A 72089-nucleotide genomic window follows, 5' to 3' on the forward strand; every position below is an offset into this window, starting at 1 on the left:
TGAGCAGTTCTTGTCCAGACTGGAGATGAAAAGGGGCACTTCCAAAACAGATGTTCAGAGGTTTCCAAGTTTATGAAGCAAAACTGACAAAAATATTCATTTGGCCATACTCTTCTCTGTAGCCGATCGTTACACCAGAGCATGTTCTTTAACAGCAGCCAAACCATAAACTTTAGCCGAGCCGGTGCCCACGCATGCCATGGCATCTTTCTGAAGTTTGTCTTGATAATCCCTTGAAACTGGCAGTTGTATGCCGAGCTGGTGGAGAAGGATTCCAAGGCCTCGTGCTTCCACTGAATTGTGTCTTGGAGCTGGTCGTTGAGGTTTATGTTCTTCGAGATGAACCATCTGTTCACGCGGATCACCTCGGGCCAGAGATGTTGCGTGTTCCCATGCGCAAGATCCGCAATCCAAGTGTCATTCAGAAGTGCTGCTTGGACTATCATGTTCTTTCTTCTTGTGTGCTTGTGGAGCTCCGGAAACTCCATTTTCAGCATTCCTGCACCAGTCTAGGAGCAGTCCCAGAAGTTGGCTGTTTTCCCATCACCGAGGGTTACAGTTGTTGAGGCGTTGAAAATATCTCTGTCTCCTTGGTCGCATGTGTAAGGGCATATTTATCCCTAAGGTGTTTTGGTGATTGATGACAATGTTTTTGCGGACTAATCGTGTGCCTTGAGTATTTCGGACATTTCATCATTAGGCACAAGACGGTTTGGTGCCCCTCGATGACTATTGAAGACGGTGTTTTTCTATGTTTCTTTTCGGTGGATTTGATTCGTAGGAAAGCCGTAATATTAAGAGGGGGTCTGCTTTGGAATGGTTTGGGTGGAATCATCACGTACAGGTTTACTAATTTTGCACCGCCTTTCCCTTAGCACTATGGAGCATCCTCCGTTTATTCATGTATATGCAAAAAGAAGGACTCCTAGTGTTGTTGTTCTAGGGCATGCAGTAGTACTGCTCTTCGGAGCGGTAGTACTAAAGGCCCATGCGGTAGTACTGCAGGCCCCTGCGGTAGTACCGCTCCTTGGGAGCCGTAGTACCGTGAGTCCTGGCATGGCACAACAACATGAGCGGAGGTAGGGGCGGATGTAATTTTTTACATCCGCTCCCTGCGCGGTAGTACCGCGTGCCAAGTGCGATAGTACCGTGTCGGATTTTTGCACTGTTTGAAACTCAGCGGAAGTTGCCACTGATGTATTTTTATTTGTCCGCGCCCTTCCCAGGCTAGTACAATCCTGCCTTGTGGTAGTACCGCAAGGGGGAGCGATAGTACCGCGCCAGCGGCAGTACTGCACCCAGCTTCTATGCTACAGGCCTGGGCTAGCTCCTGCCGTGGAAGCGGTAGTACCGCGATTCGCTGCGATAGTACCGCTAGTTTGGTGCGGTAGTACCACGGATCGCGGGCTGGTTAAGTGGATAACGGTTGGATTTGTCTCTCCACTGTATAAGGGGTGTCTTCTTCTTCGAGTTGACCACCTCTTCCAACCCTAAGCTCCATTGTTGCTCCAAGCTCCATTTTCGCCCGATCTCTCTCCCTAGCCAATCAAACTTGTTGATTTTCTAGGGATTGGTTGAGAAAGCCCCGATCTACACTTCCACCAAGGGAAATTTGATTCCCCCCACTAATCCCTTGCGGATCTTGTTACTCTTGGGTGTTTGAGCACCCTAGACAGCCGAGGTCACCGCGGAGCCATATTCCATTGTGGTGAAGCTTCGTGGTGTTGTTGGGAGCCTCCAATTTAGTTGTGGAGATTGCCCCAACCTTGTTTGTAAAGGTCCGGTCGCTGCCTCCAAGGGTACCAATAGTGGAATCACGGCATCTCGCATTGTGTGAGGGCGTGAGGAGAATACGGTGGCCCTAGTGGCTTCTTGGGGAGCATTGTGCCTCCACACCGCTCCAACGGAGACTTACTTCCCCTCAAAAGGAAGGAACTTCGGTAACACATCCTCGTCTTCACCGGCTCCACTCTTGGTTATCTCGTGCCTTTACTTGTGCAAGCTTATTTGTGTTATATCCCTTGCTTGCTTGTGTGCTTGTTGTTGTTGCATCATATAGGTTGCTCACATAGTTGCATATTGATACGTCTCCGTCGTATCTACTTTTCCAAACTCTTTTGCCCTTGTTTTGGACTCTAACTTGTGTGATTTGAATGCAACTAACCCGGACTGACGCTGTTTTCAGCAGAATTACCATGGTGTTGTTTCATGTGCAGAAAACAAATATTCTCGGAATGACCTAAAACTCCACGGAACATCTTAGAAAAAACAATAAAAAATCCTCACCAAAGATGAAGATCAGGGGGCCCACACCCTTCTCACGAGGGTGGGGGTGCACTCCCCACCCTAGGGCACGCCCCTACCTCGTGGGCCCCCTGGTGCGTCTCCGACTCCAACTCCACCTCCATATATTGAGTTTCGATGAGAAAAAAATCATAGAGAAGAAATCATCGCATTTTACGATACGGAGCCGCCGCCAAGCCCTAAAACCTCTCGGGAGGGCTGATCTGGAGTCCGTTCTGTGCTCCGGAGAGGGGGATTCGTCGATGTTGTCATCATCAACCATCCTCCATCACCAATTTCATGATGCTCATCGCCGTGCGTGAGTAATTCCATCGTAGGCTTGCTGGACGGTGATGGGTTGGATGAGATTTATCATGTAATCGAGTTAGTTTTGTTAGGGTTTGATCCCTAGTATCCATTATGTTCTGAGATTGATGTTGCTATGACTTTGCTATGCTTAATGCTTGTCACTAGGGCCCGAGTGCCATGATTTCAGATCTGAACCTATTATGTTTTCATGAATATATGTGAGTTCTTGATCCTATCTTGCAAGTCTATAGTTACCTACTATGTGCTATGATCCGGCAACCCCGAAGTGACAATAATCGGGACCACTCCCGGTGATGACCCTAGTTTGAGGAGTTCATGTATTCACTAGGTGCTAATGCTTTGTTCCGGTTCTCTATTAAAAGGAGGCCTTAATATCCCTTAGTTTCCAATAGGACCCCGCTGCCACGGGAGGGTAGGACAAAAGATGTCATGCAAGTTCTTTTCCATAAGCATGTATGACTATTTACGGAATACATGCCTACATTACATTGATGAATTGGAGCTAGTTCTGTGTCACCCTATGTTATGACTGTTACATGATGAACCGCATCCGGCATAATTATCCATCACTGATCCGGTGCCTACGAGTTTTCCATATACTGGTTTACGCTTATTTACTTTCCCGCTGCTACTGTTACAATCACTACAAAAATACCAAAAACATTACTTTTGCTGTCTTTACTTTTGTTGCCGCTACCACCACTATCATATTACTTTGCTACTAAACACTTTGTTGCAGATACTAAGTTTCCAGGTGTGGTTGAATTGACAACTCATCTGCTAATACTTGAGAATATTCTTTGGCTCCCCTTGTGTCGAATCAATAAATTTGGGTTGAATACTCTACCCTCAAAAGTTGTTGCGATCCCCTATACTTGTGGGTTATCAATACTAATTTCTGGCGTCGTTGCCGGGGAGCATAGCTCTATTCTTTGAGTCACTTGGGATTTATATCTACTGGACACTATGAAGAACTTGAGAGATCCAAAAACCAAGATCTATCCCTCAACTATGAGGGGAGGTAAGGAACTGCCATCTAGCTCTGCACTTGATTCACATTCTGTTATGAGTAAGTTTGCGACACCTACATCTGCTTCTGCTATTTGTTCTGATATGTCGCATGTTATTGATGATGCCACTTCTGCTATGCATGATACTTATGATGAAACTGCTTCTATGACTGATACTACTGTGCCCCTTAGTGAATTTCTTGATGAACAAATTGCTAGGGCTAGAGAAAAATAAATTATTGAATCTGAATACGATGATGATAGTGATGATGAAAATATGCCTGTTATTCCTGAGGGCTATCTTTTTGATACGGAATCTTCTGCCGCTATTTTTGCTTGTAAAGATAGATATGAGCTTAAGAGGTTATTAATTAAATGGAACAAAGAATCACTTAGAGATAAAATAAGACCTGATCCTGCTTTTGCTACTTCACCTATATGTGTTCCTGATAAGGATTATGAATTCTCTGTTGATCCTGATATAATTACTTTACTTGAATCTGATCCGTTTTATGGCCATGAATCTGAAACAGTTGTGGCACATCTTACTAAGTTAAATGATATAGATGCCCTGTTCACTAATGATGAGAGACCGCGTTAGTTTTATATACTCAAAACATTTCTGTTCTCATTAAAGGGTGATGCTAAGATATGGTTTAATTCTCTTGATCCTGGTTGTGTGCGTAGTCCCCAGGATATGATTTATTACTTCTCTGCTAAATATTTCCCTGCTCATAAGAAACAAGCTGCTTTGAGGGAAATATACAACTTTGTGCAAATTAAAGAAGAGAGTCTCCCACAAGCTTGGGGGAGGCTTCTCAAGTTACTTAATGCTTTGCCTGATCATCCTCTTAAGAAACCTGAAATACTTGATATCTTTTATAATGGACTAACCGATGCTTCCAGAGATTACCTGGATAGTTGTGCTGGTTCTCTTTTCAGGGAAAGAACACCGGATGAAGCTGAAATTCTATTGAATAATATGTTGACAAATGAAAATAATTGGGCACCTCCTGAGCCAGCTCCTGAGCCATCTCCTGCTCCAATTACTGAGCCTATTCCTAAACCAACTCCGAAGAAGAGAGGTGTTCTATTTCTCAGTCCCGAAGATATGCAAGAGGCAAAGAAATCTATGAAAGAAAAAGGTATTAAAGCTGAAGACGTTAAGAATTTACCTCCTATTGAAGAAATACATGGTCTTAATATACTGCCTGTTGAAGAAACATATGATCTTAATTATTTATTTACTGAAGAACCTCCTGATCCCGATATCCCGACACAGGTAGTAAAGGTAAATTCTCTCTATAGATATGATAAAGCTGAAGTCCCTCCTACTAAAATTGCTAGTCAATGCTTGGATGAGTTTGATAACTTTATGTATAAGCAAGATGACTTCAATGCTTATTTTGGTAGACAATTAAAAGAAAATGCTTATATGATTAGACGCTTGGGTGATTATATGGCTAATATTAAAGGTGAACTTAAACTTGTTAGCAAACATGCTTCTATGGTTACCACTCAAGTAGAACAAGTACTTAAGGCTCAAAAAGAAGTGCTTAATGAAATGAATAGAAAGAAAAATGATTATGCTGTTAGAGTGGCTACTAGAACTGGTAGAATGACTCAGGAACCTTTGTATCCTGAAGGCCACCCTAAGAGAATCGAGCAAGATTCTCAAAGAAATAATATTGATGTTCCTAGTTCTTCTAAAAAGAAGAAAAGAAAAATGATAGAACTGTGCAAACTTCTAGTGAACCTATTGCTGAACCACCTGATAATCCAAATGATATTTCTATGTCTGATGCTGAAACACAATCTGGTAATGAACATGAACCTAGTAAAAATATTAATGATGATGTTCATGATGATGCTCAACCTAGTAATGATAATGATGTAGAAATTGAACCTGCTGTTGATCTTGATAACCCACAATCAAAGAATCAACGTTATGATAAAAGAGACTTTGTTGCTAGGAAACATGGTAAAGAAAGGGAACCTTGGGTTCAGAAACCCATGCCTTTTCCTCCGAAACCATCCAAGAAAAAGGATGATGAGGATTTTGAGCGCTTTGCTGAAATGATTAGGCCTATCTTTTTGCGTATGAGATTAACTGATGTGCTCAAAACAAATCCTTATGCTAAATATATGAAGGATATCATTACTAATAAAAGAAAGATACCGGAAGCTGAAATTTCCACCATGCTTGCTAATTATACTTTTAAGGGTGGAATACCAAAGAAACTTGGAGACCCCGGAGTACCTACTATACCTTGCTCCATTAAAAGAAATTATATTAAAACTGCTTTATGTGATCTTGGAGCCGGTGTTAGTGTTATGCCTCTCTCTTTATATCGTAGACTTGACTTGAATAAGCTGACACCTACTGAAATATCTTTGCAAATGGCTGATAAATCAACTGCTATACCTGTCGGTATTTGTGAGGATGTGCCTGTTGTGGTTGCAAACGTTACTATTTTAACGGACTTTGTTATTCTTGATATTCCCGAGGATGATAGTATGTCTATTATTCTTGGAAGACCTTTTCTTAATACTGCAGGGGCTGTTATTGATTGCAACAAAGGCAATGTCACTTTTCATGTTAATGGTAATGAGCATACGGTACACTTTCCGAGGAAACAACCTCAAGTTCATAGTATCAACTCTATTGGAAAAATTCCATCGATTATATTTGGAGGTTTTGAATTTCCTCTTCCTACTGTCAAGAAGAAATATGATATTCTTATTATTGGGGATGTGCATATCCCCGTTGAGGTAACTTAGTGTTATTCGAAATTTCTCCGGTTTCATGATTATCGGAATGAGTTTGTTAACAAGACTTGATCAACCTTGTTAGTGGATTCTTTTTGATGAGCATGAGATGGATGAAACTAGAAGCACAACCTTCTGTACCCTCTCTATATTTTCTGTTATTTAGATTAAATAAAGTAAAAATAGTATTTTCTGTCTGTTTCCTGACTTATCTGTGCAATATAAAAATATCCCGAAAATAAAAGTCCTCAGAATGCCATGCCAATTTAATATGATTTTTTCGGGAATATTTGAGGATTTACTGTGCAAAAATTACCGCGGGAGGAGCTGCCACCTGGCCACGAGGGTGGTGGGCGCCCCTCCCTATAGGGTGCGCCCCCTGCCTCGTGGGCCCACGGTGGCCCTCCTCCACTTATCCCAGCACCCATCTTCTTCCTCTATCTCACACAAACCCGAAAAACCAACTCAAGCACGAGTTCCAGCCACTTTTGCTGCGATTTTCGATCTCCTTGCTCAAAGCACCTCTCGCAAAACTGCTTGGGGAGATTGTTCCTTGGTATGTGACTCCTCCATTGGTCCAATTAGTTTTTGTTCTAGTGCTTTATTCTTTGCAAATTTGTGCTGCATAGGTGACCATGTTCTTGAGCTTGCATGTCAAATTTATATGGTTCCAAGTAGTTCTAATGCTTGATATAGGCTCTAGGCACTTGTAGGAGTAGTTGCTATCAGTTTTATTGAGTTTGGTTCACTTTTTGTTTGAAGTTACTAAAAATTTCAGAATTTTTCAGAGAAAAGCAATATGTTTAGGAAGATGTTCCAAGGTGGTTCCTCTAAGAAGCAAGGACCTAGGATTGCTATGCGCGATGCTGACGAGGATCCACCAAGAGACGCTCCAGTACGGCCTTGCGAATGGCCGTCGGAAAATTTTATGGACCGTGCGGGAATTAAAGAAGAATTCAAAGCATATTTGCGCAATGCCGGTCTTGAGGATTTTGAGGCTAACAAATGCCCCCAGTATCATGATCTCACAAGTTCATTTGTGAGGAGGTTTGAGTATTCATCTTCGCGTAATTCTCCTTCAGTCATGTTTGATCTTTATGACAAGTCTTATACCATGGACCTAGAGGATTTCACTTCTGCTTGCGAACTTCCATCATGGGGCAGTATTAGGGATCCCCCTAAATCTGAATTTAGAAACTTTCTTGCTAGTATAACTGTGGGGGAATCCAGAGACATAACGCAGGCTACCATAGGGAGCATTCACTTTTCTGCTATACATTATTTTGCTCTCTTCATCGGTAGATGCATAACTGCTAAGGATGAAGCATGTCACATGTGTGTCCCTGATCTTAGCATTCTTAGGAGTGCTGTGTTAGGAGACCAATCTTATCATATGGGAGCCATTGTAGCTCGTAGGTTGCATCATAATAGACATAATGGAGATTTCTTTGGAGGAATTTATGCAACCCGCTTAGCTCATTTTCTTGAAATAGACATTTGTGAGGGTGATATGGAGTTGCCTCCTGCATATTTAGATTATAACTCTATGGCTTCGCACCAGTTTGTCGAGAGGCCTGAATCACCTCTCTTATATCGCTTAATTTTTGATAAACGACGTGTTTTCCATATTACTCTCCCTGCTCCTGCCTTCTTTGATTCACAGACAAAAGGAAGATATGTTATTACCAGAGAGGAGGCACAAGAGTATGAGAGGAGAGCGGAGGCATCCCGACTCCATGCTGCAACTTAGCAGGCGATAACCGCTGCACATCAGTATGATCCCAACTATCCTTCCTCATCACAGTACGACCCCAACAACTATTATTATGGATATCCGCCAGGCCAGTCGTGGCCATAGACCAACTTAGGCCAAAAGCCTAAGCTTGGGGGAGTACGTATTTCTCACCGACATTACATTTATGTTCACACACACTCATTGCTAGATGTCGGTGCTCATACTTTTTCACTGTAATATCCATGCTAGTTTATTTTCTTTTTCCTGCTTTCTTCTTGTGTGTTTGTTAAACCTTAAGAAAAACCAAAAAAAATTAGTAGTAGTTTATTTTTCTGCTAGTAGTAATAACTAAAAAGAAAACCCAAGAATATTTCCCGTTCTTCTTTTGCTTGTTGGGAGCATTCCCGTGTAAATAGTTTTATTTCTTTTCTTTTCTTTGGTGGTTCAGTAGGAGAAGACCATAATTAAATTGTTGAAGTGGCTCTTATATGCATTATTGTTGATTTAACCCAGAGCCCATATTTCCTTGTCTTCTCCTGTTTATTGAATGCTCGCAGATTCCAGCTTAGTCCAATGCACGTGCACTATTATTATTATTCACACTGTTCGGTCATGCAAGTGAAAGGCAATTATGATGATATATGATGGACTGACTGAGATGAGAAAAGCTGGTATGAACTCGACCTCTTTTGTTTTTGTAAATATGATGAGCCCGTCGTTCTTGATTCAGCTTATTATGAATAAACATGTTTGCAATAACAATTAGAGATTAGAGTTGCTTGTGCCATGCTTGATTAGCTATGAGTTATAATGATTTACCTTGTATGCCGACATGCTATCGAGATGATTATGATGTGGTATGATGGGGTGGTATCCTCTTTTGAATGATTTAAGTGACTTGACTTGGCACATATTCACGCATGTAGTTGAAACAGAATCAACATAGCCTTCACGATATTTATGTTCACGGTGGATTATATCCTACTCATGCTTGCATCAAATGTTTATTAATTTTAATGCATGTACATGGCTGATATCGCTCTCTAGTTGGTCGCTTCCCAGTCTTTTGCTAGCCTTCACTTGTATTAAGCGGGAATACTGCTTGTGCATCCAATCCCTTAAACCCCAAAGTTATTCCAGATGAGTCCACCATACCTTCCTATATGCGATATCTACCTGCCGTTCCAAGTAAATTTGTATGTGCCAAACTCTAAACATTCAAATAAACATTCTGTTTTGTATGCTCGAATAGCTCATGTATCAACAAAGGCTGTCCTTATCTTCCGTGTTAGGCGGGTTATTCTCAAGAAGAGTGGACTCCGCTCCTCACTCATGAGAAAATGGCTGGTCACCGGGATGCCCAGTCCCATGCTTTATGCAAACTAAATCAAAATTAATTGCAAACAAAACTCCCCCTGGGACCTGATGTATGTTGGAGGCACTTGTTGTTTCGAGCAAGCCATGGATTGATGCTTGTTGGTAGAGGGGGAGTATAAACTTTACCATTCTGTTTGGGAACCGCCTATAATGTGTTTAGCATGGAAGATATCGCCATCTCTTAGTTGTTATGTTGACAATGAAAGTATACCGCTCAAAATACAATTTATCTCTATTTGAAAACCGAGCTCTAGCACCTCTACAAATCCATGCTTCCCTCTACGAAGGGCCTATCCATTTACTTTTATGTCGAGTCATCACCCTCTTATTAAAAATCACTAGCTGGAGAGCACGGCCGTCATTTGCATTCATCACTGTTAATTTATATTGGGTATGACTATGATTGGATCTCTTTTACCATGAATTACAATGTCTAGTGAGTCCTTGATCTTTAAAGGTGCTCTGCATTTATGTTTTGCGGTCTCAGAAAGGGCTAGCGAGATACCATCTTATTATATCATATTATGATTGTTTTGAGAAAGTGCTGTCATCCGAGATTTATTATTATGACTTGCTAGTTGATTATGCTATTGATATGAGTAATGATGAGACCTGAGAATTACTGCAAGTGTGGTTAGTTATGATCTATGCTGAAAACTTGAATGCTGGCTTGACATAGTTACAACAACAAGAGCAAACAGAGTTTGTAAAAGTTTTTCTTTCTTTCTTTCAGTTTGTCAACTGAATTGGTTGAGGACAAGCAAGGGTTTAAGCTTGGGGGAGTTGATACGTCTCCGTCGTATCTACTTTTCCAAACTCTTTTGCCCTTGTTTTGGACTCTAACTTGTATGATTTGAATGGAACTAACCCGGACTGACACTGTTTTCAGCAGAATTACCATGGTGTTGTTTTATGTGCAGAAAACAAATATTCTCAGAATGACCTGAAACTCCACGGAACATCTTAGAAAAAACAATAAAAAATCCTTGCCAAAGATGAAGACCAGGGGGCCCACACCCTTCTCACGAGGGTGGGGGTGCACCCCTCCCCTAGGGCGCGCCCCCTGCCTCGTAGGCCCATGTTGCGTCTCCGACTCCAACTCCACCTCCATAGATTGAGTTCCGATGAGAAAAAAAACAGAGAGAAGAAATCATTGCGTTTTACGATATGGAGCCGCCGCCAAGCCCTAAAACCTCTCGGGAGGGTTGATCTGGAGTCCGTTCTGGGCTCCGGAGAGGGGGATTCGTCGCCGTCGTCATCATCAACCATCCTCCATCACCAATTTCATGATGCTCACCGCCGTGCGTGAGTAATTCCATCGTAGTCTTGCTGGACGGTGATGGGTTGGATGAGATTTATCATGTAATCGAGTTAGTTTTGTTAGGGTTTGATCCCTAGTATCCATTATGTTCTGAGATTGATGTTGCCATGACTTTGCTATGCTTAATGCTTGTCACTAGGGCCCGAGTGCCATGATTTCAGATCTGAACCTATTATGTTTTCATGAATATATGCGAGTTCTTGATCCTATCTTGCAAGTCTATAGTCAGCTACTATGTGCTATGATCCGGCAACCCTGAAGTGACAATAATCGGAATAGTTTCCAACCTTGACCCTGATGACCCTAGTTTGAGGAGTTCATGTATTCACTATGTGCTAATGCTTTGTTCCGGTTCTCTATTAAAAGGAGGCCTTAATATCCCTTAGTTTCCAATAGGACCCCACTGTCACGGGAGGGTAGGAGAAAAGATGTCATGCAAGTTCTTTTCCATAAGCACGTATGACTATTTACGGAATACATGCCTCGTCTCTTTATTAAGGACTTTGCCGTCTGAAGAGTATGGTTGACACCGTAGACGGTGTGGAGGAGCACTCCGGTGTGAATCCGATCTCGTCTACGGCCGATGGGGGAACCGCGGTCTCTCGTGAGGAATTCAATGTGGCTTTGGACACATTGAAAACCTCCATGACGACCGAGGTTGAAAGCATGTTTAATAAGTTCCTAGAAGGGCTTAAACTATCCACCGCACTATTGAAAGTGGGTGATCTCACTAACAAGGTGACAGATGCTAACTGCGACAAGGGGGAAGCGCAAGCATTCAATGCTGCAACTATGAAGTGGTGCAAGATGAAGCCGATGAGTTTGCAATGAAAGAAGATGAAGAACCTCGTGAGCTTTATCGGAGAGTAACCAAAATCGTGGTCTCACTCTAAGATCATGGGAGCAAGGACACGGATGACAATTGGATCAAGTGCAAATTCCTCAAGGCAATGATGCCTTACCACAAGGCCATGTGCTCCGTCATTCGTCAAAGGCCGGACTTCCACACCTTGTCCTCAAGTGAAGTGTTGGATGAGTTTGTGGCTATGAGAATCTTCGACAAGACCGTCGACAATGCGGTGCTACGTTCTCAAACAGCAAAGAAGCCCAACCTTGCATTAAAGGCCAAGGTTAGTGTGGAAGAAGAGGACAAAGAGGAAGAAGAGGAGAGCAACCCCGAAGATACAAAGTATGCCTATCATGAACACATGGCTCTTGCTTCAAGGCAATTTTGGAGCAAGAAGAACTCAAGGCCCAACTTCAACAAGAACAACTCAAGTGGCGCGAAGGTCAAGCAACGCGTGAGGACTTGCTATAATTGTGGCAATGTGATCCATTTTGTTGCGGGATGCCCTTATGAGAAGAGGGAAGACAATGGTGGCAAGCTCATCCGAAAGGACAAAGCCAAGTCTTTCCCCAACAAGAGCAACTTCACCAAGAAGACTCCTCCCAAGGCGTTGGTGGTACAAGAAGAGTACAATGAGGATGATGATGATGATGATGATGATGATGATGAAGATGGTGATCCGATTTCCATGGCCTCCATTACCATTGCGACAACTCCACGGGTGTCACTCTTCGACTCACCCAATGAGAGCATCACCGCCAAGTGCCTCGTGGCTAAAGCCACCAACAAGGTAACCCACAACATCAAAACTACCATCATTAATAATCCTTCTTTGACGGATTGCATTGATGAACATGAGGGATCTAATGTGAAGGAGAATGAGTTTGAGTGCTCTATGGGTAAACTCAAGGGTAAATCCAAGAAGCACTTCGTTGCTCTCTTGGAACAACTTGGTGAAGCCAATTCCATGATCGAGGCTCACGAAGATACCATCTCTAAGATGGAGGGGCATAGTCGTGACTATGTCGATGAGATTTCGGATCTTTCCAATGCTCTTGAGGAAGAGTGTGGTCTTTGTTTGGCTCTTGAGGAGTCACACAACAATGATCATGCTAAGTTAAAGAAAGATCTTGATCATGCTCTTGTTGTTTTTCATGTGCTAAACTCCGAGAAGGCCAAGCTTGGGGTTGATCTTGCTAGACTCAAAGAGGAGTTTGACTTACTTGACAAGGCTCATAAGGTCTTGAAGGGTGCTCATGCTAGCCTCAAAGAGTCTCATGATCAACTTCAAGTAAAGCTAACCAAGGAGAAAGCCATATTTCCTCATATGATGTTAATTGATAATGCAAATGCTACTAACCCGTGTTGTGAGCATGTGCATCTTGTTGATGAGAATGCTAAGTAGAAAGAGCAACTTGAGAAAGGCCTTGTGTCTTGCATACAAGGCGATAAGAACCTCAACGACCTTTTGAGCAATCAAAAGGAAGTTGTGGCCAAGGAAGGGATTGGGTACGCGCCCAAGTCCAAGAACAAGAAGAAGAATGACAAGGCCAATCGACCTTCCCCTCTCAAGCAAACCTTTGTGAAGGAGGGAGAGGGTGCTACTAAGGAGAAGAAGAAGAACACCATGAAGGGTAGTGATGCCAAGAAGGGAAACACTTCCCTTCCCAACAAAGCCGATGACTTTAACCCTTCTCATGTGTTGTGACGTGCTAGTGATGGGCATGTTTATGCCAAATTTGTTGGTTCTCCTTATGAGTACATTGGATGGTCTATTTGGGTTCCTAAGACCCTTGTTACTAACATCAAAGGACCCATTACAAAATGGGTACCTAAAACCAAGCATTGATCTCTTGTAGGTGTTTTCTTCCGGTGGGGGATCATGGTTGCTCGATAGTGGAGCCACTAATCATATGACCGGAAGCAAGGACTTGGTGGTGGATGTTCACAAGATTCCACCTATGCCCACCAATGTTGAGTGTGGTGATGCCTCGTCCTCTAAGGTATTGGGGCTTGGCAAGGTTGTCATTTCTCATGATCTCACGATTGAGAAGGTCATGCTTATAGAGTCCCTTGCATACAATCTACTTTCCGTTCGTCAACTTGCACTCATGGGATTTTCCACTTTCTTTGATGTTAATACCGCGGCCCTCTTGTGGAGCAAGACTCTTAAAGTAGCCTTTGTTGGGCATGTCGAGAATGGTCTCTATGTGATTAACTTTTTGGAGCGACCCACTAAGATGACAACATGCCTAATGGCTAAAGTTGATGTAGGATGGCTTTGGCATCGCCGCTTAGCCCATGTCAATATGAGATATTTGCAAAGTCTTCTCAAGGGGGACCATGTCCATGGACTAACCAATGTTAGTTTTGCCAAAGATCGTGCTTGCAGTGCTTGTATCAAAGGAAAGCTTCATGAAAAGGCTCACCCTCCCACAACTATCATTTACTCGAAGAGGCCATTGGAGCTCCTTCACTTGAATCTCTTTGGGCCTCTATCCTTTGATAGCCTTGGGGGTAGAAAGTATTGCTTGGTGATTGTGGATTATTATTCAAGATACACCTGGGTATACTTCTTCAAGAGGAAGAGCGAGACCCAACAAACCGTCATTGACTTTGCAAATGAAGCCCAACGACAACACAATGCAAAGATCTTGACAATAAGAAGCGACAATGGCACCGAGTTCAAGAACTACACCTTGGACGAGTTTCTTAGTGATGAGGGGATCAAGCATCAATATTCCGCACCATACACCCCTCAACAAAATGGTGTAGTGAAGAGGAAGAACCGGATGTTGATGGATGCGGCAAGGACCATGATGGTGGAGTTCAAGTCTCCATACAAGTTTTGGGCCGAATCCATCAACACCGCATGTCATGCATCCAATCGGCTCTATCTCCGCAAAGTCTTGAACAAGACTCCATATGAGATTCTCACCGGTAACAAGCCCAACCTCAAGTACTTCCGGGTGTTCGGGTGTAAGTGTTTCATTCTCAAGAAAGGTGTTCGGTTGTCTAAATTTGAGGCTAGAGCTTATGAGGGCATTTTTTTGGTTATGCTACAAACTCTCATGCTTACCGTGTCCTCAATAAGTCCACTGGACTTATTGAGAAGACGTGTAACGTGGAGTTTGATGAGAATAACGGCTCCCAAGTGGAGCAAAGTGGCACTTGTGATGTAGGTGATGAAATTCCTCCCCAAGCCATAAGAAGAATGGGAGTTGGTTTTATCCTACCCATTGAGGAACCCCTTGTGGCCGAAGGAGAAGGACAATTCTACACTCACGTGGAGCCATCACCAACCCAAGGCCCACACGCTTCCAAAGAACAAAGTGAAGGCCCTCAACCTCATGAACAAGACCAAGGGCAAAACCTATCTCAAGACGGTGTCGTATCTCCAAGTGATGCCCAAGGTCAAGTTCTCTCCTCCGAGCAAGTTAAATATCAAGAGCAACCTCAAGATCAAGGAAAAGCTCAAGATGACGCTCAAGATGATCAAGTGACCGCACCTCAACTCACCCCGAGGAGGAATTGGAGCGTCGTGCCGCCAAGATCGCTTCCAAGCTCACAACCAAGGGCCATCTCATGAGAAATGTGCTTGGAAGCATTTGAAAGGGGGTAAGAACTCTTAGACAATTGGCAAACTATTGTGAACATCACGCATTTGTCTCTTGTGTTGAACCCCAAAAGGTCTATGAGGTGCTCGAAGATCCAGATTGGCTCAATGTCATGCATGAAGAACTCAACAACTTCGAGTACAACAAGGTGTGGAGATTGGTGCCAAGGCCAACGGGGAACCACAATGTCATTGGAACCAAGTGGATATTCAAGAACAAGCAATATGCTCATGGAATTATCATTCGCAACAAGGCTCGGTTGGTAGCACAAGGCTACTGCCAAGTCGAGGGTATCGACTACGGTGAAACCTTTGCTCCTGTTGCTCGCCTTGAATCCATTCGCATGTTGATTGCTTATGCTTCTCATCATAACTTTAAGTTGCAACAAATGGATGTGAAGAGTGCTTTTCTTAATGGTCCTATTAATGAGCCGGTGTATGTCAAACAACCCCCCGGGTTCGAGGATCCCTACTTCCCAGATCATGTGTATCAACTCGATAAGGCACTCTATGGCCTTAAACAAACCCCATGTGCATGGTATGACCACCTTACCGAGTTGTTGCAAGATTGTGGCTTTGAAGTTGGGAAAATCGACCCCACTCTTTTTACTAAGAAGGTCAAAGGGGAGTTGTTTGTGTGCCAACTATATGTTGATGATATTATCTTTGGTTCCCCTAACAAAGCTTTCAATGAGGAATTTGCCGCTCTCATGACCTCAAAGTTCAAGATGTCTTTGATGGGAGAGTTGAAGTTCTTTCTCGGGTTTGAAGTCAAGCAAAGAAGAGAAGGAACCTTGATCAACCAAGCCAAATATACTCAAGACATGCTCAAGAGGTTCAAGCTAAGTGATGTCAAGTCGGCCTCCACTCCAATGCCCGTCAAATGCCAACTTGACATCGATCCCAATGGTAAAGCAGTGGATCAAAAGGTATATCGCTCCATGATTGGCTCCTTGCTTTACCTTTGTGCATCTAGACAGGATATCATGTTGAGTGTGGAAATTTGTGCACGGTTTTAAGCCGCACCTAAGGAAAGCCACTTTGTGGCGGTCAAGGAATCTTTCGATATTTGGCCCATACCCCAAACTTTGGCTTATGGCACCCAAGAGGAGAAAACTTCAAGCTTGTAGGTTATTCGAACTCCGATTGGGCGGGAGACAAAGTGGATAGGAAGTCCACTTCCGGAGGGTGCCAATTTCTTGGTTGCTCTTTGGTGAGTTGTGTTGGGAACGTAGTAATTTCAAAAAAATTCCTATGCACACGCAAGATCATGGTGATGCATAGCAACGAGAGGGGAGAGTGTTGTCCACGTACCCTCGTAGACCGAAAGCGTAAGTGTTAGCACAACGCGGTTGATGTAGTCGTATGTCTTCACGATCCGACCGATCAAGTACCAAACGCACGGCACCTCCGAGTTTAGCACACGTTCAGCCCGATGACGTCCCTCGAACTCCGATCCAGCCGAGTGTTGAGGGAGAGTTTCGTCAGCACGACGGCGTGGTGACGATGTTGATGTTCTACCGACGCAAGGCTTCGCCTAAGCACCGCTACAATATTATCGAGGTGGACTATGGTGGAGGGGGGCACCGCACACGGCTAAAATATCAACTTGATCAATTGTTGTATCTCTGGGGTGCCCCCTTGCCCCCGTACATAAAGGAGCAAGGGGGTGCAGCCGGCCAGGGAGAGGGAGCGTCAGGAGGAGTCCTACTCCCACCGGGAGTAGGACTCTCCCCTTTCCTATTTGGAATAGGATTCGGGAGGGGGAAAGATGAGGGAGAGAAGGAAGGAGGGGCGCCGCCCCCCTCTCCTTGTCCTATTCGAACTAGGGGGGAGGGGCGCGCGGCCCAGCCCTGGCCGCCTCTTCTCTTCTCCGTAAAGGCCCACTAAGGCCCATTTACCTCCCAGGGGGTTCCGGTAACCTCCCGGTACTCCGGTAAAATCCCGATTTCACCCGGAACACTTCCGATATCCAAACATAGGCTTCCAATATGTAAATCTTCATGTCTCGACCATTTCGAGACTCCTCGTCATGTCTGTTATCACATCCGGGACTCCGAACAACCTTCGGTACATCAAAACATATAAACTCATAATAACTGTCATCGTAACGTTAAGCGTGCGGACCCTACGGGTTCGAGAACTATGTAGACATGACCGAGACACGTCTCCGGTCAATAACCAATAGCGGAACCTGGATTCTCATATTTGCTCCCACATATTCTACGAAGATCTTTATCGGTCAGACCGCATAACAACATACGTTGTTCCTTTTGTCATCTGTATGTTACTTGCCCGAGATTCGATCATCGGTATCTTAATACCTAGTTCAATCTCATTAGCGGCAAGTCTCTTTACTCGTTCTATAATACATCATTCCACAACTAACTCATTAGTTGCAATGCTTGCAAGGCTTAAGTGATGTGCATTACCGAGAGGGCCCAGAGATACCTCTCCGACAATCGAAGTGACAAATCCTAATCTCGAAATACGCCAACCCAACAAGTACCTTCGGAGACACCTGTAGAGCACCTTTATAATCACCCAGTTACGTTGTGACGTTTGGTAGCACACAAAGTGTTCCTTCGGTAAACGGGAGTTGCATAATCTCATAGACATAGGAACATGTATAAGTCATGAAGAAAGCAATAGCAACATACTAAACGATCGTGTGCTAAGCTAACTGAATGGGTCATGTCAACCACATCATTCTCCTAATGGTGTGATCCCGTTAATCAAATGACAACTCATGTTTATGGCTAGGAAACATAACCATCTTTGATCAACAAGCTAGTCAAGTAAAGGCATACTAGTGACACTTTGTTTGTCTATGTATTCACACATGTATTATGTTTCCGGTTAATACAATTCTAGCATGAATAAGAAACATTTATCATGATATAAGGAAATAAATAATAACTTTATTATTGCCTCTAGGGCATATTTCCTTCAGTCTCCCACTTGCACTAGAGTCAATAATCTAGATTACACTATAATGATTCTAACACCCATGGAGCCTTGGTGCTGATCATGTTTTGCTCGTGGAAGAGGCTTAGTCAACGGGTCTGCAACATTCAGATCCGTATGTATCTTGCCAATTTCTATGTCTCCCTCCTAGACTAAATCCCGGATGGAATTGAAGCGTCTCTTGATGTGCTTGGTTCTCTTGTGAAATCTGGATTCCTTCGCCAAGGCTATTGCTCCAGTATTGTCACAAAAGATTTTCATTGGACCCGATGCACTAGGTATGACACCTAGATCGGATATGAACTCCTTCATCCAGACTCCTTCATTTGCTGCTTCCGAAGTAGCTATGTACTCTGCTTCACATGTAGATCCCTCCACAATGCTTTGTTTAGAACTGCACCAACTGACAGCTCCATCGTTTAATGTAAACACGTATCCGGTTTGCGAATTAGAATCGTCTGGATCAGTGTCAAAGCATGCATCAACGTAACCGTTTACGATGAGCTCTTTCTTACCTCCATAAATGAGAAACATATCCTTAGTCCTTTTCAGGTACTTCAGGATGTTCTTGACCGCTGTCCAGTGATCCACTCCTGGATTACTTTGGTACCTCCCTACTAGACTTATAGCAAGGCACACATTAGGTCTGGTACATAGCATTGCATACATGATAGAGCCTATGGCTGAAGCATAGGGAACATCTTTCATTTTCTTTCTATCTTCTGCAGTGGTCGGGCATTGAGTCTTACTCAACTTCACACCTTGTAATACAGGCAAGAACCCTTTCTTTGCTTGATCCATTTTGAACTTCTTCAAAACTTTGTCAAGGTATGTGCTTTGTGAAAGTCCAATTAAGCGTTTTGATCTATCTCTATAGATCTTAATGCCTAATATGTAACCAGCTTCACCGAGGTCTTTCATTGAAAAACTCTTATTCAAGTATCCCTTTATGCTATCCAGAAATTCTATATCATTTCCAATCAGTAATATGTCATCCACATATAATATCAGAAATGCTACAGAGCTCCCACTCACTTTCTTGTAAATACATGCTTCTCCAAAAGTCTGTACAAAACCAAATGCTTTAATCACACTATCAAAGCGTTTATTCCAACTCCGAGAGGCTTGCACCAGTCCATAAATGGATCGCTGGAGCTTGTACACTTTGTTAGCTCCCTTTGGATCAACAAAACCTTCCGGTTGCATCATATACAACTCTTCTTCCAGAAATCCATTCAGGAATGCAGTTTTGACATCCATTTGCCAATTTTTATAATCATAAAATGCGGCAACTACTAACATGATTCAGATAGACTTAAGCATCACTACGGGTGAGAAGGTCTCATCGTAGTCAATCCCTTGAACTTGTCGAAAACCTTTTACAACAAGTCGAGCTTTGTAGACAGTAACATTACCGTCGGCGTCAGTCTTCTTCTTGAAGATCCATTTATTCTCAATTGCTTGCCGATCATCGGGCAAGTCAACCAAAGTCCATACTTTGTTCTCATACATGGATCCCATCTCAGATTTCATGGCTTCAAGCCATTTTGCGGAATCTGGGCTCACCATCGCTTCTTCATACTTCGTAGGTTCATCATGATCTAGTAGCATAACTTCCAGAATAGGATTATCGTACCACTCTGGTGCGGATCTTACTCTATTTGACCTACACGGTTCAGTAACAACTTGATTTGAAGTTTCATGATCATCATCATTAACTTCCTCACTAATTGGTGTAGGTTTCGCAAAAACCGATTTCTGTGATGAACTACTTTCCAATAAGGGAGCAGGTACAGTTACCTCATCAAGTTCTACTTTCCTCCCACTCACTTCTTTCAAGAGAAACTCCTTCTCTAGAAAAACTCCGAATTTAGCAACAAAAGTCTTGCCTTCGGGTCTGTGATAGAAGGTGTACCCAACAGTCTCCTTTGGGTATCCTATGAAGACACATTTCTCTGATTTGGGTTCGAGCTTATCAGGTTGAAGCTTTTTCACATAAGCATCGCAGCCCCAAACTTTTAGAAACGACAACTTTGGTTTCTTGCCAAACCATAGTTCATAAGGCGTCGTCTCAACAGATTTCGATGGTGCCCTATTTAACGTGAATGCGGCCGTCTCTAAAGCATAACCCCAAAACGATAGCGGTAAATCAGTAAGAGACATCATAGATCGCACCATATCTAGTAAAGTATGATTACGACGTTCGGACACACCATTATGCCATGGTGTTCCAGGTGGCATGAGTTGCGAAACTATTCCGCATTGTTTCAAATGAAGACCAAACTCATAACTCAAATATTCTCCTCCACGATCAAATCGTAGAAACTTTATTTTCTTGTTACGATGATTTTCAACTTCACTCTGAAATTCTTTGAATTTTTCAAACGTTTCAGACTTATGCTTCATTTAGTAGATATACCCATATCTGCTTAAATCATCTATGAAGGTGAGAAAATAACGATATCCGCCACGAGCCTCAATATTCATCGGACCACATACATCTGTATGTATGATTTCCAACAAATCTGTTGCTCTCTCCATAGTTCCGGAGAACGGCGTTTTAGTCATCTTGCCCATGAGGCACGGTTCGCAAGTACCAAGTGATTCATAATCAAGTGGTTCCAAAAGTCCATTAGTATGGAGTTTCTTCATGCGCTTTACACCGATATGACCTAAACGGTAGTGCCACAAATAAGTTGTACTATCATTATCAACTCTGCATCTTTTGGCTTCAATATTATGAATATGTGTATCACTACTATCGAGATTCAACAAAAATAGACCATTCTTCAAGGGTGCATGACCATAAAAGATATTACTCATATAAATAGAACAACCATTATTCTTTGATTTAAATGAATAACCGTCTCGCATCAAACAAGATCCAGATATAATGTTCATTCTCAACGCTGGCACCAAATAACAATTATTTAGGTCTAATACTAATCCCGAAGGTAGATGTAGAGGTAGCGTGCCGACCGCATCACATCGACTTTGGAACCATTTCCCACGCGCATCGTCACCTCGTCCTTAGCCAATCTTCGCTTAATCCGTAGCCCCTGTTTCGAGTTGCAAATATTAGCAACAGAACCAGTATCAAATACCCAGGTGCTACTGCGAGCATTAGTAAGGTACACATCAATAACATGTATATCACATATACCTTTGTTCACCTTGCCATCCTTCTTATCCGCCAAATACTTGGGGCAGTTCCGCTTCTAGTGACCAGTCTGCTTGCAGTAGAAGCACTCAGTCTTAGGCTTAGGTCCAGACTTGGGTTTCTTCTCTTGAGCAGCAACTTGCTTGTTGTTCTTCTTGAAGTTCCCCTTCTTCTTCCCTTTGCCCTTTTCTTGAAACTGGTGGTCTTATTGACCATCAACACTTGATGCTCCTTCTTGATTTCTACCTCCACAGCCTTTAGCATTGCGAAGAGCTCGGGAATCGTCTTATCCATCCCTTGCATATTATAGTTCGTCACGAAGCTCTTGTAGCTTGGTGGCAGTGATTGGAGAATTCTGTCAATGACGCTATCATCTGGAAGATTAACTCCAAGTTGAATCAAGTGATTGCAGTACCCAGACATTTTGAGTATATGCTCGCTGACAGAACTATTCTCCTCCATCTTGCATCTATAGAACTTATTGGAGACTTCATATCTCTCAATTCGGGCATTTGCTTGAAATATTAACTTCAACTCCTGGAACATCTCATATGCTCCATGATGTTCAAAACGTCGTTGAAGTCCCGGTTCTAAGCCGTAAAGCATGGCACATTGAACTATCGAGTAGTCATGAGCTTTGCTCTGCCAGACGTTCTTAACGTCATCAGTTGCATCAGCAGCAGGCCTGGCACCCAGCGGTGCTTCCAGGACGTAATTCTTCTGTGCAGCAATGAGGATAATCCTCAAGTTACGGACCCAGTCCGTGTAATTGCTACCATCGTCTTTCAACTTTGCTTTCTCAAGGAACGCATTAAAATTCAACAGAACAATAGCACGGGCCATCTATCTACAATCAACATAGACAAGCAAGATACTATCAGGTACTAAGTTCATGATAAATTTAAGTTCAATTAATCATATTACTTAGAAATCCCACTTAGATAGACATCCCTCTAATCCTCTAAGTGATCACGTGATCCAAATCAACTAAACCATGTCCGATCATCACGTGAGATGGAGTAGTTTCAATGGTGAACATCACTATGTTGATCATATCTACTATATGATTCATGCTTGAACTTTCGGTCTCTGTGTTCCGAGGCCATATCTGTTATATGCTAGGCTCGTCAAGTTTAACCTGAGTATTCCGTGTGTGCAACTGTTTTGCACCCGTTGTGTTTGAATGTAGAGCCTATCACACCCGATCATCATGTGGTGTCTCAGCACGAAGAACTTTCGCAACGGTGCATACCCAGGGAGAACACTTATACTTTGATAATTTAGTGAGGGATCATCTTATAATGCTACCGTCAATCAAAGCAAGATAAGATGTACAAAAGATAAACATCACATGCAATCAATATAAGTGATATGATATGGCCATCATCATCTTGTGCTTGTGTTCTCCATCTCCGAAGCACCGTCATGATCACCATCGTCACCGGTGCGACACCTTGATCTCCATCGTAGCATCATTGTCGTCTCGCCAATCTTATGCTTCTACGACTATTGCTACCGCTTAGTGATAAAGTAAAGCATTACAGGGCGATTGCATTGCATACAATAAAGCGACAACCATATGGCTCCTTCCAGTTGCCGATAACTCGTTTACAAAACATGATCATCTCATACAATAAAATTTAGCATCATGTCTTGACCATATCACATCACAACATGCCCTGCAAAAACAAGTTAGACGTCCTCTACTTTGTTGTTGCAAGTTTTACATGGCTGCTACGGGCTTAGCAAGAACCGTTCTTACCTACGCATCAAAACCACAACGATAGTTTGTCAGGTTGGTGTTGTTTTAACCTTCGCAAGGACCATGCGTAGCCATACTCGGTTCAACTAAAGTTGGAGAAACTGACACCCGCCAGCCACCTGTGTGCAAAGCACATCAGTAGAACCAGCCTCGCGTAAGCGTACGCGTAATGTCGGTCCGGGCCGCTTCATCCAACAATGCCGCCAAACCAAAGTATGACATGCTGGTAAGCAGGACGACTTATATCGCCCACAACTCACTTGTGTTCTACTCATGCATATGACATCTACGCATAAAACCAGGCTCTGATACCACTGTTGGGAACGTAGTAATTTCAAAAAAAATTCCTACACACACGCAAGATCATGGTGATCCATAGCAAAGAGAGGGGAGAGTGTTGTCCACGTACCCTCGTAGACCGAAAGCGGAAGCGTTAGCACAACGCGGTTGATGTAGTCGTACGTCTTCACGATCCGACCGATCAAGTACCGAACGCACGGCACCTCCGAGTTTAGCACACGTTCAGCCCGTTGACGTCCCTCGAACTCCGATCCAGCCGAGTGTTGAGGGAGAGTTTCGTAAGCACGACGGCGTGCTGACGATGTTGATGTTCTACCGACGCAGGGCTTCGCCTAAGCACCGCTACAATATTATCGAGGTGGACTATGGTGGAGGGGGGCACCGCACACGGCTAAAAGATCAACTTGATCAATTGTTGTGTCTCTGGGGTGCCCCCTTGACCCGTATATAAAGGAGAAAGGGGGGTGCGGCCGGCCAGGGAGATGGAGCGTCAGGAGGAGTCCTACTGCCACCGGGAGTAGGACTCCCCCCTTTCCTAGTTGGAATAGGATTCGGGAGGGGGAAAGAGGAGGGAGAGAAGGAAGGAGGGGCTCCGCCCCACTCTCCTTGTCCTATTCGGACTAGGGGGGAGGGGCGCGCGGCCCAGCCTTGGCCGCCTCTCCTCTTCTCTGTAAAGGCCCACTAAGGCCCATTTACCTCCCGGGGGGTTCCGGTAACCTCCCGGCACTCCGGTAAAATCCCGATTTCACCTGGAACACTTCCGATATCCAAACATAGGCTTCCAATATATCAATCTTCATGTCTCAACCATTTCGAGACTCCTCGTCATGTCCGTGATCACATCCGGGACTCCGAACAAACTTCGGTACATCAAAACATATAAACTCATAATAATTGTCATCGTAACGTTAAGTGTGCGGACCCTACGGGTTCGAGAACTATGTAGACATGACCGAGACACGTCTCCAGTCAATAACCAATAGCGGAACCTGGATGCTCATATTGGCTCCCACATATTCTACGAAGATCTTTATCGGTCAGACCGCATAACAACATACGTTGTTCCCTTTGTCATCCGTATGTTACTTGCCCGAGATTCGATCATCGGTATCTTAATACCTAGTTCAATCTCATTACCGGCAAGTCTCTTTACTCGTTCTGTAATACATCATCCCGCAACTAACTCATTAGTTGCAATGCTTGCAAGGCTCTAGTGATGTGCATTACCGAGAGGGCCCAGAGATACCTCTTCGACAATCGAAGTGACAAATCCTAATCTCGAAATAGGCCAACCCAACAAGTACCTTCGGAGACACCTGTAGAGCACTTTTATAATCACCCAGTTACGTTGTGACGTTTGGTAGCACACAAAGTGTTCCTTTGGTAAACGGGAGTTGCATAATCTCATAGTCATAGGAACATGTATAAGTCATGAAGAAAGCAATAGCAACATACTAAATGATTGTGTGCTAAGCTAACAGAATGGGTCATGTCAACCACATCATTCTCCTAATGATGTGATCCCGTTAATCAAATGACAACTCATGTCTATGGCTAGGAAACATAACCATCTTTGATCAACAAGCTAGTCAAGTAGAGGCATACTAGTGACACTTTGTTTGTCTATGTATTCACACATGTATTATGTTTCCGGTTAATACAATTATAGCATGAATAATAAACATTTATCATGATATAAGGAAATAAATAATAACTTTATTATTGCCTCTAGGGCATATTTCCTTCAAGTTGGTCTTCCAAGAAGCAAAGTTGTGTGTCTCTCTCGTCCACCGAGGCGGAGTACGTGGCCGCTGGCAGTTGTTGTGCACAACTTCTTTGGATGAGGCAAACTTTAAAGGATTACAGTTTCATTTGTGACAAAGTGCCTCTTTGGTGTGATAATGAAAGTGCCATCAAGATTTCTCTCAACCTAGTTCAACACTTCAAGACGAAGCATATTGGGATTCAGTATCACTTCATCCGGGATCACATTAGGCGAGGGGAGATCGAGCTCAACTATGTCAACACTCATGATAACCTTGCAGATATTTTCACGAAGCCTTTGGATGAAGCAAGATTTCGCGAGTTAAGGCATGATCTAAATATCATTGATTCGAGCAATGTTGCTTGAGCCCTTGCACACCCCACCATACTCAACTTGTTATCTTGTTTAGGTGTAGGCATGGACATAGGGGGAGTGTTGTTCTCTCAATGAACTCTCCATCCCCCATTATGCATAAATTGATTAACTCTTTCACATTAGCCATTATTGATGGCACTTGTGCTTCAGAGATGAGTTTTGGTCATGGGCCCAAGGATAATTCTTCGCAGTGTCATACCAATTGACTCAAACATAGGTGGCTCCGGCCACCGCCCTCTCTTTGAAGAGGTTTTGTTGAGTGTCTTAGTCCTCGTTGTCTCTTGTCTTCCTTTCGTCGTGTCGATCTTGTGTGTTAGTTTGTCCGTTCACTTGAAGGCCGCCATGCAAAGGCTTTGTTTTCCCTCTTCTTGAAACTTGCATCTTCTTGAGCACACGGTACTACCACGGCCTGCCATGGTACTACCGCGTGAGGAGCGCATGGTACTTCCGCACCCAACGCGGCAGTAATTTTTTTACTGGCGCCCGGGGGAGCGGTACTACCGCCCACGGTGCGGTACTTCTGCTCAGGCGGTACTACCGCGATGACGTGTGGTACTACCACGTTGTTGAGGGCGCGTGGGGGTTAAGAGCGGGCAGGGGGAGTTCCAACTCCCCCATACCCATTCGTTAGTTTCTCTCCACGTTCTCTCTCTCTCTCTCTCGCTCAAGAACAGCGCCGGAGACCCTCGCCGGATCTCCGTCTCTGGCTGCTCTCCTCAGATTCGACCGGTGGGATCGTTCGCCACCACTTCCTCTTGCCATGGAACAAGGTTTCTCCCCAAATCCCTCTTTACTTTGTTCGTTGTTTTGCTTCTAGGTTTTTAAGGAGATGCATGTTGTTCTTGAGATTTTAGGCCAAATCTTTGCAAGAGTAGGATGTAGGAGAGTAGTGTTACGTAGAAATTGTACTTGATTTGTTGTCCTGTGGTAGATTTGATCAACCATAGTACCGCCTCGCTGTCACAGTTGTTCTCAGATTCAGTTGATTTGGATCTGACGCCGTGCGGTACTACCGCATCTCAGGTGCGGTACTACCGCTCCCATGGTACTACCGCTCCTCAGGAGCAGTACTACCGCGTGAGACACAGTACTAAAGCTCTACTGCCGCACCAAGCCCCGGTACTTTCGGGCTGCCAAGAGGTACTACCCCGACTAGGAGCGGCACTAAAATTTTAGTACCGCGCAGACAAGCAGTACTACCATTGTTGTCAAATCTTCTTCATGGCAATTAACAAGTGCGCATTCTACTTGTTTCACCTACTCTGCTGTGGTCTTTGCATTGATCCTTCTCGTTTGTCTTACGTGTTTCGTGTGTGTCTTAGGTGGTGGCTTCGGTGCCCCTGCTCGTCGTTCCAACCCAAGCCGTGACACGGGCTCCAAACGTCTGCACAACCAAGATGATGTTCCAGAGGGCTCCAATGCCCCCAAGCGCAATGTCAAAACCTCTGCTAGCAAGTACAAGGAACCCTTAAAGGGCATGGATGAGATACCTCTTGCTGAGTTTGTCTCTTGAAGGAAGATCAACCCCTATGTGAATCCTCGTGCAAACTTTAGAGGGAATGACCTGTTCTAGACCAAGCAGCAGAATCTTATTTACCTAGATGTGATCAAGGCCAAACAGAACATCTATGTGGACGTGCACTGGATTGACATGAATCACATGAGGGATGCTAAGCACCGTGCCTACTTTGGTGAGGCCTTGGATCTCATGGAGCAGTTTTCCATTGAGGATGTGATCTCTTTCCACCTAGACTATGACCCTGAGCTTGTGGCCCAGTTCTTTGCTTCGGTTCACTTTCATACTGATGAGGACCGGAGGATGACCTGGATGACCAATGGACGTCAGTTGACTGCTACCTGGAAGGACTTCATGGATTTGCTACATGTTCCGGATGAGGGGCTCAACACGCCTATTGGTGTTCGCCCTCATGCCAACGCCGAGTCAGCTAGCAAGGACAAGCTTCAACAGTACTATGTTGGGAAGAAACTGGCCAATAACAAGACAACATGGTTGCTCAACCTGTTCCTTGACATCATGCACCGGATCTTCCGCAACTCCCTCTTTCCACTCATTGAGACAAGGACAAGGTGCATGCCTATCTTGTGGACATGATGCTCCTTTGTGAGGAGGCGCGCATTTCTCAGACACAACCACTTGATGTCTCACATATCATGTGGTGCGAGCTTCGGTTCGCGGGGTTCACCCGCAAGGTACCCATCTATGGACCATATCTGTTCCTCTTGATCTTGAAGACTTGGGAGAAGCTCTATCCCATGGAGGAGTTTTTGGCCCCTGGCTGGACCCGTCATGACCCCATTAGACTCTGCATCAAGCCCCAGTGGGCTAACACTACTACTCGTGCCGAGGCTGAGGCTGCTAAGATGGATGTTGATGAGGAGGAAATTGAGGAGGAGGATGCAGATGAGGACCGCTCTGCTGGGTATGCCCCTCCCTCCACTGAGCCCTCATGGGCTAAGAAGCTGAAGGCCAAGATGAAGGCTTTGTTTTGCATGCAGGCAAAGGGGCAGTACCAGACTCACGTTGCCTCCAAGGAGAGTCGCCGCCGCGATAAGAAGATCATGAGGGTTTTTGGAGAGGAAGTTTCTGGCAGCTCCGAGGAGCACATCACTCCAGAGGCCGAATGGATGGTAAAACAAGGCTACAAGTGGACTGATTCTGAGGAGGAGCCCATCCCCGCTGCCAAGTCCGACGAAGAGCGTGCGAGTGACTACTCCGCTTGAGCCACCACTTGTGTTGTAGGTGTCCTCTCTGCCTTTTTGGCGTCTCGATGCCAAAGGGGGAGAGAGTGTAGGGATTTGCGATTCATGTGTCGTGTTTGTGTTTGCTTTGCTTGTGTTTGTTCCGTTGAACCTTGTTTGCTTTGGTTTGAGCTTGTGAGACTTATCTATCATATGGTGTAAGACATATGCACTCTATCTCTCGCACCTTATTGAGCTTATGATATCTTGTGCTATTTATATTATGCTCATATTAACTATCTTGCTTAGTGTTAGCCTTATTGTTGCAAGATATGCCTTGTCTATAAAATATAGGGGGAGTGTTGATCCTAGTATGTGTGCCGTGTAATCCAAAGCACTTATCTAGATATCACACATCTAGGGGGAGCCAGTCTATATTTTAGAGATGTGTGGTTTGCTCATGTTCTATATTTTCTCCCTTGTGAAAATCCCATATTGCCATCAATCCACCAAAAAGGGGGAGATTGTAAGGGCATATTTATCCCTAAGGTGTTTTGGTGATTGATGATAATGCTTTTGCAGACTAATCGTGTGCCTTGAGTATTTCAGACATTTCATCACTAGGCACAAGACGGTTTGGTGCCCCTCGAAGACTATTGAAGACGACGCTTTTCTATGTTTCTTTTCGGTGGATTTGAGTCGTAGGAAAACCGTACTATTAAGAGGGGGTCCACTTTGGAAAGGTTTGGGTGGAATCATCACGTACACGTTTACTCCTTTTGCACCGCCTTTCCCTTAGCACTATGGAGCATCCTCCGTTTTTTCGTGTATATGCAGAAAGAAGGATTCCTTGTGTTGCTGTTCTGGGGCATGCGGTAGTACTGCTCTTCGGAGCGGTAGTACCGCAGGCCCCTGCGGTAGTACGGCAGGTCATTGCGGTAGTACCGCAAGTGCTCATGGTAGTACCGCTCCTTGGGAGCCGTAGTACCGTGAGTCCTGGCCTGGCACAGCAACATGAGCGGAAGTAGGGGCGGATGTAATTTTTTACATCCGCTCCCTGCGCGGTAATACTGCGTGCCAAGTGCGGTAGTACCTTGTCAGATTTTTGCACTGTTTGAAACTCAACAGAAGTTGCCACTGATGTATTTTTATCTGTCTGCGCCCTTCCCAGGCTAGTCCAATCCTGCCTTGCGGTAGTACCGCAAGGGGGAGCGGTAGTACTACGCCAGCGGTAGTACCGCCCCCAGCTTCTATGCTACAGGCCTGGGCTAGCTCCTGCCGTGGCAGTGGTAGTACCGCGAGCCCTTGCGGTAGTACCGCTAGTTTGGTGCGGTAGTACCGCAGGTCGCGGGCTGGTTAAGTGGATAACGGTTGGATTTGTCTCTCCACTATATAAGGGGTGTCTTCTTCTCCGAGTTGACCACCTCTTCAACCCTAAGCTCCATTGTTGCTCCAAGCTCCATTTTCACCCGATCTCTCTCCCTAGCCAATCAAACTTGTTGATTTTCTAGGGATTGGTTGAGAAGGCCCCGATCTACACTTCCAGCAAGAGAAATTTGATTCCCCCCACTAATCCCTTGGGGATCTTGTTACTCTTAGGTGTTTGAGCACCCTAGACGGTTGAGGTCACCGCGGAGCCATATTCCATTGCGGTGAAGTTTCGTGGTGTCGTTGGGAGCCTCCAATTAAGTTGTGGAGATTGCCCCAACCTTGTTTGTAAAGGTCCAGTCGCCGCCTCCAAGGGCGCCAATAGTGGAATCACACCATCTCGCATTGTGTGAGGACGTGAGGAGAATACGGTGGCCCTAGTGGCTTCTTGGGGAGCATTGTGCCTCCACACCGCTCCAACAGAGATGTACTTCCCCTCAAAAGGAATGAACTTCGGTAACACATCCACGTCTTCACCGGCTCCACTCTTGGTTATCTCGTGCCTTTACTTGTGCAAGCTTATTTGTGTTATATCCCTTGCTTGCTTATGTGCTTGTTGTTGTTGCATCATATAGGTTGCTCACCTAGTTGCATATCTAGACAACCTACTTTGATGCAAAGTTTAATTTGGTAAAGAAAAGCTAAAAATTGTTAGTTGCCTATTCACCCCCCTCCTCTAGTCAACTATGTCGATCCTTTCAGCATGGCAGCTGCATGCCCACCCAAGGCCTGTTGGGTGTGATCCATGAGAGCCATAGCCACCGGAGTCTGAGTGCATGGCTGAAGCGATGCTAGTCCGAGATGCCCAGGCCACCGTTTTCAATCGGAGTACAAACCACCGGCCAGCTGACTTTGCATTTCCCACCGCCGATTTCCTCCTCTTGGGCCCAAAGATAACGTCGTCTGATATTGTCCACCTCGACTAGCAGTTTTTTCTGGTACCTTCAGCACAGTCAGGGCAAAAGTTGGGAGTGCACTTAGGATGCTTCTGACTAGAACTCTACTCCCCGCTATGGACATGAGCCTTCCTTTCTATCCTGCAAGCCGAGCTCTGATCTGGTCAGAGATGAACTGCAGATGAACGATGCACAGTCTAGAGATGGTCGCAGGCAATCCAAGGTACCGCAGAGGGAACTGGGCTTGCTGTCCTCCAAAATTTTGGAGCACCTGCTGCAGGTCGATGTGGTTGCACCTGATTGCAGCTACTGATGATTTCAGAGGGTTAACTTTCAATGCTGATGCTTGCCCGAAATCATGAAGAATGGTCATCAGGGTATCGATTTCCTCCTTCACTGGGTTGGCGAAAATGATGGCATCATCTGCGTACAAGCTGACTCGCAGCAAGAGGTCCCTGCCCGGCAGCGAGTCAAGGTGGCCAAGCTCCATGGCACGTTGGAGGAGATGATGCAGGGGGGTCAATGGCAATGATGAAAAGGAGAGGGGACGGGGGGTCACCCTGCCTGAGACCTCGGCAGTGCAGAATTTGGTTCCCCGCCATGCCATTCAGTAGGAAGGAGGAGGTTGACGTCGCCAGCGGCATGGCGATCCAATCATGCCACCTAGCCGAGAAGCCTAGGGCTTGTAGTAGCTCGAGCAGATACTCCTAGGAGACATTGTCGAAAGCTTTTGCTATATCTAGTTTGAGCAGTAGCGTTGGCGTGTTTTTTCTGTGCAGCGATCTAACTGTGTTTTGGACATAGAGGAAACTGCCGTGCTTGCTTTTTCCTTGATAGGAAGGCTGACTGGGCTGGCAATATTATGGAGTCGATGATGTTGAAGAGCCGCATGGAGAGTACTTTGGTGATCAACTTAGCTATGGAGTGAACTAGGCTAATTGGCCTGAAGTCTGAAACTGTTGTTGCGCCATCCTTCTTTGGGATCATTACTACTAGGACAGAGTTGAGGGCAGCAAACTTGTCGCCGGCCATGCAGTAGAACTGGTGGAAAGCCTGCATGATATCGTGCTTGATAGTTTGCCAACAACTTCGAAAGAAGATTCCGATGAACCCGTCCGGCCCCGGAGCTTTTTCTGCCGGCGAGGCCTTGATCGCCTCCCAGACCTCGTCTTCAGAGAAGGGATTGTCCAGTCCGCCCCCTCAGATGGTGGGCAGTTGCAGCTGGTGCCAGTCAATGGATCTTGGGCATGCTCCTTTGGAGCCGAGGACGGAGTTGAAGTGCTCGAAGATGACCGCAGCCTTGTCCTCATGTGCTGTGGCGATCCCGTTGCTCGTCTGCAGGCTATGAATGATCCAGATTTATTAGTGCTTTTACCATTCCAGAAGTTGTCATTTCAGAACTCAGTCCATAACTTTATTAGTGCATTTGAAAAAATGTGCACGTAAAAAAATAAATGTTCATGTATTATACCAAACATTCATGTATTTCCTTCGCAAAAAATTGTTCGTGTATTTGTCAATAAAATATTGATATATTTGAAAATAAGGAAAATATTGAAGTACAATCTTTTTTTCTGAGCGGATGTGAAAATACAACTTGTTGTGCCTAGAAGCTGGATTTTTCTAAAGCCTATCACCATCTGGACCGAGCTTTTTTGGAGAAGGCGTTAATTAGGTGCAGTTTCTCTCCAAACTGGATCTCTCCGATTATGGCTTCTGTGACATCAGTGCAATACTTGGTGCAGTTCAATGGAAAGCTCCTAGAATCCTTCACGCCCTCAAGGGCCCCTGCCAAGGTGATCCAGTCTTCCTGTTTTCATTTTTGTTTGTTGCTGGCGCGCTTTCTGGTAGCTCTCACCAACATAAGTCAGTGGCGGAGGATGGTTTGGCAGGTGTCAAGGTTTGCCAACGGGTACCTGTTATTTCTCACCTCTTGTTTGCAATGATTCTTTGCCATTTAGGTCTTAAGTTGAACACTTATGCGTCAACGACAGTCAACTTATTAACCCTGAGAAGTGTTCCATCTTTTTTTCTGATAACTGTCTGGAGCCTGTTGTGGAGGAAGTGAAGAGGATTTTGAAAATTTTGCAACATGTTTTTGAACCAAATATATGGGGTTGTCAGTGCCAGAAGGCGGAATGCATAAGGGTAGGGTTGAGACCCTATAAGACAAATTGTGGAAGAGGTTACTGGATTGGAGCGAGCAGTACATGTCGTCGGGTGGCAAATTACTTCTTATTAAATCAGTTTCACAAGCCATCCCCACCTATGTTACCCACGTTTGATGCTGCGGCAGTATTGGTGGGGATGGAGAAGGGGGAATAAAAATGGCATGGTTCAACTGGGATATAATGATGCTACCAAAGTCAAAGGGTGGCATGGGATTAAGAATATGAGAGCCTTTAGCCATGCTTTATTGGCCAAGCAAGATTGGTGTTGATGCGCACGAAAGTTTATGTGATAAGTACTATCGGAACCTATTGGATGTGGTTTCCTCAGACAATGAATCGGCTGTTTGGAGAGGTGTTGAGCATGGCCTGGACCCTATAAAGCAAGGCCTTGTTTGGATAGTGTGGGGAGGGGGGAGAGGGGTGGATCTCAAATCAGAACATGGGAAGATCCATGGATCTTGTGAGCTTCGGATTTCCGCCCTATATCTCCCAAGCATAAATGTCAGTTTAATTGGGCGTTCGACTTGTTTTTATGAACACGGTGCTTGGAACATGCAAAGGTTATATGATGAATTGTCGTCGAGCGATATTCAGGAGATTGTCAAGATCCTTGTGCATGGTTCCCTGAAAAGAATGGGCATTTCTCAGTGAAGAGTGCCTACCGGCTAATAACTACATACAACCATGTTGATGAGTTGCAGGTGGGACGTCCAGTAACAACCTCGAGCGTAAATGTCGGTCTAACTAGGTGTCAGACTTTTTGGATGAACACGGTACTTGGAACGTGCAACGGTTACATGATCCCTTTTGGTTGAGGGATGTTTACGAGATTGTCAAGATCTGTATCTCTCCGCGCAGCTGACAAGATCTTTTTTCGCATGGTCCTTGAAAAGAATAGACGTTTCTCGGTGAAGGGTGTCTACAGGCTAGCTACATACAAGCATGATGATGAGTTGCAGGTGGGGCGTCCAGTAACAACCCTGTCCCTGATGGAGCCCGACCTATGTCGCGCTGCATTTGGAATGCCTTGGTTCTGCAGAAGAAACAAGATATGATGTGGAAGGGTGTAGAGTCCTGGTGCCCTTGCTACATAAGTTGTATAGGCATCTGTCAAAGCATGACACTTGTTCTCTCTACGGTATTAAAGTTGAAAGTAGCTTTCGCCCTGATCTCCTGCGATCATGCTACCAAACTATTCAAGCTGATGAGGGTGATTTGGCCGCTCTCTGATAGAAGTGTGCTGATAGACACAGGCAAGGATTGGTTGTTGAATGTGTTGGCGCCTTGGCAGGGTGTAGTGATGTGGAACAATATAGGTTTATCTTGCTTACCTTGTGCATTTGGTAGTTGCGCTCGGACTTGGTGCATGGCAATGATATTCCACCCCGGAGGCGATTGTTATATTCCTTGACAGCCACATGAAATTGCTTATACAGGCAAGGTATTATAGCACAGATGAAATTCTCAAGGGTAATTTGCCAGTGCTGGATGATTACTGAGGCCGACGGTGACCGCACCGACCCTTACATGCCTTGGCTGCTGACGCCGACGGATCGGGTTGCCCTTTCGGTTGATGGGTCCTCCCTTGGTTAGGATGGGACGGCTACAGACAGCATGATTCTTCCACGGCATGAAGAGAGTGTGATCTTTGACGCCTACCGGTTCTTATTCAATTATAATGATGCACTTGAGGCAGAGATCCACACACTCATGCAGGGTATGGCGTTGGCCTCTCAACACTCACAAGGCCACATTATTGTTCAATCAGCTCGTTAGATCAGCATACAGTCACCTAGTCGCTGAGATTAAATTGTTGATGGAAGACCAGGAATTTATTATACAAAAGCTTATGTGAATAAAATAGGATAGCAGGTTGACTCACATTATACAGTCGTACTGAATGTAGCACTGTTGTGGGGCTACATAGAGGACAACCTGTATTGAGGAACTTTTAACTACAGTATAATCTTATCATAATGGAATAAAACTCTTATTTCACCCGGAAGAAATGTTCATGTAGGATGCATGGACTCTTATGGGAGATTCATGGGATGGATGGGTGCGACTCAGGCCTGGATGGCCGGAGCCGGGAGGGAAGTGAAGAATAAGTGGCCTAGGGGTTGACAAAGGTGCCAGAACATACCCTGAGTTACCGCTATGTATGCTTTCTTAAAAACCTGCATAGGTACGTTAATTTGGCCGGTGCATTCAGCTCTACGTACGCATCATTGTCCTCGTTAGTACTTGTTATATAGAGATCTGACTCTGCGCTCACGCAAGAGTCAGGCGCTGACCTACGACAATCGAGAAACATTAACGTGCACATCAGATTAACTATGCGACAAAAGGTTCGCTTCGGACTAGGAACGCGTTTTCATTGGCCAGCTGCCCCAGGTTTCTCCACACGCAACCTCCTCCTCTGCTCCTTTCTCTTGCTCGGCGCCGCCGGATCTGCTGCACCGAGGGGGCACGGCGCCGCTGAGATGCGGGGCGATGCGCTGCCGCCTACCGCGCCCTTGGCCTTCTCTCATCCCCTGCCCCTCCCTCCTCTACGGCGACGGCGAGCTCTTCGAGTCGGGGGCCTCGCCGCTCGTCTTCCTGCCCTGCTCCTGATCCAGGGCGGCGGCATGAACCTCTCCCGCGTCGACGAGAATCTCCTCAGCTCCGTCTGCTGCGCGCGCTCCCTCGCCCTCCTCCCCCCGACCCCAGCCCCTTCCCGTGTCGAGGTACTGTGTTCCTCCCTTCCTCCCCGCCATCAACCCTTCGTCCTGTGTTGGATCCAACAATAGTGCTTGGTTGCTTATCATTGTGTCGTGCGCCTGTAGGTTCCAGCTCGAGCTGTTGTTGCGGCGACGGCTGGATTTGATGTCACTGAAGTTCTAAAAATTACATGATGGCTTGCTTAATTTTCTTCATTAAGAGCAGAGAAGGAGAGGGAAGAGAAAGACAAAGATATTTAGCTTTCCTTCCAGTTATCATTGCATTACTTTTCTTTAGGGTTTTCGATCATTGGTTCTAAGAAATTAACGCCAAGAAAGGGTGCCTTCTGATGTCTATAAATCTAAGCTCTATCTGTTCTTGGGATCCCATGGAAGCTTGTGATTTAGGATTAATTAGATTATCTGATCACAAAAGTGGCTCCTTTCTTGGTTTGTTCTTGTCCCTGTAAGCTGAGCTTCTGTCCATCCGTCCGTAATAGAAGAAGCTTATTTCCTTCCTAGGCTTGTAGTATCATCTCATGCTCCCTTGTGCTGTGAATTCGTAATGCAATGTATACAAATTGGAGGCAGCCTCCCTGCTTACAGTACTACTTACTACAGTTTTTTCATTAATTAATTGGCTTAACTTGTACTTGCGCCTGCCTTTTCTGCTAGAATAATGGGCCTTTTGCACTAAATCCATCATTAACAATGCCATTTTTCTAATGCTTGCATGCATCCCTACGAGCAGATTAACGTGCGCCTAAACAATAAAAAAAAGCCGAGATACACATCCTTCTTGCAAGCAGGAAGACATGAAGACGGTGACTTGATCCGCCCAGTCCAGGGGAGGAAAGCAACAGGGAAACCCCGCCTTCTGCCACCAGTATGAGATAACGGCCATGGGACACACGATGCATCCTGGTGCGCTTAACCCACAGCCATCATTTGGTATGCCCAACAGTATTTCTTACTGCCACAACTTGTTGTTTCTAGCAGGATAACGTATTGTTTGTTGTTGTCTTCGTTACTATCCTTACAAAAGTCACTGGTCTAGGTTAATTTTGGCCATTCTTACTGCTGTTTGACTAATGGTTTTCTTATTATATTGTTGGTCGCAAAGCTATCTGGCTACAGATACGCTTTAACCTTTTTTCCCCATGTATTCAGACAGGATTTGACATGGATGATGTAGTAAGAATGTACATCCGATACACACTGAACGGAAAACAATTCAATCCTGATGTGGTTCTGGATCTCATACGTCTTAGGAAAGCATCAATGTTTGAAGATAATGAAGTTGCTGAAATTCTGAATCAGATATCAAGACGAATTGTTCGGGAAAAAGGTATTGTTATTCTTCTTCTGAACTGTTACTCTTAGAGAACACATAGTATTTCCTAACCATTCAAAAGACTCTGTTTTTTGTGAACGCTGCATGATAGTGTTCAAAATATTATGTGTTTCTTATTGTGAACTATTGATTTCCTTGTATTTGGTAGGAATGATAATTTAGTTTGATTCACAACTAAACTTGATGTGTAAGATTATGGTTGCACACTGCTAGAGCACTGGCCGCTGAGGATATTTTGTGTTTTATGATATTGCTGGTCCAATAGTTATGGACTTATCTGGGTTTAGAGAACAAGGTCTCAAGCCTAAGCTTGCTGTCCATACATTGTTCGGAAAAATCATGTACTTATCAGAGGCAAGCTGCTGGTGTCTGTTTTTATCGACTCTCAGTTGCAGCTGAGAATTTTCTTGACTCTAAAACAGAATTAAAATGTTTTAGATGTCATGATGTTGTATTATAATGTATTCAACTCCTTACTTCCCTCATTATAACTGAATATCTGTGAATTATCCAACTCAAAGAATTCTGTTCTCGGGACGATTTGCTTGTTGTCAAAGAAATTTTTGGATTTATAGAGTATGGCTAAATCTTTGTTGTGGATTATCATCACAAATTTTATACCACAACTGGTGCTTACAATACTACTGCCGTAACCATTGTTTCTCATCATGTTTTCATCTGAGCAGTGGATGAGCTCGAGGAGGTGTTCTACGAGGAGGTCGGTGCTGCATTTTCCGACACATGGGTCCTGCCGTCTTGTGTCAGTTGGGTTTGATGCTTTTGATTTTGAATTATGTGAAGGAACTCGACCCCATAAAGCACATTCTGGCAAATATTTTGGAAGAAGCTGGTGATGCCTGCCACCTATTTCGGTAAGCAGGTTTAATGATCTACTATCCTAAATTCCTTGCTAAAAACATCATCTGAGAGGAATATTTAGCTTGGATTTCCTCTTGTCATGGTATCAACAACACATCCTTGCCTTTAGCACAGATATTTAACTGGTTAATATATATGCTTTGCTTACTTCATCAGCCTATGTTTGAACATTTTGTATAATATTTTTAACTGGTCAACATACTTGTAGATCTACAATTATTATGTTAGGTGTTAGACCCAATGAATAAGACCGATACCCAGTAATTTGTTAATATCACCAAGTCAGAACCCATACAGGAGGTGGACTGCATACTGCAAGTGCCTCACATTGTTGTATGTACCTAATCCAAAGCAATCCTTTGATATCCTCCTATTTTCCTCTCTAAGATATGCAATATTCTACTAATTTTGTTGGTTTGTTAAGTTATCTTCTTGTACATAGGTCACAGCTGATCTAGAGACGATCTCCACAAAGAAAATATTGGGCCAGTTGACCTTCCACGGGCATGCATATCAGAATCAAATCAAAAGCCGGAAGCTTCAATCTTGCCTTATTCACATAGCTTTTCAAGATCAAATGAGGATTTGCCTGATGTGGCCCATAGCTAGATATTTGCACGTGATAGGTACTTCTTTTTGACTGCTCTAGCTATGTAATACACTATAACAATCTCTAGGATTTTATTTAGCCACCAGTGAAGCCTAGCAGGTAGGTGGGTCAACAGTGAACCTTTTCAATTGTCATTATACCATTGATATCCAAATCTTGGATGAGTTTTTCTTGATTGTTCGGTGACTAAGCGTATGTTGGTTAATATGAATTTGAATTGTACTCTGGATCAAGTGATTTTCTGATATGGTAGTTCATTTCTACAAAAATTGGCCCATTCTAATTGAAAAACAAAGCAGCATTTCTATAACACGTGGGTATAAACTGAAAATTGTATATAGTGACCTATGGAGTAAAAAAACACAAAATGCAAATAGATGAGAAATCTTAGCTTATTCCTTTTGCCCATTTCTATAACAAAAGCTCTTGGCTGGCCTAACAAAGCTGCTGGGATTTCAGAGCGACAGAAAAACTAATTTAATGTCTTCAGATAATTCTCATTTAGGGTAGTATAGTTGTAGCTTTTATGTTCAAAATTGTTGTTTATCGGCACATTTTCTTGAAGACATGTGCCTAGCGCTTCTTTGAATTTATTCCTGAGCCAAGAGCCGACATGGTGACGAAGCAAGATATCTCAAATATAAAGGTTGATCTTAATTTCTTGATATTGTCTATTTCATACTAATAATTGAGAATCATTCCCCAAATTAATTGCTATGTAGCCAACTCTTACTGAATCTATCCATGTCAGCTCATGTTCTCAAATCGGTCAAAAGGTCATTGTCTGGTCAGTTTTATCTACAATTAATTGTTTTGTTCAACCCAACAGTCTTCTCTACGTACATCTAACCACATCGGGAGTTCTTACATGTTTATAGTTGAATTAATCTTCATTCATACGGCAGGTGCACGAGGTACCATGCAAGCAAGCAGGGTGGCCCTGATCATGCTGTAGGGGCTGGGTATATTTCTATCTTTATAAGACCTTTTAAGTCTGACTTAAGACAGCAGGAAGTATGCCTCTACTTTTGGACACTGCCATGTGCTATCCGTTACTTTTGAACCACCATCATCGTTCATGTAACCTCCAGAATACATTCTCTAAGTGTGTTGTTTTTGCATGGCTCCATCTTAAAGTTTCAGTTAAAAACTTGCGCATACCAGTCCTAATATACATGTACTTTGAGTGTGATGGAATAAACAAGAAAGTGGAAGGGGCGCGCTCCTACCTTGCACCGCCACAACTTACTCTCAGGAGGCCCGCAATGGCGGCCCCCAACCACTAGTCTTACATAAAGCTGGACTGGTCTGACGCAATATAAAGTAGCTGAGCTTTCTAGTCTAGTGAAAAGTTCACACGTGAACATGGTTCCATACACACCCATATGAATAGTAATTTAAAAAAAATACTACTCCCTTCGATTCAAAAAAAGTTTCATCGCTTTAGTTCAAAATCAGTTAAAGCTCTGAACTAAAGTCACGACACTCTTTTTTGGATCGGAGGCGGTAGAAAAATCAAAATGAAAATTTGGGATATCAAAGTTGATCGACCATTCAACTCATGTATAAAGTTCCGTGAAGGAATGACACCAGGGGTATAGAAAATACAGTCCATCTTACTATTCCTTCAAACAGTGTTTTTGGAGATAGCTTTCATTTTGTTATTTTTACCCAGAATACACTTATGTCATTTCCTCGTGAAACTTAATACTCAAGTATACCAGTCAATCATGTATACAACCAAAAAAACAGTTTTTTTTAGGCTCTTCTATTTGTTTTAAATCTACAATTCATAGTTATACCGAAGGAAAATCAAGAACGGTGTTTTCTGTGTGGCATGCGGAAGAGAAGAAACACTTCATCACCGTTTCTGGTCATGCCCACACTCGGCGCTATTCTGGAACATAATGCGGTCGGAGAAAGGAGTTGCGGTGGCGATCCCACCGTGTTCGGTTGACCCCTCGAGCGCACTATCATCATGACTGCTAGGGTGGTTCGCGGAGGCCTCGGACGGCGAGAGAGAAGCAATGGTGCAGGCCACGTATGTTTTTTTTTTTTTTGAATTGAGGGGCATGCCCCCGATTTCATTTCATTGCATGAAAGGAAACCACCACGTATGGGCTATGGCTAGCTAGAAATGAAACAAAGGAAGGAAAGAAAATAGCAGAGCCCCAGGTATTAGCAGCATCTGTTCTGGCCTACATGACCGAATGGTCAGCAGTACATGTGAGGAAACCTTCAGCTACGAACACCAGAGAAATGCATCGCTGGGCTGCTCCGGAGACGGGATGGGTCAAAGCCAACGCCGACGGCACCGTCTCCAGAAACGGGGGCAACGGTGCTGGAGGCCTAGTACTCCGGGGTGACCAAGGCGATTTCCGTGCGGCTGCGTGCAACTTTTTCGCCGGTGTTGCGGACGCCGAGACAACAGAACTTATGGCGTGCCGACGGGCGGTCGAGCTAGCTAGCGAGATCAACGTTGAGAAGCTACATCTGGAGACAGACAGCAAAGTGGTCGCGAGCATGCTGGGAGACACGAACAAGAACCTGTCGGCATCGGGGCCGCTAGTAGAGGAAATTAAGCAGATGCTTAGTTGGTTCAACGATGTGAAAGTGTCATCGGTATGACGGACTGCCAATAACGCCGCACACAAGTTAGCTAAGGTAGGGGTAGAGGAAGAGTTATGTAAGCTTGGGCTAATGGTGCCTTCAGACTTTGTGTTAGATGTGATCTCTGATGAGATCCCAGACTTTACTTAAATAAAGCGGTTTGTGTTACCCTCAAAAAAAAATCTACAATTCATAACGGGTACCCCAGAACCATGTTCCACATATCCGCATTCTATGAAGAGTGCTAGAACAAGAGTTGGAGGACAAAATTAAAGAGTACTTTCCACATGACATCGTGTTAACATAAAACCGCAAAAATAGGGAAGCACCATTACAATTTGCTATGGAAAGCAAATTCCTTTTTTTTCCACAAGGCCAGTATTTTTTATTGAAAATAATTGTAACATTACAATCCTCACATATTATTACTGGCCAATCAATAGGCCGATTACATTAACCGATGTTGTCTTGAGCAATAGTTTAGTTGGCCCTGGTTGTGACCATGGAGATGCCGCCATTGTGGCCGAACCTAGCGACCTTGCAGTCGGTGGCGAAGATGTCGGAGGAGACATAGCTTGCTACACCACCCATCACAGGCATGTTAGCACTCACGTTGAGCTTGTTGACGTAGTCGGAGCGGTAGGTTTGGCCGAGAATGCCATGAACATTGTCGGTGAGACCGTAGAATTTGAACCCAATGTCCAAATGTGCGAGGTTGTCATCCTCTGTCACATCATAGTTGTGGATGCGGGAGTCCTTCTCCGTGATGGGCACTACTTTAGTCATGATGTCGAACACACCCTTAAGCTCGACCCTCATGCCATTTGTCATGGATGTCCTTGTGACGGTAAGGGCAGGCACGGAGGTGGATTGCCATTGTGCGCCAATGTCAGTAGAGATGTCGATCGGTGCTCCGTCGAAGGCCAACTCAAGGCGATTCCACTGGGAGGTCTTCATGGCACCCAAGTAGAGGTGGTGGTTTGCGAAGCGGATGCCCAAGGCCTGGATCCATGTGAAGTCTTGGCTCATGGAGGGGTTGCGCTTGCCGATGAAGTGGGCATTGATATGGAGGTCAGCGTCAGAGACGACACAGAAGTCCTGGTCCTTCTTGCCGTGGAAGTAGAAGTTGTTGCCATCGGCGCCAGTGAAGCGGGGGTCACCGCAGGACATCCCAGGGTAGAAGTCACACACTTCAAGAAGAAGATTTTGTATTAGTATCGTCAGAAAGGTCGTCGCTGATGGTCTAGACCATTAGCATTGAATTAATATATATGTTGTGCATATTCAGATAGATAGAGAGGTCCATCAAGATCGAATTGTCCTTGATCTTCCATGAGTGGAGTTTCTATCTTCCATCACTTAAAAAGGAATGGAATGCATGGCTTGAGACTGGGAAAGATCGGAGCTGTATGTCTTGCAGCAGTATGTCTTGCAGCTGGCGCAGAGGACGAGGCACTCGTTGGGGCAGCGCTTGTCGCAGGTGGCCACGCAGGGGTTCCTCTTGTCCTTGGTATTGTCGCACGTGAGTGTCTGCGTCCTCTTGCCGAACCGTCCCTGGGTGGATCACGCGGGAGTTCGGCGGCAGCGGGCGGCGCGGCTGCGCAGCTGCAGAGGACACGGCGGCGCACAGCACCATCAGTACGATGGCGACCGCTCCCAAGCACGACGTCGGCCTGGCCATTGCTACGTACCCCGAGGCCTGTGCTAGCTTAATTGGCTGATCTGTTTTCAGTAAGTATGACTGTGTTGCATGGGAATTTATAGGATGCGCGGGAAGAGGTAACGATCGAAGCAGGGAAAGTTGTTGACCGTTGCGCGCTTCCCACATTATGCATCTGTACGTCTGGGAGATCGACCCTGGACGTAAAGCGACTGCTGACTCGCATCGCTTAGTATCGCACCAACCAGAAAATCGAACGCCTTCGAATCGCACCAAAGTTCAGACCAGATGCATGCCTTCATTACAAAAACAAAACGGATTAGTTTTTACAGTACAACATTAAGTACAAGGTTTATAACTGATCTTGATTAGATACGTGTTTTATAACGGATTAGTACCAAAAAGACGAGTTGACAACAAACTTTGAGTAATTCCGTCGTGAATAAGCTTCCTCCTTATCGTCCAGGTAGCCCAAAGTGCAATAACACCTCCATCATTAAAGATAATCAGTTTTTGCCATATGGTTCCTCGTTTTTTTGTGGGGGCACATGGTTCTGTTGTTGCCATCATGCGTTCCATAAGGTCCTGGTCCATTAGTAGTCGCACACGCCGAACCATTGTACACTCCAAAAAGCTATCTTTCCATCAATCTTCCATGCCGCAGACTGGACACGCATCAATTGTCACCACTTTTCTCTGCACGCTGACACCTTCAGTCGACGGTGAGTGTTGCGCTAGTCTACACTCCGACCCATGGAGTGCTAACTTCCTCTCATCCCCCGCGTCGGCCGCCCTGGCGGCACGGGGGAAACCCTAGATCTGCGCCGCCTCCCCCCCCCCCCCCCCCCCTTGGCTCGCCGCCACCGGAGGAGCGGCCGGCAAAGCCCGCGCCGGCTCCGGTGAAGGTGGCGGCGGGGCCTTTTCATCTCGCTCGTCTGCATGCTTGGTGGGGCGGCTACCATGGATGGCGCAGGGCGGGGCCATGGCGGTGCCAAGGCTCGTGTGCGCGACGCGGTGGCCCTGGGCGGTGCGCAGTGGGAGGCTTGCTGCGGCGGCGGCTCGCGGCAAGAGGTTGGCTGCTGCGGCCATGGCGGACAGGGTCTAGGCGGCGCGGGGGCTCACGTGCTCGCGAGGTAACCCTGGGCGACGCGGTGGCCCTCGGCCGCGCGCGACGGATGGTTTGCTGCAGCGGTGGCGCGCGGCGGGAGGATGGCTGCGGCGGGTTGCGCGGTCAAGGTGGTGCTCTCTCCCTGATTTGGATGGATTCGGTGGTGCTCCTCCTGGCCGGCGCTACATCTACACGCTCGCGACGAGAGGAGGTGCGGGCGGGGCCTCCCTGGCGAGGTTCCACCCAGATCCCGTGCACGGTGGCGCGGGCCAGTCTGATTCTGCGCATCCCCGGTCCGATCTAGAGCGCGGTGGTGCGAGCCTGCTTGATTTGGCGTGTTCCCGCCCAGTTCCGGCGAGCGGCAGCGTGGGCCAGTCAGGTTTCGGGGCGGTCCCGGCCAGATCCAGCGTGCGGCGGTGCGTGGCATTTTCCGCCCAGTGCCTGCGTGCGGCGGCGTGGGTCGGTCAGATCTGGCGGGGTCCCAGCTTGTCCTGCGCGCGGCGGTGCGGATGGCCAGTCGGCGTGGCTTCCGCCCAACTCCAGCGTTCATTTCAAGTCTCGATGATGTGTGTTCGGCCTCCTTTTTGCTCGTTGGCGTTTGGGTGTCCCCGAAGGTTGAGATGGTCTGTTGGAATGCTCGACTCCGGATGAAAATCTCGCATCGACCTTGTCGATGCCGGCGGCAACGGCGTCTGTGGATGTCGTTATCCTTCTTGAAGGAGCTGTTGTGGATCTTGCTGTACCTTGACATCTCGTGTCTATTGGTCTTCGGGTGAAAACCTAAGAGTTGGCTATGCCAGATCGGGTGACGGCGGTGTTGGGGATCGTAGCAGAAATTTAAAATTTTCTACGCATCACCAAGATCAATCTATGGAGTAATCCAGCAACGAGGGGAAGGAGAGTGCATCTACATACCCTTGTAGATCGCTCAGCGGAAGTGTTCAAGTGAAGGGGGTTGATGGAGTCATACTCATCGTGATACAAATCACCGATGATCCTAGCGCCGAACAGACGACACCTCCGCGTTCAACACACATACGGAACGGAGACGTCTCCGACGCCTTGATCCAGCAAGGAGGAAGGAGAGGTTGAGGAAGAGAGTCCAACAGCAGCACGACAGCGTGGTGGTGATGGAGTGACAGTTCTCCGGCAGGGCTTCGCCAAGCTCACGCGGAGGAGGAGAGGTATTGGAGGGGAGGGGCTGCGTCAGGTTCAAGGGTGTGGCCGCCCTCCCACCCCTCCACTATTTATAGGTGGGGAGAGAGGGGGCCGGCCCCCCTAGATCCCATCTAGGGTTGGGGGCGGTGGCCAAGGGGGGGAGGAGTGCCTCCCAAGTCAAGTGGAGGCCCTCCCCCTTAGGGTTTCCCCTCTCCCATGCGCATGGGCCTTGGGGGGGCTGGTGCCCTTGGCCCATTAAGGTTAGGGCGCCCCCTTACAGCCCATGCTACTGTATTGGACGTGGTGGAATATTTTTCGGACCTCCGGACCCCTCCGGAATCCTCCGGAACCTTCCGGAAGCTTCCCGGTACAATACCGGAAAAACCGAACTTTTCCCGGAACCCGAACAACAACTTTCCATATATAAATCTTTACCTCCGGACGATTCCGGAACTCCTCGTGACGTTCGAGATCTCATCCGGAACTCCGAACAACATTCGGTAATCATATACAAGTCTTCCTAATAACCGTAGCATCATCGAACCTTAAGTGTGTAGACCCTACGGGTTCGGGAACCATGCAGACATGACCGAGACAACTCTCCGGCCAATAACCAACAGCGGGATCTGGATACCCATGTTGGCTCCCACATGTTCCATGATGATCTCATCGGATGAACCACGATGTCGAGGATTCAATCAATCCCGTATTCAATTCCCTTTGTCCAGCGGTATTATACTTGCCCGAGATTCGATCATCGGTATCCCGATACCTTGTTCAATCTCGTTACCGGCAAGTCTCTTTACTAGTTCCGTAACACATCATCACGTGATCAATTCCTTGGTCACATTGTGCACATTATGATGATGTCCTACCGAGTGGGCCCAGAGATACCTCTCCGTTTACACGGAGTGACAAATCCCAGTCTCGATTCGTGCCAACCGAACAGACACTTTCGGAGATACATGTAGTGTACCTTTATAGCCACCCAGTTACGTTGTGACATTTGGCACACCCAAAGCACTCCTACGGTATCTGGGAGTTGCACAATCTCATGGTCTAAAGAAATGATACTTGACATTAGAAAAGCTTTAGCAAACGAACTACATGATCTTGTGCTAGGCTTAGGATTGGGTCTTGTTCATCACATCGTTCTCCTAATGATGTGATCCCGTTATCAACGACATCCAATGTCCATAGTCAGGAAACCGTAATCATCTATTGATCAACGAGCTAGTCAACTAGAGGCTTACTAAGGACATGGTGTTGTCTATGTATCCACACATGTATCTGAGTTTCCTATCAATACAATTCTAGCATGGATAATAAACGATTATCATGAACAATGAAATATAATAATAAGAACTGATTTATTATTGCCTCTAGGGCATATTTCCAACAGTCTCCTACTTGCACTAGAGTCAATAATCTAGTTCACATCGCCATGTGATTAACACTCACAGGTCACATCGCCATGTGACCAACATCCAAAGAGTTTACTAGAGTCACTAATCTAGTTCACATCACTATGTGATTAATACTCAATGAGTTCTGGGTTTGATCATGTTATGCTTGTGAGAGAGGTTGTAGTCAACGGGTCTTGCCATATTCAGATCCCTATGTATTTCGCAAAACTTTATGTCATATCATAGATGCTGCTACCACGTTCCACTTGGAGCTATTCCAAATTGTTGCTCCATTATACGTATCTGGTATCTCTACTCAGAGCTATCCGGATAGGTGTTAAGCTTGCATCGACATAACTCTTTACGTCGAACTCTTTATCACCTCCATAACCGAGAAACATTTCCCTATTCCTCTAAGGATAATTTTAACCGCTATCTGGTGATCTACTCCTAGATCACCTTTGTACCCTCTTGCCAGACATGTGGCAAGGCACACATCAGGTGCGGTACTTCAGCATGGCATACCATATAGAGCCTATGACAAAAGCATAGGGGACGACCTTCGTCCTTCCTCTTTCTTCTGCCGTGGTCAAGCTTTGAGTCTTACTCAACTTCACACCTTACAACTCAGGTGAGAACCCCTTCTTTGACTGATCTATTTTGAACTCCTTCAAAAACATGTCAAGGTGTGCGTTCTTTGAAAGCACCATCAGGCGTCTTGATCTATCTCTATAGATCTTGATGCCCAATATGTAAGCAGCTTTATCCAGGTCTTCCTTTGAAAAACACTCTTCAAACAACCGTTTATGCTTTCCAGAAATTCTACATTATTTCGGATCAACAATATGTCATCCACATATACTTATCAGAAATGTTGTAGTGCTCCCACTCACTTTCTTGTAAATACAAGTTTCTAACAAACATTGTATAAACCTAAAAGCTTTGATCACTCCATCAAAACATATATTCCGATTCCGAGATGCTTGCTCTAGTCCATAGAAGGATTGCTGGAGCGAGCATACCTTTTAGCATCCTTAGGATCGACAAAACCTTTTATTGTATCACATACAACTTTTCTTACGAAAACTTGTAAGAAAACTTGTTTTGACATCCATCTGTAAGATTTCATAATCGAAAAATACAGCTAATGCTAACATGATTCCGACGGACTTAAGCATCGCTACGGATGAGAAATTCTCATCGTAGTCAACTCCTTGAAGTTGTGAAAAGACTCTTTCCCACAAGTCAAGCTTCATAGACGGTAACATTACCGCCCACGTCCGTCTTCTTCTTAAAGATCCATTTATCTCAATGGCTCGCTGATTATCGGGCAAGTCCACCAAAGTCCATACTTTGTTCTGATACATGGATCCTATCTCGGATTTCATGGCTTCTAACCATTTGTCAGAATACGGGCCCACCATCGCTTCTCCATAGCTCGTAGGTTCATTGTTGTCTAACAACATGATATCTAAGATAGGATTACCGTACCACTCAGGAATAGTACATATCCTTGTCGACCCACGAGGTTCGATAGCAACTTGATCCGAAGCTTCATGATCACTATCATTAACTTCCTCTTCAACAGACGTAGGCGCCACAGAAAACATCTTTCTGTGTTGCATCACTCTCGGGTTGAAACAAAGGTTCGACAACCTCATCAAGTTCTATCTTCCTCCCACTCAATTCTTTCGAGAGAAACTCCTTCTCGAGAAAGGACCCGTTCTTAGTGACAAATAATTTGCCCTCGGATGTGAGATAGAAGGTATACCCAACTGTCACCTTGGGTATTCCATGAAGATGTGTTTGTCCGTTTTGGGTTCGAGCTTCTCCGGCTGAAGCCTTAAGCATCGCAGCCCCAAACATTAAGAAACGACAACTTTGGTTTCTTGCCAAACCATATTCATACGATGTCGTCTCAACAGACTTAGATGGTGTCCTATCTAAAGTGAATGTAGCTGTCTCTAACGCATATCCTCAAAATGAAAACGGTAGATCGGTAAGAGACATCATAGGTCGCACCATATCTCATAAGGTTCGATTATGACGTCCGGACACACCGTTACCCTGTGGTGTGCCAGGTGGCTTCAACTGTGAAACAATTCCACAATGTCTTAAGTGTTTGCCAAACTCATAACTCAGAAATTCTCATTGATCAGATCGTAGGAATTTGATCTTCTTGTTATGATGATTCTTAACTTCACTCTGAAATCGCTTGAACTTTTCAAACGTTTCAGACTAGTACTTCATTAAGTAAATATACCTATATCTACTCAAATCGTCAGTGAAGATGAGAAAATAGCGATATCCATCGCACGCTTCAATTCTCATTGGATCACACGCATCAGCATGTATGATTTCCAACAAGTCACTTGCCCGTTTCATTGTACCTGAAAATGGGGTCTTAGTCATCCTGCCCATGAGGCATGGCTCGCATGTGTCAAGCGATTCAAAATCAAGTGACTCCAAACATCCATCGACATGGAGTTTCTTCATGCATCTTACGCCAATATGACCTAAGCGGCAGTGCCACAAGAAAGTGGTACTATCATTATTAACTCTACATCTTTTGGCGTGAACATGTGTCTTACCACGACCGAGATTCAATGAACCATTCACATAGGGTGCATGACCATGAAAGGTATTATTCATGTAAACAGAATAACCATTATTCTCTAATTTAAATGAATAACCGTATTGCAATGAACATGATCTAATCATATTTATGCTCAATGTAGACACCTAATAACATTTATCTAGGTTCAATACTAATCCCGAAGGCAGATGGAGCGTGCGATGGTGATCTCATCAACTTTGGAAACACTTCCAACACACATCGTCACCTCGCCCTTAGCCAGTCTCTGTTTAGTCCGTAGCTTTTGCTTCAAGTCACCAATAATAGCAACTGAACCGGTATCCAATACCCAGGTGCTACCAGGAGTACTAGTGAGGTACACATTAATAACACGTATATACTTTGTTGAAGTTGCCAGCCTTCTTATCTATCATGCATTTGGGGTAATTCCGCTACCAGTGACCGTTCTCCTTACAATAGAAGCACTTAGTCTCGGGTTTGGGTTCAACCTTGGGTTCCTTCACTGGAGCGGCAACTGGTTTGCCATCCATGAAGTTTCCCTTCTAGCCCTTTCCCTTCTTGAAACCAGTGGTCTTGTTAAACCATCAACACTTGATGATCCTTCTTGATTTCTACCTTTTGCGGTCTTAAGCACCGCGAACAGCTCCGGGATCAATTCCATCCCTTGCATGTCATAGTTCATCACGAAGATCTAGTAGCTTAGTGATAGTGGCTAGAGAACTCTATCAATTACTATCTTATCTGGAAGTTTAACTCCCACTTGATTTAAGTGATTGTAGCACCCAGACATTCTGAGCACATGCTCACTAGCTAAGCTATTCTCCTCCATCTTGTTGGCAAAAGAACTTGTCAGAGGTCTCACACCTCTCAACACGGGCATGAGCCTGAAATCCCAATTTCAGCTCTTGGAACATCTCATATGTTCTATGGCGTTCAAAACGTCATTGGAATCCCGATTCAAAGCCATAAAGTATGGTACACTAAACTATCAAGTAGTCATCAGGATGTGTCTGTCAGGTGTTCACAACATCCACAGACGACGTTGTAGGGGTTTGCACATCGAGCGGTGCATCAAAGACGTAAGCCTTCTGTGTAGTAGTGAGGACACTCCTCGGACTACGGACCTAGTCCGCATCATTGCTTACAATATCTTTCAACTTAATCTTTCTCTAGGAACGTATTGAAACAGGGAGCTACAATGTGAGCTATTTATCTACAACATATTTGCAAAGACAATTTAGACTATGTTCATGATAATTGAGTTCATCTAATCAAATTATTTAATGAACTCCCACTCAGATAGACATCCCTCTAGTCATCTAAGTGAAACATGATCCGAATCGACTAGGCCGTGTCCGATCATCACGTGAGACTGACAAGTCATCAACGGTGAACATCTCATGTTGATCGTATCTTCTATACGACTCATGTTTGACCTTTCGGTCTTCCGTGTTCCCAGGCCATGTCTGTACATGCTAGGCTCGTCAAGTCAACCTATGTGTTTTGCATGTGTCCCGAGGCCATGTCTGTACATGCTAGGCTCGTTAACACCCGTTGTATTCGAACGTTAGAATCTATCACACCCGATCATCACGTGGTGTTTCGAAACAACGAACCTTCGCAACGGTGCACAATTAGGGGGAACACTTTTCTTGAAATTTTAGAGAGGGATCATCTTATTTAAGCTACCGTCGTTCTAAGCAAATAAGATGTAAAACATGATAAACATCACATGCAATCAAATAGTGACATGATATGGCCAATATTATTTTGCTCCTTTTGATCTCCATCTTCGGGGCTCCATGATCATCGTTGTCACCGGCATGACACCATGATCTCCATCATCATGATCTCCATCATCGTGTCTTCTTGAAGTTGTCTCATCATCTGTTACTTCTACTACTATGGCTAATGTTTTAGCAATAAAGTAAAGTAATTACATGACGTTTATGTTGACACACATGTCATAAATAAATTAAGACAACTCCTATGGCTCCTGCCGGTTGTCATACTCATCGACATGCAAGTCATGATTCCTATTACAAGAACATGATCAATCTCATACATCACATATATCATTCATCACATCCTTTTGGCCATATCACATCACAAGGCATATGCTGCAAAAATAAGTTAGACGTCCTCTAATTGTTGTTGCAAGTTTTTTACGTGGCTGCTATAGGTTTCTAGTAAGAACGTTTCTTACCTACGCGAAAACCACAACGTGATATGCCAATTTATATTTACCCTTCATAAGGACCCTTTTCATCGAATCCGATCCGACTCAAGTGGGAGAGACAGACACCCGCTAGCCACCTTATGCAACTAGTGCATGTCAGTCAGTGGAACCAGTCTCACGTAAGAGTGCGTGTAAGGTCGGTCCAGGCCGCTTCATCCCACGATGCCGCCGAATCAAGATAAGACTAGTAATGGCAAGCAAATTGACAAAATCGACGCCCACAACAACTTGTGTTCTACTCGTGCATAGAAACTACGCATAGACATAGCTCTGATGCCATTGTTGGGCATCGTAGCAGAAATTTAAAATTTTCTACGCATCACCAAGATCAATCTATGGAGTAATCCAGCAACGAGGGAAAGGAGAGTGCATCTACATACCCTTGTAGATCGCTAAGCGGAAGCGTTCAAGTGAAGGGGGTTGATGGAGTCGTACTCGTCGTGATCCAAATCACCGATGATCCTAGCGCCAAACGGACGGCACCTCCGCGTTCAACACACATACGGACCGGAGACGTCTCCCACGCCTTGATCCAGCAAGGAGGAAGGAGAGGTTGAGGAAGAGAGTCCAACAGCAGCACGACGGCGTGGTGGTGATGGAGTGGCAGTTCTCCGGCAGGGCTTTGCCAAGCTCACGCGGAGGAGGAGAGGTATTGGAGAGGAGGGGCTGCGCCAGGTTCAAGGGTGTGGCCGCCCTCCCACCCCTCCACTATTTATAGGTGAGGAGAGAGGGGGCCGGCCCCCCAAGATCCCATCTAGGGTTGGGGGCGGCGGCTAAGGGGGGGAGGAGTGCCTCCCAAGTCAAGTGGAGGCCCTCCCCCTTAGGGTTTCCCCTCTCCCATGCGCATGGGCCTTGGGGGGGCTGGTGCCCTTGGCCCATTAAGATTAGGGTGCCTCCTTACAGCCCATGCTGCTGTATTGGACGTGGTGGAACATTTTCCGGACCTCCGGAATCCTCCGGAACCTTCCGGAAGCTTCCCGGTACAATACCGGAAAAACCGAACTTTTCCCGGAACCCGAACAACAACTTTCCATATATAAATCTTTACCTCCGGATGATTCCGGAACTCCTCGTGACGTCCGGGATCTCATCCGGGACTCCGAACAACATTCTATAATCACATACAAGTCTTCCTAATAACCCTAGCATCATCGAACCTTAAGTGTGTAGACCCTACGGGTTCGGGAACCATGCAGACATGACCGAGACAACTCTCTGGCCAATAACCAACAGCGGGATCTGGATACCCATGTTGGCTCCCACATGTTCCACGATGATCTCATCGGATGAACCACGATGTCGAGGATTCAATCAATCCCGTATTCAATTCCCTTTGTCCAGCGGTATTATACTTGCCCGAGATTCGATCGTCGGTATCCCGATACCTTGTTCAATCTCGTTACCGGCAAGTCTCTTTACTCGTTCCGTAACACATCATCACGTGATCAACTCCTTGGTCACATTGTGCACATTATGATGATGTCCTACCGAGTGGGCCCAGAGATACCTCTCCGTTTACACGGAGTGACAAATCCTAGTCTCGATTCGTGCCAACCCAACAGACACTTTCGGAGATACCTGTAGTGTACCTTTATAGGCACCCAGTTACGTTGTGACGTTGGCACACCCAAAGCACTCCTACGGTATCCGGGAGTTGCACAATCTCATGGTCTAAGGAAATGATACTTGACATTAAAAAAGCTTTAGCAAACGAACTACACGATCTTGTGCTAGTCTTAGGATTGGGTCTTGTCCATCACATTATTCTCCTAATGATGTGATCCCGTTATCAACGACATCCAATGTCCATGGTCAGGAAACCGTAACCATCTATTGATCAATGAGCTAGTCAACTAGAGGCTTACTAGCGACATGGTGTTGTCTATGTATCCACACATGTATCTGAGTTTCCTATCAATACAATTCTAGCATGGATAATAAATGATTATCATGAACAATGAAATATAATAATAAGAACTAATTTATTATTGCCTCTAGGGCATATTTCCAACACGCGGTGTCTGCGATATCGCTTCCTCCTTGGAGGCGTCACTTTGGAGACCTCGAAGACGGCCTTCGAGAGTTTGTGTGGCTGTAGGTGGAGTTTGGGTTTGTGTGGTTGTCAGGAGAGTAGCTTGTAGCTAGCCGTTGGCCGGTGGTTGCGACTTGTGGTGCTCTTGACCTAGTTTAGCTAGTGTTTTGCCCGTTTGTTAGGGTTTTAGCCCGGTTTTCCTTTAATTAACCGAGCGGTCTCTTTGTACCATTTCTCTCTGATCAATGAATATAGCAACTCTCCTACTATCGTTCGAAAAAAAATACACTCCGACCCATGACTTCTCATCAACTCTAGTAATTACTTCGTTTGATTATTTAATGGTTCACTTGGTTGGTTGGCTGCGTACAAGATGTGTAAAATCGTGATGGTCTAAGGCCCTGTTTGTTTCATAAGTCATAGGACTTTTTTAAGTTCCAACTTATAAGTCATAAGTCCCTACCTGTTTGTTTACATCAACTTATAAGTCCCGAGTCCCTACCTGTTTGTTTACAGGGACTTATAAGTCCGGGGCGACGAACGGACGCAGGTGAGAGCCGCCTCGGCCTCCGATGTTCAGAGACCGGCCGTGGCCTCCTCCGCCCTGGGGCACGGGCCTCCCACGACCAGGTCCAACCGGAGGAAGGCCATGACCGGCCGACTGGTCGAAGATTTCCACCGGCGGATGAGCCTTCGGGTGCCTGTTGAGATTTCCACCGGCGGATGAGCCTTCGGGTGCCTGTTGAGACGAGGGGAATTGAGAGAAGAAGGGGATCTTGTCCTCCTCATCGGCCATGGCGGCGGCGGTTGAGGGTGCCGGCGGCGGTGGCGATTGGGGTGAGGCAGGGAAGGAGCGAGGCGAGGAGGAGGGGAACGAGCGGGGCGGGGTTCGTGCCGGGCGATGCGGGGTAGGTGCGTCCAGATCGATAAGTCCCAATAAGTTCCTCCCTGAGAGTCTTTTCGTCTTTTCTGATAAGTCCCAAATGACCCCAATAAGTCCCTCCTGTTTGGTTTAGATGGAACTTATAGAGACTTTTTTAAGTCCCTAAACCAATAAGTCCCTGAAAACAAACACCCTCTAACTTGTTTCATCATTTTCCCTGAGAGAATGGGCCCCAAAGACTAGTTTTATGCCTGAATAATCTCTAGTACTCTACCCATATACATACTTCCTCCCCCCCCCCCCCCCCCCGCCCCCGCGCGACTGGGTCGGCTCACAGACGATGGACTGAAGTGAATCAGTACTATAGCCAGCTGCATACTCTAGGAAGAGGCAGTGCACTGTAGCAAGCATTTTATTTTCAACTGGTTTTTAAATTCGTCTTTAGAAACAACTAGGAAAAAATATTTTTTACAAGTGATTTTTTTCAATTTTGTACATTTTTTCACAAAACCCAAACATTATTTGAAATACGTGAACTTTCTGTAAAACATTTGAGCATTTACAAAAATGCCTATGAGAAACTTTTATAAAACACAAAGTTTTTTGAAAATTTTGAACTTTTTATAAAGAGGGAACATTTTTCGGACATTTTGTACAAACGCCACATTTTACACACGAGCGGTTTTCAAAACCATGAATATTTTTTTAGAAAAAAAGAAATAATCATTTTGTTGTGAAGAAATTTTAAAATTCTGAAAAAAGTAAAAGTATTTTTTAATTCTGAACATTTAAAAAAACTCAAACATTTTGAAAATTCAAATCATATTTTGGAAAAGCAAAAATTATTCAATGTTTCTAACAGCTGATAATATTTTTTGAATTTTTTAACATATCTTACTTTTGATTAAAAAAGAAAATAAAACTCAAAATAAGCCTGCAAAGGGAAAAAATAAACGAAAAAATCGGTCCCGACACCAGAACCAAAAATCGGTCTGTCTAGCATTAAATGGGTCGGGCCAGTTTACTGCCCTACGCGTTTACTTGACTGTTTTGAGGCAATGAGAGTCCAATATCAGGAGTCAGCTCATGCTGGGCCCTGAACGCTTAGCGGTATTTGTGGACGTCAGGGCTATGTCTCGTCTTCTTCTCAAAAAAAAAAGGCTATATCTCGTCTACAGCGAGACTAGCCTCCGTCGGGAGCAACTAGTTGACAAGTGCTTCTTCGGGAACATCATAACGATCAGCATCTAATGGCGCACTCTCAGTCGTCCGCTACGTGTCGCGCTCTGGGCACTCTTTTCGTATTTTGTTTTTATTTTTATTTTTTCGCACGCGTTTTTGGCACTTTAAACAGTTTTTTGGGAGGGTTTTGATATTTCAGTTTTTCACCGATCTTCCTTAGTTTTTGATAAAAAATTCAAAAAATATTTTTTTGCGCGAAAATACATGTTTTCTTTTTTTTCTTCCACGATAGTCACGGTTTTGCTTCCGCGGGAGGCACGGTCTTGCCTTCGCGAGAGTCACGGTCGTGCCTCACGGAAACGAAAAAAACACGTTTTCTTTTTTTTCTTCCGCGAGAGGCACAGTTGTGCTTTCGCGAGAGTCACGACTATGCCTCTCGGAAACAGAAAAACACGTTCTCTGTTATTTTTTCTTTTGTGACATGCACTGTTTTGCTTTCGCGAGAGGCACAGTTGTGCTTTCACGAGAGGCACGACTGTGCCTCTCGGAAACGGATAAAAAACATGTTTTCTGTTTATTTTTTTTCACGAGAGGCACGGTTTTGCTTCCGCGAGAGACATGGTTCTGCTTTCACGAGAGACGCGGCCGTGCCTCCTTGTAAATGGAAAACAAACGCGGTTTTTCTTTTTGTTCCCTTTCGCCATAGGCACGGTTTTGCTTCCGCGAGAGGCACGGTTGTAATTTTGCGAGAGGCACGGACATGCCACTTTCGAAAAGGGAAAAAGACCCGTGGTCCCGGTTCGGTTTTTTCGTCACGATTTTTTTGTCTGGTTTTTTCGTGAAATAAAAGTTCATCAAAACCTATCAACATGGGATCTACTTTTGAAGATCTCGAAGCGAGGAATCCAAGGGTAAAAACGGTTCGAGATTTGGACACAAGGTTTAAGATATAAAACATTTTGAATAAATGGATCTATGAAAAAAGGGAAAACTTTCAGATTGCGACAAGTAGCACACATACAACACATACATCGCGCCATTTGTCGCAACCTCTGAAGGTGAGAGTGATATTTGCAATGAGTACTTCTCAATTAGTGATTTTGGCATCCGTCCCGCCAGAAGCTTTCGTGCAGCGCCCAAGCGAATGGGCCGGCTCAACACCGTGTTACCCGTTCGTTCGTCGGTATGTTCGCTGATATCTTCATTCCTTTTTCTCTCATTTTTTTGCTTGTTTTTATATTTCTTCTCTCGTTTCTTTTATTTTTTTGGCCATTATACTTCCTTCTTTTGCTTTTTTTCTTTGGTTTCTCTTTATTTCTTCCATGGTTTCATCAGTTTTTCTTTTCTTTCTTTTTTTAATTTTCCTTTGGTGCTTATTTACTTTTCTAGGTTTTCAACAATTTTTTGTTTCTTAATCAGTTTTCACGGTTCTTCATTCTTTTCACTTGTCTCATTGTTTTTTTATGTATGGTGTCTTTTTTTTCATTTTTCTTGGTTTTTTTGTTTCTTTTGTTTATATTCTGCATTTTTCGTATACGGCAAGAACATTTTTTCTAATGCACATTTAACATTTCCCAAATAGAAGTTTCACATTTCTTGAATACATGGTCAACATTTGTTCTATACACATTTGAACAATTTTCAAATGCTTGATTAATTTTTCAAATACAGGATTAACATTTTTTCAACATATGGTCAACAGTTTCTCTATAGACATTTAAACATTTTCAAATGTTCGATAACAATTTTTAACTACAATATTAACATCTTATAATGGACGGGCAACATTTTTTCTGTACACATATAATGTTTTAATGATATATTAACATTGTTCAAATTGTCGTTTAATATACGTTTCAAATGCTTGAATTTTTTAAATACATGATCATATTTTTTCCACACACATTGTATTTTTTTTACATTTTTCATATACATGAGAAACATTTTATTTATACACATTTAACATTTGTTCTATACACACTTAACATTTTTCAAATACTTTGTCAATGTTTTTTGTAATATACTTTATTAACTTTTTTGAATACTTGTTTAACATTTTGTAAATACATGAACTACTTTTTTCACACACATTGTATATTTTTTTCGATGAGAACCATTTTCTTTATACACATTTCATATTTTTCAAATAGTTGGTAACATTTTTTTTCAAATTTTTTATATAAAGTATTTGTTGTAATATATATATATATATATATATATATATATATATATATATATATATATATAGAGAGAGAGAGAGAGAGAGAGAGAGAGAGAGAGAGAGAGAACGGCTTTCCTATCTACACTAGTAGCAGAGTGTGCTATCGAAACCCTTGATTTGCATCAAGATCCGAACCTTTATATGGATAAGGTACCTATATATTGAATTATGGTAGATCGCATATACCAAAGGGGAAGCCACGTGCTGAACTTTAGAGAGCACCGGACCAAAATGGCAACCTATGTGCTGCGATGGCAGTAATATTCAGAGTATGCATGCATCTTCTTTCTAGCATTGGGCCACGAGTATTGACCGTTTGGGTAACCCTACACTACACGTTTTGTTGTTTTCTTGGCGTTGAACGGTTCCATCCATCCAGATCTATTTTTAGCAAAGATGAACATCTATTGTCTGTATGCACTACAAATGGTTCGGCACCTTTCGTTTCGTTGGTTTCAGGACGCTGGAGTCAGAAGTCATGCATTCCATTACCAATGCTAAGTATGTTTTCATGACTACATTGTTGTTATTATAGGCTAGACTTAGTGAGTCAGAGAGGCATTGATGAGAGGTCGTTACAGTAGCTCCTGGCACTGCAATTGGGTGCAAAGCACCGGCAACACATTGTTCGGATCTGTGATGCGAGTCATCTATCATCCAAAAATCATACAATTACCAACTATTAATTCATCTTCGAACTGAAATCTTCTTTTAGTTTTCCTAATCTTGTTGGGCCTGTTACAGCCGTGTTTTCATCACGGATTTGTGCGTCGTTTTCTCTGATTCAGTCGGAAACCAGTGCTGACGAGGATCAACTTAGGTAAACACCAAAAGATTGCATGGGTCTAATTGACTGTGTTGAACCACCTACACCCTCTTGCACTTACAGGATGCAGTTGAAGGGCCGGTTGCTTTCCATGTCTTGGCCGGTCGAAAAAAAGGAGGGGTACATACAACGAGGTATGGACAAAAGGCAGTATTACAGGGATGGCTGCTCCTCTTTACGATTTCACTATTGGTCAAAATGTTCGCGTCCCTTCCTATGTGGTAAGTGGTAACTGATGTTGAAACTTGAAAGGCTACTGCTGTCTTGTACTACTATATACTCTGTTACACTATCACGAGAAAGAAGCGTGTTTTTGAAGAATGAGTTCTGGACTGGTCCACGAGCTCGACGAGCAGGTATGCCCCGCGCTTGGTTTGTGCATGCGGTCTGTTCGCTGAACGGCAGCGCATCACAGAAGACCATGCGGAGACGAGGTACTAGTTACTACTACCAGTGCATGAACTGGCATGTATTCCTACTCCTTGTCAATTTGTCCTATTCTGGATTTAGAGCTGCGTTCTATAGAGGCTCAATTTTGATTTGGGAGTATAACCTGTTGAATTACGCGACAGAAGCAAACCGTCACGCGCTGAATTTATTTCACTTCAAATCTTCGTTGAATTTGTCATATTTACATCTCATGGCGTGTTCTTGCTGTCCTCTTAGTGATATTTAAGGGTCAAGATTTGTCATATTCCAATCTTTGTTGAATTTGTCATATTTACACGGACCGCCTCAAGAGTCAAGATTCGCTAAAGAAATAGAAAGTACTAGCACTGTCAGAATAGATCAGGTAATCTCTGATCCCAGGATTCCAGGACGTAGGCCACGGGTCGTTCGTTTTAGCCTTCCACATCAACAGGAGTAGTAGGTATAGCGAACCGGTGGGTTTACTTCTTGGCTTGATCTGGCGAACCAACTTTGCAAAGCACGTTTCTTTCTTTTTGCAAGTGCCATTCGACAGCAAAGCACATTTCAATATAGAACATTTTCCCCTTCTGACTATATTACACAAGCACGGCCTACAAATGGAGTAAAATCATTTTCCGTTGTAAATGCTAGTGGTAATGACTGCTATTTTCTGTTTAGTTGCTCGATGGTGCCATCTGAAAAATGATAAAGTAGAGTGAGAGAGTTAGAAAATTTTATGATTCTGCGTACACATGTTATGGGTAAAATTTTGGTTACATTGAACCCAAAAAAAGTGCAAGTTGGTATGTATTTCCTTCGTAAAGAAATATAAGGAAAAGGCTAACCGATCCACTAAAAGTTAGCGGAGTATATACCTTAGTGGAGTATATATAATCCACTAAAATTTCGCCGCACCTAGCCGATCCCCTAAAGTTAGCGCAGTATAACTAAATTTGCACAAATTCAATCAAATTTAAACCGAAAGATGATGCATTTAAACATAAGTTCAACACATAAAGTTCTCGCAACCAAACATTAAACATAATTTAAACTAAAACTAAACTTAAACTACTTTCAGCCGAAGTGGATGTTGAGCCAATCCTTCCCGGCGAGGTCACCCTCGGTGAGAGTTGGGTCCGGGCCAGTGTCGTCGTCGTCATCGCCGGGGAAGACACTCCGCCACTCCTCGACGTCGATCTTGTCATCGCTGCCCTCCTTGCCGCCCTCCTTGCCGCCCTCCTCGCCGCCCGCCTTGCTACCCTTGTCGTCGGAGATGACGATAACTTCGCCATCATTGACGACGAAGATCACTCGCTCGCCTCCACTAGCTCCAGCTACTTCCAGCAGAGGTCATCCATGTAGGCCTCGGCGGCGGCCTCGGCCTCGAGGCACTCCCTCGCCGCCCGGTCTTCCCGCGCCATCCGAGCGGACACCACCCCCGGCTCCGACAGGACAAGGTTGACCAGCCGCGTGCCGATGGGAAAATTGAGCATCGCGTCGCGGCCGTGGAACTAGACCTGCCACCGGTCGTATTCCATGGCCGCGAGCTCGGCGGTGTGGAAGGAATCGACCCACTTTCACGTGTCGGTCTTGCGGACGGTGATTTCGGCCACCCACGTCCCCCATGACCGCTGTCGGACGCCCATGTAGGTCCTCGTCATGGCGCGGCTGAGGGAGGTCTGGGAAGTCCGCAGAACGCGTGGGGGCGCGGTGGCGGGCGGATCGGCTGAGTGGCGGCGACTCGACGAAGCGGCCATGGAGGACGACCCGCGGGCGTGGCGACGCGGATCCATGCTGCGGATCAGCGAAGGGGTGAGAGGAAGAGATATGGGAGTTCAAGGTAAAAAAGGTGCCCGCTCCAATAAAAAAAGGGTGCACACATAGGATTGTGTAAGGTTTGGGCAATGGAAAATGAAGGTTCTGAAAGTGCGTTATATCGACTAGAGGGGGGGGGTGAATAGGCGATTTTTATGAAAGTCTTCAAAATGTGGAAGTTATGAAGACAAACGATAGAAATAAACCTATTACCCTGCAGCAGAAGGTAGACTACACTAGGCAAGCCATAGTCAAGTATTCAATAGAGTGAAAGCACAATGACTAATAGCAGCAATGTAGTAAGGATCAGGTAGGAAGATATTGTGAAGCCACACAGAACACACAGTCACTCAGTGAAGACAAAAGATAGTGCGAACATACAATGACTTCACAAGGAGTAACAGTAAGTAAAGGGAAGGGAAGATGAAACCAGTGACTCGCTGAAGACAATGATTTGTTGGACCAGTTCCAGTTGCTGTGACAACTGTACGTCTGGTTAGGGCGGCTAGGTATTTAAACCTTAGGACACACAGTCTCGGACACCCAGTCCTGAACACGTAGCTCAGGACACCCAGTCCTCACCGTATTCCCCTTGAGCTAAGGTCACACAGACCTCGCCCAATCACTCTGGTAAGTCTTCAAGGTAGACTCCCAAACCTTCACAGACTTCATTCACCGGCAATCCACAATGTCTCTTGGATGCTCAGAACGCGATGCCTAACCGGCTGGAGGATGCACAGTCCTCAAGTGTAATAAGTCTTCAGATCACACAGACAAGCAGACTTAAGTGATGCCTAATTCTCTTTGGCTCTGGGTGGTTAGGGCTTTATCCTTGCAAGGAATTCTCTCTCAAAGGCTTCGAGGTGGGTTGCTCTCAAACGACAAAAGCCGTACTCTGAATCTGAGCAGCCAACCGTTTATGGTTGTAGGGGGTGGGCTATTTATAGCCACTTGGCAACCCAACCTAATTTGTCCGAAATGACCCTGGGTCACTAAGGAACTGACACGTGTTCCAACGGTCAGATTTCAAACTCACACGGCAACTTTACTTGGGCTTCAAGCAAAGCTGACTTGCCCGACTCTGGACAAGATTCGCTCTCAAAGTCTTCACTCGAAGACATAGGTTTTGTTTAAGCATCACTTCAGTCATTCTGACTGGTTCTCTTGGACCCCACTTAACAGTACGGTGGTTCCTATGACTCAACACAGAAGAAAGAGAACTACGAAAGACCTAAGTCTTCGAGCTCCATAGGCTTCATGTGGTGTCTTCTCTTGTCATAGTCTTCAATGTGAATATCTTCATATACCACCTTTGACTTCAATGTCTTCATACATTTTAGGGGTCATCTCTGGTAGGAAAACCGAATCAATGAGGGACTTCTACCTGTGTTATCCTGCAATTCTCACAAACACATTAGTCCCTCAACTAGGTTTGTCGTCAATACTCCAAAACCAACTAGGGGTGGCACTAGATGCACTTACAATCTCCCCCTTTTTGGTGATTGATGACAAACTAGTTGAAGTTTTCAACGGGGAATATAATCTGTGAAATTGTAAAGGATAAGGAATTGTCTTCATAAGTTGCAAGGGCTCCCCCTGAAGATGTGCATATAAGTAATTTGCTTTTGGAATGCAAATGCACATGGCAGGTTGTACTTGTGGAGATCCACTTCAACTTATGATGACAATCCACTATGCATGTGAAAGTATATGAAGATAATGACATGCATAATGGAAAATGGACGTCTGCAGAATGATCTAAGTGCGAATTTATCGTCGCACATGCGGAATTTATCATCGCAACACAAGGTGGCAAATAAGTAGCAGACGACCATCGAGTTTAAGTGTTACAACTCAAAGAACCAAATGTAGCAAAACGAGAGTTGTAAGCACGAAGCAAAATATAAAGCACCCGCCCATATGGACCCGCTTGAAGACTATCAACCTCATATGCTTCTCCCCCTTTTGTCAGTAAGGACCAAAAAGGTTTGAAGACATAGAGCATCTACTCGTTCCCATGAGGAGTAGGTGAAGCAGCAGGGTCGTTGGTTGTGTTTGGCGGTGCTGAAGAGCTTGGAGCAGAGTCGAAGCGTGCTGAAGGAGGTGGCGGTGAAGTAGCATCGTCTTCATCCTCGATTACTCTGGCATTCACAGTTGCAGCAGAGGAAGAGAACTCAGAGTCTTCAAGGGATGGAGTTCGTCGCAGCACTGCCCTTCGAGGAGGTGTGGAGTCAAACTTGAATCGCTCAGTGAAGCCATCCTCTTGAAGATCATCTTCAGAACACATCAGTGTTAGCCCTTTCCATGTGCGGCGAGAGGTTTCATGGGCAACAAAAGCATTCTTGGTGGCAAGATTGCGAATGCGATTAACATCCACCAAGAGGCTTTGCATCTGACGCTTCAGCCAGTCATGATGCCTATCCTGTTTCTGATGAAGAGCCACAAGAAGCTCTCGGTCGTTGAGAACACGAGTGCGCTTCTTGGGTCGTGGAGCAGTTGTACTATCAGTGGCTTCAGTGAGAGCAGGATGCGGTGCACGTGTAGTGCCAGCCAAAGGATACACACGAGTTACGGCTTCAACGCCTTCAACATTCTGAGTGAAACTTTGATGCTCTGCATTCTGAAGACTGAGAGGTTCCTTGGCAGGCTCAGGATAGATGGCTTCAATAGACATATCCACATCAGGCAAAAAGATCCGATGGTTGCGGGCCGAGGGCTGATATGAGATAGCGGAGTGAAGTTTGATCAGCCGCATCACCCAAGGGGCGTAGAACTTCAAACCAAACAGATCAGAGCCAGATGCAGCAAGTTGGCGAATGAAGAAATCCTGTGTATTGAAGCATTTTCCATGAAGAATGTAGAAGACCAAAGTCTTCATTGCACCTTCCAGCTTGGCATGGGGAGAATGTCCTTTGATTGGCCAGAGAGTTCGCCTTATGATGTGATAAATGGTTCTTGGCAGATACTCAAGGTCTTCAACGAAGAACTCCGTGGGATAAGCAGCATCTTGGGGCAATGGCTTCATCATACTGAGCATCTGACTCATATTAGGTTCAGTCTTCTGAAAGATGCTCTCAATAGCTTCACTATGAAGCTGACAGCCATGCTCGTAGAGATCGCCAGGAGTGGGCAAACCAGTGAGCTCAATGATGTCAAAGGCTTTGGCTTCGATGATGAACGTTTCCTGTCATCCACTCCAGGACCCAAGTCTTCGGATCTCTGCTATACCCGCGGATGTGAAGTGTGGCATAGAATTGGAGCAGCAACTCTTCATTCCAATGCTCTTGGTCAGTGACGAACAACAGTAGTCCAACCTCTTTGAAGCAATCCAGAGCTTCTTCCAGACAGGGCAGACCAGCTATTGCTTCAATGTCAAGGCGCTTGTGTGGGAAGATGCGACCTTGGTTGTAAAGAACGCATGAGTAATAGCTTCGCCGTGGATAACTCCAGAACCGATCAGATGATATTCTTTCCCTGGAGTAGGGGTTCCTGGAGCTGTTGAAGAATGTGTTGTCTGCTCTGAAGTCATTGATATTAAAGGAGCCAGGTGCTGATGCAGGACCTGGGAACCTTGGCAATCTTGGGATTGGCTTCTGTACCTGAGGCCTGTGCTCAACATGATAGTCGAACTGGGGACCGGCAGCAGACTCAGGAACAGAAGTGGCGGGATCAGTGGCTTCGCTGACTTCTGGTGCTTTTGTTGGTGAGGGCTCCACATTAGCTTCAGCCATGACAGCATCAGTGGCTTCAGTGGTGTTGGTGGTGGCAGCCGCAAGATTTTCAACCTCCACTTGACAAGCTGGAGGGTCGCTTACGATCACGTTCTCCTCGAGAACTGCTTCTTGGTGGGACAGGGGAGTAGCAGCTTGTGGTACTTCTTCTTCATCGGCTGATGCAGCCGGAATGTCTTCAGCAGTTTTAGCTTCAGATGCAGAGACTTGAGGCCTTGGACCTTTGCGAAGCCTGCGCAACGCGGGCGACGCCTGTGGAGTTTGTGTTGGCTGGGCCTTAGAGTCTTCTTCCTCTTGTGGGCGATCCACCCACGAAGCATCCTGCGCAATTGGCGTCAGTGGATGACCAATGCTGATGAGTTCGTTGTGCGTTAGCACAGGCGATGATACCTGTTGGTGTTCTAGCTGAAGAAGGGCTGCATCTTCTTCAACATGGTCATGATGACCAATGTCTTCAGCAGCGATGGGATCAGCTGCTGGAAAGTCTTCAGCTTCATGAGCCTCTGTGAAAGCAGGCTCATGAACAGTCAGTTGACGTTCTTGTGGATCGGCGTCGGGGTGAACCATGGAAATGGGTTCAACAATCAAGGGCTTTGTGTGAGCAGCCCGTTCCTTCTTGGTCTTTCTTTTCTTCTTGGCGGGGGCAGTAGCAGAGGCTTCAGGATGTTTTCTCTTCCTTGCTTCAGCCTCAGCAGTCCTGGTCTTCTTCAGTTCTGAAGCGGTTGACCTGGCCTTTGGCTTCGGGCCAGTCATGCTAGTTGGGAAGACAAGGGGATCTGCCTCCTGCCTTGGTGCTTCAGGTTCAGCCATAGCGGGCTTCTTCTGCTTCTTGGCAGCCATCCTGGGGTCGATGCCAGGACGCCCAAGGGCCTTGCGCTTCTCAGCCTCATTGTAGGCTTGCACACACCTATCAGCCAGGACCTTCATGCGCTCACGAGAACCCTGAGCTTCTGCACGTTTCTTTAGAAAGGCTTCCTTGAGCTCGTGCAGCATAATCTTGAAATTCTTCACGTCTTGCACGCTGAGCTTGGCCATATGCTTCTTGAACTGAGATTTCTCAAAGTCAATCTTCTGCTTCAGTTCAACAATGCGCTGGGCGATAGCTAACTCTGAAGCAATGGCGCCATGGAAGGCGACACTGAGGCCAATGGGTAGTTGGAGATCGTCGAAGCTGATGTTTGGCGTGTCAAACCATTCATCAATGAAGTTGTGAATGACTGTTACATCAAAGAGAGGCAGATCATTGAAGATTTCTGCTTCTTCTTTGCTCTTGATGAGTTGCTCAAGAGCGTCATCTGCAAGATCTTCATCACTTGACAGATCAATGGCATCATTGCGCAGAATGGCAGCAGCTGTTAGCTCTTGGCCGGTGTGTGGCAGAGGCATCTTGACCTTCTGGGGCTTGGAGATGCGTGATAAATCTTCGGACTGCACACTGTCTTCAGGAGGTGCAGTTGCCAGTGGCTTCGCCCGTGAGATTTTTGGTGAAGGGGCAGGCTTTGAAGCTTTAGGCTTCTTCAACTTCTTTGGCTTCGGCGCTGCAGGCGCTTCATCTGATTCAGCGTCAGCTGCAGGCTCATTCACTGCAGTCCCTTGAACCAAGATATGGGTGATGAGGCCTTCAAGGTTGTAGAAAGGACCGACGACATTGGGTTCTGCATCTCGTGTGCCATCAGCCCTTGGAGCTGAGGGACCAGGGTTGAAGTCTAGTCCCAATGTCTTCTTGTTTTGCTTCGCTGAGTTCTGGGCAAACTGGAAGTTGCGCTTGAACAGAATGTCGTCACGACACCATAGTAGTGACGATGGGTGTGCATCAACAGGCTGTGGCCCACGGACCATGCAGGGATAGAAGCCTTGTTCAATGGCTTCATCTCTGGACCTGGGTTGAAGATTCTTGTATAGGATGTCTCCCCACGGTCTCTTGATGGCATTTTTCTCAGCATATTCCTGGGTTACAAATCGGTATTTGAACCATTGTTCTGCCCAATATCTTCGAATCCATTGGATTCGGGTCTTGCGCTGATTGTAATCCTCTTCAGGATCTGTCTTGTACAGTTCTGAGAGGTCATCTGGCAGATCTCTAGATGTTTCTCCACGATGCTTTCTGCCACCCTTCCTTGCTGATTTCTCTGAAGCCATGAACTTTAAACTGAAAGGCTTCAACACGTTCAAAGGCTTCAAAGATTTTCGCTTGCTGGACAAACAGGAACTTGCTTCGGGAGAATTTATATGATGCTGTAAGAATTCTGCAAATGAATGCAGACTATGAGAACCAAGGGATTCTCCCACGGACATGTACCTGTGACAGCATTAAGGTGCGAGGGAAGGGGAAGAGGTCATATGCATTCTCAGAAGATTTTGAATATAAATCAGTTTAGAAGACATTGACCTCATCGTGCGAAGACATTCACTCATAGATAAGGAGTTGGTTCCAGATTTGTACGAATCCAGAGATCAGTACAAGTGAGGAATCTAACTACTTTGTGAAGCATAAGTGAATATACTAGGCATGTTATGAGATGCAGTATGAGAGAGATCTAACTTGTGTGAATAGAAACTGCTTGTGGTAGAAAGTGACAAAGCCATAGGATCAACGGTGCCGTAAAAAGGAAGTTTTATTTACCACACTAAGAACTGCTAGACGGAGTGGAAGATGAGGCCGAGCAGTTCGATCTTCCGTGCCCTAACTTGGCGACGGAGGACACCTACGGCGACGGCGGAGAGGACGATGTCCGCGGTCGGCGTGAAGACGGCGTCGGAGAGGTTGCGGCAGCGAAGCGCTTCGTCGCCGGCGTCGTCGAGGGCTAGCGGTGGCGCTAGGGTTCGTGCGAGAGTGGAAGAAGAGATAATGACCGCCGTGAAGTGTGTATTTATAGGTACAGGGGCGGCACTGCGTTATTACACAGGTGCCCCTGGCGATTCGCATCTGAGGAACACGTGGCCATCATGCAGAATTTTGGGGTTTGTTCCACGTCCCACGCACGCCTGGATTGTCGGGTGGTCGTTCCTACTTCTCCGGGTTTCATGTGGAGGAATGAGCATTGAAAGTGGACTTAAGGTTTGTCTTTGTATCTTCTGCTGACAAGGACGCAGAGAAGACATTCGACAGTTTCAATAGAATGCATATGATTTGGAGAGATAGAGTTTGAGATAGATAGCATAGAGAGGTTAGGGTCCGATCACATTCACTTAGTTCAAAAGATTCAACAAGAAGACATAGCTATAAGTGAATGCTGTAGAGGACAGAACACTAGTATATATATATATAATCAACATAGTGAAGATAATCATGAAGACATGTTGAGATTGAAGCCAAACCAAATGTGAAGACATAGCAAGGTAACGCCATGAGTGAAACACTTCAAAATAGAACATTTGGTGGTGGCGTTACCCACCGTATAGGAAGTATTAGACCCAGACACGGCGCACAATTATCGTGGCGCTCCGAAGTCAAATTCCACATTAATGTATTCACACTTAGAATGTATGTCTTCATTGATTGAAGATATACTTTACTTCGTGTGTTGCACATCTAAGTCATCAATATGCATAAGGGTTAGGATGTGTGCCTGATCACAGGACATTTGAGGATTCCAGGATATTTAGCTCACACCGTAACTTGCAAAATCTCTTCTCATCCAAGGGCTTGGTGAAGATATCTGCCAATTGCTCTTCAGTGTTGACGTGTATGATATCAATATCTTCCTTCACAACATGATCTCTGAGAAAGTGATGACGAATTTCAATGTGCTTTGTCTTCGAGTGCTGAACTGGGTTGTTGGCAATCTTGATGGCGCTTTCGTTGTCGCAGTAGAGTGGCACTTGCTTCAGATGAATGCCATAGTCCTTGAGCGTTTGCTTCATCCACAGAAGCTGAGCGCAGCAAGATCCAGCAGCAATGTATTCAGATTCAGCAGTGGAGAGAGATACACAGTTCTGCTTCTTTGAAGACCAACATACAAGTGATCGTCCCAGAAAGTGACATGTGCCTGATGTAGACTTGCGATCAACTTTGTCACCAGCATAATCAGCATCCGAGAATCCAACCAGATCAAACTCTGAGCCCTTTGGATACCATAATCCTAGAGTTGGGGTGTGAGCCAAATATCGAAGAATTCGCTTCACAGCTAAGTGATGCGACTCCTTTGGTGCCGCTTGGAATCGAGCACACATGCAAACACTAAGCATAATATCTGGCCTAGATGCACATAGATAAAGTAAAGAACCAATCATGGAGCGGTATACCTTTTGATCGAACTCTTTACCATTGTCGTCAGGACCCAGATGATGCTTGGCTGGCATTGGCGTCGTGAAGCCTTTGCAGTCTTGCATACCGAACTTCTTCAGGCAATCTTTGAGATACTTCTCTTGAGATATGAAGATGCCGTTGCGTTGCTGTCGTATTTGAAGACCGAGAAAGAACTTCAGCTCTCCCATCATAGACATTTGATATTGCTCTTGCATCATATATCCAAACTCTTCACTGTACTTCTGATTGGTGCAGCCGAAGATAATGTCATCCACATATATTTGGCACACAAACAGTTCACCATCATATGTCTTCGTGAAGAGAGTGGGGTCGAGAGAACCAGGTATGAAGCCTTTGCTCTTCAGGAAGTATTTGAGTGTGTCATACCAGGCCCGAGGGGCTTGTTTGAGGCCATACAGTGCCTTGTTGAGCTTGTATACCATGTCAGGATGTTTTGGATCTTCAAAGCCAGGAGGTTGTGCAACATACACTTCTTCTTCAATCTTGCCATTGAGGAAGGCGCTCTTCACATCCATTTGATAAAGAAGTATGTTGTGATGATTTGCATAGGCCAGCAGTATGCGTATGGCTTCAAGTCTAGCCACAGGAGCAAATGTTTCATCGAAGTCAATGCCTTCCACTTGAGTATATCCTTGAGCAACGAGACGAGCTTTGTTTCTGACAACTTGACCATGCTCATCTTGCTTGTTGCGGTATATCCATTTGGTGCCTATTATGTTGTGCTTCCGAGGATCGGGACGCTTGACCAGTTCCCATACATTATTCAGCTCAAACTGTTGAAGCTCGTCTTGCATAGCTTGAATCCATTCAGGTTCCATGAAGGCTTCTTCAACTTTCTTGGGTTCTGTTATTGAGACGAATGCGAAGTGCCCACAGAAATTTGCTAGCTGAGTTGCCCTTGAACGAGTGAGTGGACCGGGTGCATTGATGCTATCAATTATTCTTTCAATCTGCACTTCATTGGCAACGCGAGGATGTACAGGGCGAAGATTTTGCTCTTGCTGATCATTGTCGTTGTTAGAAGGAATGTCTTCAGGCTGAGCATTGTCTTCATGTTGATCAGGTGCTGAGATGATAAGTTCTTCTTCAGGATGAGCTTCAGAAGGTATAATTTCTCCAGTTCCCATTAGCTTGATTGATTCACTGGATGGAACTTCATCTAGCACATTTGGCAGTTGCTCTCTTTGTGAACCGTTGGTCTCATCGAACCGCACATCCACTGTTTCAACCACTTTGTAATGAAAGAGATTGAAGACTCTGTAGGAGTGCGAATCCTTTCCATATCCAAGCATAAAACCCTCATGTGCTTTTGGTGCAAACTTTGAGGTGTGATGTGGGTCCTTGATCCAGCACCTGGCGCCAAATACTCTGAAGTAACTGACATTTGGCTTCTTGCCAGTAAGGAGCTCATAAGATGTCTTGTTCAGAAGCTTGTGAAGATAAACACGATTGATTGTATGGCATGCAGTATCAATGGCTTCAGGCCAGAATTTTCTTGGAGTCTTGTATTCATCTAGCATCGTTCTGGCCATCTCAATGAGTGTTCTGTTCTTGCGTTCGACGACCCCATTCTGCTGTGGCGTGTACGGGGCTGAGAATTCATGTGTGATGCCCAAGGTATCAAGATATGTATCAAGGCCAGTGTTCTTGAATTCAGTGCCATTGTCACTTCTGATATGCTTTATCTTGGCGCCATAGTTGTTCATTGCTCGATTGGCGAAGCGTCTGAAGACATCCTGCACTTCAGTCTTGTAAAGGATTATGTGCACCCAAGTATATCTAGAATAATCATCAACAATGACAAAGCCATAGAGACAAGCAGTAGTAGTAAGAGTTGAGTAATGAGTGGGACCGAAAAGATCCATGTGAAGCAGTTCGAAGGGTCGAGTAGTGGTCATGATTGTCTTCGAGGGATGTTTGGCCCTCGTCATCTTTCCTGCCTCACAGGCACCGCATAAGTGATCTTTCTTGAACTTGACGCCCTCGATGCCTATGACATGCTTCTTCTTTGCCAGGGTGTGGAGGTTCCTCATGCCAGCATGCCCAAGCCTCCGATGCCAGAGCCAGCATTCTGAAGCTTTTGCTAGAAGACATACGGCAAGCTGTGGTCCTGCTGAGAAATCTACCACGTACAAATCATCTTTTCGATACCCTTCAAATACTAGAGACTTGTCAGATTCCATTAGAACAAGGCAACGATATTTTCCAAATATTACGATCATGTTTAAATCGCAAAGCATTGAGACAGACATTAAGTTGAAGCCAAGGGATTCAACAAGCATGACTTTATCCATGTGTTGATCCCTTGAGATTGCAACTCTACCTAGACCCAATACCTTACTTTTACCAGTGTCAGCAAATGTGATGTGGCTCTTGTCGGATGGACGTAAGGTTGAGTCCATAAGAAGGCTTCTTTTGCCAGTCATGTGATTTGTACACCCACTATCAATAATCCATTCTGAAGACGCTGGTGTCGTACCCTACAGTGCAGTTAGGGGGATAGGCTTCACGAAGAGCATTGTGAAGCAAAAACATTTGACGAACCAGTGGGTTATGAAAGCTTAGATCCAGATTAGGACTAATAGGGAGAGTAGCAAGCGATTCAGGAACGAAGTACATAGTAAGACCATTCGGGCATTTGATCTTGCGCCCTACAAGATGTTTAAGGTCCCCAGCAATAGCGTCAGACGATTTTGGTTTTCTGCTGGAGACCTTTCCCTGCAAAAGAGAGTTAAGCTTTCTTAGCCACCCACATCTTCAAGGGTGGCTTAGAAGCAATAAGTCTAAGTGCAGCATCTGAGAACTTTGGCTTTGGAGCCCTAGCAAACAGTCTTGCAGGCGGACAATAGTACTCATAAGAATAAGCAGAATAGTTCTTGGTCTTATGAACATGGCGGTTTGATGAACCGCTCTCATATTCATATGCCTGAGTATGGTTTCCCTGCAAAACATTTGCGTTAGTGCGACTCAGGTGAGTCCTCTGTCTGTATGAAGCCTTTGGACCGTATGAAGCCTTTGGTCTGAGGTTTGTCTTCTTCACGTGAGGTGTCATGATGACATTCACAGGAAGATTCTCCAGACACCTTTTCAGAACCCAGATCTTCTTCATAGGCGGTCCATTCCTGCAGTTAGTACCAATGTACTTGGCAAACACTTCACCATTCTGATTCTTAAACAGTTTATAGTTTGCATCAAAGGATTCATCAATGACAATGGGGTTAGCACAAGTGAACCCAGATAGAGTGGATGGATCTGCTGAAAAATCCTTTGCAACAACCCATGTGGTTTTGGGGTACTGCTCAGGTTTCCAGTAAGAGCCATCAGCATTCATTTTCCTTACGAACCCAACATCCTCTTTCCTCGGGTTTCGGTTCAAAATCTGCTTTTTGAGGACATCACATAGTGTCTGATGCCCTTTTGAAGCTCATTTGTGATGTCAGTGAGTCGGTCAAATGTGAGCTGGACATTCTCATTGTCATTTCGCTTGAAGCGGTTGAAGAGGTTGCGAAGGACACTGATTCTCTGATCTCTCTGGGTTGAGACGCCTTCATTGACCTTGGAGAGCCAGTCCCAGACCAGCTTAGATG

The 72089-nt window shown here is 45.1% G+C and overlaps 1 protein-coding gene and 1 pseudogene across 13 annotated transcripts; one reads left to right on the forward strand and one right to left on the reverse strand.

Moving 5' to 3' along the window:
• The first annotated feature begins 35145 nt into the window (after window positions 1-35145).
• LOC123105819 (uncharacterized) lies at window positions 35146-39588 on the forward strand. Of its 13 annotated transcripts, none has more exons than XR_006451019.1 (7): window positions 35146-35538; window positions 35638-36462; window positions 36686-36859; window positions 37552-37583; window positions 37667-37737; window positions 37953-38077; window positions 38187-38583. XR_006451019.1 is itself a non-coding variant. In XM_044527971.1 (6 exons), the coding sequence occupies exons 2-6, from the start codon at window positions 36414-36416 to the stop codon at window positions 37990-37992; spliced, it is 366 nt and encodes a 121-aa protein (XP_044383906.1). In that variant the 5' UTR covers window positions 35146-35538; window positions 35638-36413; the 3' UTR covers window positions 37993-38583. The 13 variants fall into 13 exon arrangements, 4 of the variants coding, with proteins under 4 accessions (XP_044383906.1, XP_044383909.1, XP_044383907.1 ...); XR_006451020.1 differs by lacking the exon at window positions 37953-38077 and adding an exon at window positions 39260-39588 and having other exon boundaries at window positions 35147-35538; window positions 38187-38370; XM_044527971.1 differs by having other exon boundaries at window positions 37953-38583.
• A 1856-nt stretch (window positions 39589-41444) lies between these two features.
• On the reverse strand, window positions 41445-43713 carry LOC123101763 (uncharacterized; annotated as a pseudogene).
• Window positions 43714-72089: the final 28376 nt, after the last annotated feature.

This window comes from Triticum aestivum, chromosome 5A, assembly GCF_018294505.1.
Source record: "Triticum aestivum cultivar Chinese Spring chromosome 5A, IWGSC CS RefSeq v2.1, whole genome shotgun sequence".
NCBI classification, from domain to species: domain Eukaryota; kingdom Viridiplantae; phylum Streptophyta; class Magnoliopsida; order Poales; family Poaceae; genus Triticum; species Triticum aestivum.

Coding starts and splice junctions, on each gene's coding strand:
- LOC123105819 (XM_044527971.1), top strand. CDS start 36,414: ATGGGACACACGATGCATCCTGGTGCGCTTAACCCACAGCCATCATTT. Junction 36,860..37,551: donor ACGAATTGTTCGGGAAAAAG/GTATTGTTATTC, acceptor TCATCTGAGCAG/TGGATGAGCTCGAGGAGGTG. Junction 37,738..37,952: donor GATGCCTGCCACCTATTTCG/GTAAGCAGGTTT, acceptor ACATACTTGTAG/ATCTACAATTATTATGTTAG.